Source organism: Natrix helvetica, assembly GCF_964273705.1.
Source record: "Natrix helvetica genome assembly, chromosome: 12".
Classification (NCBI taxonomy): domain Eukaryota; kingdom Metazoa; phylum Chordata; class Lepidosauria; order Squamata; family Natricidae; genus Natrix; species Natrix helvetica.
Window position 1 is genome coordinate 15,881,827 of NC_138556.1, and position 58,669 is coordinate 15,940,495.

Here is a 58,669-nt window from a genome sequence, read left to right on the forward strand (position 1 = left end):
TTTACAGTTGAATGACTTGGACTAGAAGACCTCCAAGGTCCCATCCAGCTCTATTCTGAATACCAACACTGTCTGTCATCACTTAAGGCTTCCAGCCCAAATCCCAAAACATCTGGACGGGTTCCTCTGTCTCTCCTCCTGCTTGTGGTTCGGATCCAGGCTTTCAAACAGAGGAACCCGCTTAGGAATTTCAACCACTCCTCCAAAACCTTGCCTGTTAATTTTTGAACATGTCACACAGCAGCTTCTCCATAGGGGTGTTCCCAATGGTTCTGCGGAAAAAGAGAAGCTCGATGCGTTCCGAAGTAATAAATTTCAGCGAAGGCAGCAGCAGTAGTAATTTTCCAAACCTAGGAGGCAATACAGAAAGACTTAGCTATTTCACCAATCGTGCACAACTAGAATATTTCTATCATGTTACTTTTGCTGAAAGAATATACCGTATTTTTCGGAGTATAAGACGCACCTTTTTCCCTCAAAAAAGAGGGTGAAAATCTGGGTGCGTCTTATATACTGAACACAGCATTTTTGCCTCCTGAAACCCCGCTCCCTTTACCAAAATGCCTGTGCATAGCCTTTAGGAGGCTTTCAGAGTGCTCCTGGGGGCTGGGGAGGGCAGAAATGAGCAAATAACAGGCTGTTATCCATGCCCCATTTTTTTACAAAAACGGAGCCCGTTTTTGTGAAAAACAGGCTGTTTTTTGCTTGTTTTTGCCCCTCCCCCCGGAGCACTCTAAAAACCTCCTAAAGGCTATCCATGCCCCTTTTTTGAAAAAAAAAAAGGGCCCGTTTTTTTGCAAAAAAACGGCCCGTTTTGGGGAGGTTTGCAGAGTGCAAAAACTTTTTTTTTTTAATTTGCCTCTTCAAAACCTTGGTACGTCTTATACTCCGAAAAATACAGTATATAAAAAAGAGGTTTTTGCTTTTTTAAACAAAATTCTGAAAGGAAATCATAATATTAAGATAACTTATTTTGATGTCATTATTAAGGCATTAGCAACCAGGAGACTGGGAGTTCTAGTGCTGCTTTAGGCACAAAGCTAACTTTTGGTTCAGTCACTCTTTTGCAATCTTATAGGAGGCAATGTCAAACCATTTCTGAAAAATCTTGTCAAGATAACCGCAGGGACTACTCCAGGCCATCACCAGTGGTCAAAAACTGGCTTGAAGGCACACGAAAAACAAAGTTAAAATAGATTTTGGGACAAAAATGGAGAGAGCACCGAAAATAACTTGTATCTCTAGTTACCTGACTGGCTGACTAGGATAATGTATATGAGTGTGTTGTCCCAGCATCACCTGTGACTGATCCTGCAAATTTTCTACCTGGTCTGGATCCTTCAGTCCTCTTGTTTCTTAAAAGAAAAAAGAAAACTTGAAATTCAAGCAGTGCTACTTTGATAAACAGATCTTTATCCTCGGTGCAAAGTTTCACATCCTCCAGGTCTGAGATAGTTATATAAAAAATGTTACTCATTAGTATGGGTTCTATTCTCTAAATTTCAGTATACACAAAGTCATGCACAAATGTGCTCACACATATGTGAGTACGTGTGTATTATATGCAACATCGATTGAATTTTCAAATAAGAGATTAGGCAGAGCAAGAAATGTAAGCAAGACAAAATCACGAGATAACAGAAACGAAAGAAGCAAAGCCTAATCATCGTTCTAATCGGTGTAAAGTCTAGACTGTAAAATTGTGTACTTCTCCATGAAGATTGGCATTTTGGTTCTCTTAACATTTCTTTAACTTCGCCTATAATCCAGATGTGTTTCTCCCCCATCGCCACCACTCCGCTCACCTGGTTTAAAGAGAACAATGGCCTTCATGCAGGCAAATTCAGTGGGATCTACCGCCAGTGTTTTGAAGCGTGCAATTATTTCTTGCAGCGCACAGATGTCCATTCCTCCAGACACCACCTTGGCGTGGAAGGTGGAGGTCAGCTCTGACAAAGAGAGGAGGGGGCAGGCTTCCAGAGGCAAGGACCACTGGATAGCACAAAGCAGGAACAATTCACTCCAAGCTTCTTCCAGTAAAATCACCTGCAAGCGACAGGACATGGGACTTGAGTCCTTAAAAATTTTTGGGATAGGTGTGCTGCAGTCATTCCTGTTCCCGAATAAACCTTGTAGGTATTTCAGCTAAAACATCCAGATTTTTTCCCCCTTCTATAATTCTCCTGTGGGCATTTCATTCATAAAACAATAGTCCCAACTGTGCAAGTATAAATACCATTATGTTAATTCCGTCTTAGTAAACTGCCTTTCTTGAAGACTTGCTTTCTCACTGGCTCAACTGCCACTCAACTCATCCTGGCTAAAGCTATTGATTCCTCAGGAATCTCTTACCTGATCCCGAAAAGGTAAGTTTGAGAACACAGGAAGGTTTTTTGCCCATTTCACAGCCATGAAGAGGAGTCGGGCAGAGATTTCATACACACTTTCAGGACCAGCAGCCGGATGTGGGGACCGGTGAGCTTCTGTCCCCCCATGTTCGGGCTCATTAGTGGTCACATCGATGTTTTCCTCTGCTGTGAAGACAAACGGCCCATCAGTAGCGTCTGCGGCAGTTACAGTGGTGGGTTGCAGGTGGTACGCCCCGGTACAGGCGTACCGGTGCCTGTCGGGAGCACTGGGTACCATTCTGGTACCGTGCTCCTGAGGGCTCTGAATTCATCCTAAATCTTAAGCTTCTCCCGGAGAGCTAGGACTGCACCAGCAGGGGGCGCTATTGCTTGCAGATCTTCAATTCTGCGGAGTACCTTCACCCCTTACCCCCCCCCTTGTTAAGCATCCCTTCAGGCAGACATTCTCCCTTGCCCCTCACTCAAGCGCCAGGCACCTACCATCCTCTGGCTCCAGCTTGGCACAAGTCTCCGCTGTCATCAGGCTGGCCATGAAACGGTGGTTGTTGGGGGGAGTTAGCGCTTGGCCCCGCAAAGTCCCACTTGCAGAGCAGCTGGGGGGAACCCTGTGGCTCTGCAGGGAAGGGTGGGGTGGTGTCGGAGCCCCCTGGGTGGGGGCCACATGTTCCGGCTGCTCTTCCGAATGCAAGTGCGTGGAGTCCAGGTGCACATGAGCCGTGCTGCGCGGCTGGCGTTCGTTCTGAACCGCTGGAAGCAGAGGAAGGTCAGGATAAGCACCAAAGTGGGCAGAGAAGGTTTCGTTTCCTCCCCTTGAGTGTGTTCAGCTAACAGAAGCGATTGAGATGATTGGATCCCCAGTGGTTTCATGCCCTTTCGCTCCTGGCTTCCAAAACCACAGGTGGCCCAAGGTCTATGCTGGGTCTCCAACTAATCTAGCTACTTCACCGCTATTCCATCTTAACTGTTGGGCTGAAAGAGAAAGCACTCCAGGTCCAAAGTCCCCCAGAGAATTCTCATGGTTGGGGAGGGAATAGGACCTGCGTCTTCCCCTTCCTAATTTGAACCCATCACTGGTTCTTGGAGCTCCAGAGAGACTCTGAATTCTGGACCTTCCTTAAACGTGGAAGCAAGATGGAGGAACTTTGGCCGGTTGATCTCAGCTCAAGCCACCTCACAAGGCTGGCATGGTGAGAAAAACAGGAAGAAGGGGCATTCCATACACAGCCTTGAGTTGTACAAAATAAGGTAAAGGTTCCCCTTGCACATATGTGCTAGTTGTTCCCGACTCTAGAGGGCGGTGCTCATCTCCGTTTCAAAGCCAAAGAGCCAGCGCTGTCCGAAGACATCTCCGTGGTCATGTGGCCGGCATGGCTAAATGCCGAAGGTGCACAAAACACTGTTACCTTCCCACCAAAGGTGGTTCCTATTTTTCTACTTGCATTTTTTACGTGCTTTCGAACTGCTAGGTTGGCAGAAGCTGGGACAAGGAACGGGAGCTCACTTCCTTACGCAGCGCTAAGGATTCGAACCACTGAACTGCCAACCTTTCTGATGGACAAGCTCAGCCTCTTAGCCACCGCGTCCCTCATACAAAACAAAGTGGGATATAAATATATGATTAATGAATTCACACATCTACAAGGCAGCAGGTGGAGAAGGTTTGCCTGTAAGATCTGCTTGCGAAAGACTTCCAGGTGATACGATCAACCGAGAATCGGCCCTTTCCCCCAGATTCAGGTTTACCGTCTTTGTTCATTCCCGCTTGGAGACATTTCTTCAAGCGACAAGCTTGGCACTGGTTTCGGTGCGCTTTGTCCACGGGGCACATTCCACTGCCAACCTGGCACCTGTCAAGAGGACAAGATAAGATTCTATTAGATGCACCTGCCAGGAATTCTAGATTTTGGGCGGGCGATGGTGTCCTGTGCTATGGAAAACAAATGTATGTTCCAAGAAAAGTAAAAACTGAAAGAAAATCTAGACCTAGAGCTACAGAAAGGCTAAATGCTGTGAGTTCCCTGAAAGTTGCTGTCACAGAACAACGAAATGTTTCTAGAATCACTTCATCTACATCGACTTCTTTAATATTGAAATTGGTCCTCTGGAAGCCAAGAGGCACACCAAACATTGATGTTTCAGTGCTGAGAAGAAACTTGGTGCCTTGGATTTGAGATTCGGGCAGAAAATGTCCCATCGACACCTGAAAACTAAAAAACAGCATGACTAGATGGGCAGGAGAAGGAACACGGTGGCTCAGTAGTTAAGACAGTGAGCTTGTCGATCAGAAAGGTCGGTGGTTCGAATCCCTAGCGCCGTGTTACGGACCGAGCTCCCGTGACTTGTCCCAACTTCTGCCAACCTAGCAATTCGAAAGCACGTAAAAAATGCAAGTAGAAAAATAGGAACCACCTTTAGTGGGAAGCTAACAGCGTTCCATGCGCCCTTGGCATTTAGTCATGCCAGCCACATGACCACAAAGATGTCTTCGGACAGCGCTGGCTCTTCGGCTTTGAAACGGAGATGAGCAGTGCCCCCTAGAGTCAGGAAGGGCGAGCACATTTGTGCGAGGGGAACCTTTACCTTAGAGGGGCAGAGGAGATTAAGATGTATCACACAACTGGAGGTCACAACTCACAGGCTCCTAAAAGTGGGGTCAGAGACAAGAACGCAAAACTCAGGATGTCCCTTCACCTCATCCCCAAATTCGGCACATTGCACTGAGTGAACGGCCTTTCTCCATGCAATACTAGAGGAGTACAAACAGGAGCTAAACTGATGTAGGACAAACAATGAAGCCCGTAGGACTAGTGGTCCATTTAGCACTGAATTGTATGCTCCAATTCTCCAAAGCCTAGAAAGGATTTGTTTTCAGGGTTCCCCTAAAACTAGAAACAAAATTAAATTGACCAAGGATGGACCCTCCATCCTTTATTGGCTCTTCACCTGAACAATGACCCATCTGTATCAGAAGGACTCGCATTGGGAAAGCCCCACAACAGAAGCCCTACAACTGCTATATCCGTTGCTCCCATTGAGAAGAACTGGACTTCCTTTCCTTCTCTTCTCCCCTAAAGGTCAAAACATTGCAGGCTGATGGGCGTGCTTTATATCCTAAATTGCTTTTCCCCCGCACTCTGAAGATGAGTCTGAACAGGACACAATGTAGTGCGGTGGTGGGTTTAGTGAGACCACATCTGGACCCTTGTGGTTCTTCAGAATTAAAAAATGACAATGAACAGAAACCGATCGCAGTCTTTCTCTCTGCCAGGCAGCGTCTCCCGAAGCCCCCTCGCCTTCTCACAGCTTGACCCCAGTGAAGAGCGCACAATTACAGATCGTTTATCCTTCCTCTACTCCCACAACAGTATCCATTTACCTATAAACCAGCTTCCGTCGGACGCTGCGTTTGAAGAAACCGCTGCAGCCGTTGCAAGCGTAGATGCCGTAATGCTTCCCGCTGCTGGTGTCACCGCATACTTTGCAGAGCAATACGGGGCTCCCTGCTTTGCCAGGTGCCAGACTAAGCTCTACACAGAAGAGAGAAGAGGATAGTTAACAGCCAGACAAATGCAGCACACAACAAAGGAGACGAAGCCAACAGATTTTCAACAGAAAATGTATAAGGAACTTTCAGTTGATAGTTCCTGTATACATTGCTGGAGCTTATGCTTGCCCTGCTGCTCTTATTTTTTTACCTTGATTTGTTTTATAGTTATTGACTTATTTTCCAGGTTCGGTTTGTAATAATGGACAGATGTAGATTTTAAAAAAAGCAAATTCCTATCTTCTATCCATCCAGAGAAGACGGGGGAGAACTTTTCATGGTTCAGCCATTTCCTTCCCCACATTTCGAAGTAGGTGGTCCATCCATCCCCATCTTAATTGTACCGGCCTGAAGATTCTCCCAGGTGCTCTCTTAGCAACGAATGAAGAAATGGCACCCTACAACATTGGGCATCTACAATCACAGAGCCATAGGCCGAGCTTGACCAACTCCTAATTAAATTTTCAAAGGAGTTGATGAATAATAACCTAGTTGAACAATAAGACACTATGACAAATAAATAAATGAATAATAAATAAATAAGCCATCAACGACTACTTCAACAATACACGAGCACACAATAGATACAAACTTATGGCAAATCGCTCCAAACTCGATTGCAGAAAATGCAACTTGAGCAGTTGGTGGTCAACGCCTGGAATGCACTACCTGACTATGTAGTTTCTTCCCCAAACCCCCATAACTTCAACCTTAGACTGTCTACCGTTGACCTCACCCCATTCCTAAGAGGTCCGTAAAGGGGGGCATGCATAAGCGCACCAACGTGCCTCCGTCCCTGTCCTATTGTCCCCATTTATTCGTATTCATTTCATGTACTCATAATCATGTTTATACATAAATCTGTTATCTTATACATGCTTGATGAAATAAAGAAATAGATAAATAAAAAATATTGCACGGGAATCCCCAGCGTGGTCTGCGCTCCACAGATTGCGTATCGCTATCTGAGATACAGGGAAGAAAGACGATTTGAGGCCACAAGACGTGACTTTGCCACCACGCTTAAGGATATCGCTGAACTTCCCAGAAGGGTTGACAGAACTACCTGCCAATTCCTGCACTTGGGTGAGCTGCTTTTGGCCCCAAATGAAAGAGAGAAAAAAACCCATGTTCTGCAGAGTTGTGACACCATCACTTACCCAACTGATTGGCCTCCATCCCTCTGTTCACAAACGACTTCACAGGTGAGGCAGTCATAACAGTGGCTGATGATCCGTGGGACAAGGGAATTGGCCTCACGGGTTCTTTTGTATGCAGAGTTCTGACTTCTTCGGTTTTGAATTGGAGGCCCAAATGCAGGAAACTCTCCCGTTTTTCCTCAGACGAGGCTGAGATAAATTACTAGAAGAACGGCCTGGACTCCCTCAAGTCTGCTCCAAACCTCTTAACAGATTGTCCTCCAGACCATCACGACCTTCTGTGGATGCTTCACGTGTGCTTGGTGTGTGCGATGCTCAATGTGTGAGTCCTTCCTCTTCGGGGCTCCTGTAGTGTAGCAGGAAAGATTAGACATTAACGCTGTGTAAGCAGTTGCCTGTCCGTCATCCTCTTAATCTTTAGTTTTCGAAGGTGGGACCATCAGCTCCATAATCAAAGAACGAGGAAGATTTCTGTCAGCGAGCTCAGGAGGACAGCAGAATGCGATGACCCCCTCATCTTGACAGGGACTCTGGCCGCAACCATTTCTACGCCCTCCGGCTTCCCACAACTGCCACTAACTTGTGTTCTTGGAGATCCCTTTTTGGAAGATTTATTTATTCGCTTGCCAAATAGGCAGGTTGAGGGCCGCTCAGTTTCCCGAGACGTTAGATCTTCCTCTGCCCTGATTCTACCACGTTGTCCTTGTCTCTGGTTCCTACCCAGGAACAAAAGTTTTGGGGGAAGAGAAAAAATCCAGTCCACCTACAAGCACAGCTGCTGATCCCAACTGAATATTTCATAAGGCTTTTTTTTTTTCAGCGAGAAGAACGTACTACCTTGGCGAGCAGGTTCTGTATTATTGATGAAGGGAAAGGTGAGGCAGAAGCAGTTGCGACACAGAAGTCAAGATACACGGCTCATATTTATTCATTTAGAGATTTTGTATTGCCGCCTACTCGCACATGACGAAGGAAGGCAGCTTACAAAAGACAAAAGTACAATATGAAAGAAATAAGAAGGAAAATAAGAAACACGAGTGGTGGGATTCAGCCAGTTCGCACCAATTCAGGGAGAACCGGTTGTTAACTTTATAAGCAGTTGGGAGAACCGGTTGTTGGAAGAAGTCTTCTTTTGTTTTTCCCCCCACTTTGCAGGGCTAATCCTGTAAGGAAGGCAGGAAGGAAACATTCTGGTGTTGTTTCTAGCCTCATCTTGATTGCCCTGCTTACAGAAACTGCCTCTCTGGTTAACCCTTATCACATTGTAACAGCTAAGATAAAGCGCCCATCAATCTGAGTGATGTTGAGTTGGCCATGCCCACATGGTCACATGGCCACTGAGCCACGCCTACCCAGAAGGTAATTAGGGCAGAGAATCAGTTGTTAAATAGTTTGAATCCTACCACTGCTTCCACCCCAGCCATTTAATGGGCTCCATCCCACTCTGGGTTCCCCAGGCCCACTGGCAGAACAACGTCTTCAAGGGCTTCCGAAAAGTGTTAGAGGGGGGGGGCAGTCTAATTTCCGGAGGGATGGATATTCCAGAGAGATGGAGCCACCACAGAGAAGGTCCTTCTTCTGGGTCCTGTTTCCACCCATGGCTCCTTGTTCTACCCTCAGGTGCTTTGGAGAATAGTTCGACTTCCTCTTCTTTGTGGCAGCCCCTGAGATATTGGAACACTGCTATCATGTCCTTTCCATTAAACTAGACATACCCAGTTCCTGCAACCGTTCTTCATATGTTTTATCCTCCAGTCCCCTAATCATCCTTGTTACTCTTCTCTGCACTCTTTCTAAAGTCTCCACATCTTTTCTACATCGTGGCAACCAAATGTCACCGATATGCTTATGGCAGAATTCATCCCGTTATGCCCCAATTCAAGGACATTCCATTTCATCCTTCCCTCTGCAAGCAAATCATCATTCTAGTTTATTCATCATTGGGCCATTAGGCGATACTGCTTCATTTAGGTCGTTTTCCTGTGAAGATTTACTGAATTTTAACAAAGCCCTGAGTCCTTCCAAGCTGGCCATTGCCTTCCCTTCCTGCTATTTTGTCAATAGAAGCAGTGCTATTCATAGCTCCAGCACTGAAAAGAAAGAGAAGGAGTTCAGCCGTCTTCCCCTATGCACAGTGGGGGAGACAGAACCTACAGCATATAGTTTGATTCATTCAAGCTTGGTAGCAAACTTTCTGATTTCCAGCGAGGCTGACCCGCCTTCTGTGGTTTGACTACTTTGGTTGTTGTGAACGGATCTGCCACTCTGCTTTTCGGGAATCCCAAGGCGACAATCAAGGCATCACAAAACGTTTTATTTTATTTTTTCATTTTAGAAAGGATTCCTTTTTATAGCCAATGGTTTGGCAAAGCTTTGCAAAGAATCGAGGCTGCAAAACAGTTGGGTGGGTGGTTGGAGGTCCCAATTCTCCAAGCAGCCTCCTTTTAAAGCAAGTTAGGCTTGTGCAGATTTCGATGGGTGCAGAACCAATCCCCCGGCTAATCCCTTTTACTCTGGGCAGGCGAAGGGGGTGGGTGGGTGGGTGGGGGGAGGAAGATAGGCAAGCAAGCTGCAAAGAATCTGCTAGTTAAACCCAAAAAACAATTAGCTTTAGGACTGAGAGAGCAGCTCCGAGGGAGTCAGTGCTGACCAGAGACAGATGGTGCTGATGGAGGCTTGATCAGACATTAGGACTAAGGTCCTTAATCTTCAGCCCTGATCTCTCTGTCTCTGGGAGGCCCTTTCTGACCAGGAAGACGGCCAGATGTTCCCGGCTACTGTAGCTCCCTCCCTCCCCCAAAATTAACACTGTTGTACATCCCAAAGCTTTTTATATATATATAAATCTTTAGTAACAAGAAGCCTCCTTCAGATTCTGTCTTTCTTTCTTTCTTTCCTCCTCCTGCTCCTCCTCCTCCTTTCTTCTTCTTCCACTTCTCCTTTTCTCTTTCTCCTTTTCTTCCTCTTCTTTTTCTTTCTCCTCTCCTCCTCCTCTTCTTTTTCCTCTTCTTCTTTTTCTCCTCTTCCTCTTCCCCTCCTCCTCTTCTTCATTCTCTTCTTCTTTTTCTCCTCTTCCTCTTCTTCTTTTTCTCCTCTTCCTCTTCTTCTTCCTCTTCCTCCTCCTCCTTTCTTCCTCTTCCTCTTCTCCTTTTCTCCTTTTCTTCTTCCTTTTCTTCTTTTTCTTCTTTTCTCCTCTCCTCTTCTTCTTTTTCTCCTCTTCCTCTTCTTTTTTCTCATCTTCCTCTTCTTTTTCTCCTCTTCCTCTTCTTGCTCTTGCTCTTTCTCTTCTCATCCTGCTCTTCCTCCTCCTCCTCTTCTTCATTCTCTTCTTCTATTTCTCCTCTTCCTCTTCTTTTTCTCCTCTTCCTCTTCTTCTTCCTCTTCCTCCTCCCCCTTTCTTCCTCTTCCTCTTCTCCTTTTCTCCTCCTTCTCTTCTTCCTTTTCTTCTTTTTCTTCTTCTTTCTCCTCTCCTCCTCCTCTTCCTCCTCTTCCTCTTCTTTTTGTCTTCTTCCTCTTCCTCTTCTTCCTCCTCTCCTCCTCCTCTTCCTCCTCCTCCTCTTCTCCTCCTCCTCCTCCTCCTTTTTTTCTTGTCCTCTGCTTGTCTGATGCAAATTCCAAGTTTCCATTTGAGTCAACGGAGCAAAGAAATCATGACCGCAGGCTAAACATTTCTCATGAAGACTGTTTGTCCTGCTGTGACACATCACCCTGCTTTGACACCCTGACTGCTTGTCCCCTCAGGTTGACCTGTGAAGGAGGTCATGTTTGGGCTGGGATCTCACTGGGGGAGACTCATCTTCGCTTTCCTTGGATCTAATTCCCTGTCCCGGATTTTACCTTTCAGTTCTTGCTTTACGGTACTTTTGATGGCTGTATTTGACTAAGCCCTGACATCTGATCACCTTGCTTTGGACGTTATCCAAGGTAATGAGAGGTAGGCCATCAGTTTGAACTTGGATGGAATACAATGTTAGGACTGGTCACTCTGCTCTTTCTATTCCACCTTCTGGATGAGGTTTTCTAAATGGTAATTTTGTCTTTCCTTGATGTTCTTGTCCTCCAAATTGAATAGCTGAATTTCCTCTTTCTTTTCCTTTCCTTTCCTTTCCATCTTTCCTTCCTTCCTTTCTGACTTTCTTTTTTCTTTCTTTCTTCCTTTCTTTCTTTCCTTTCTTTTTCCTTCCTTTCTTTTTTCCTTCTTCCTTTCTTTCTTCCTTCCTTCCTTCCTGTCTGTCTTTTTTCTTTCTCTCTTTCTCTCTTTCTCTTTCACTTTCTCTCATTCTCTTTCTCCTCTTTCTTTCTTCTTTCTTTCTTTCTTTCTTTCTTTCTTTCTTTCTTTCTTTTTCTTTCCCACATTTCTGAACCACCCATCTCCCTGAGAGAGGAATATATCTCACTATTGCAACTGTCTCTCATAGGACTTGGGTTCCGCAGCACATTAAAAGCCATCATTCTCTCTCTGCAATATAAAATGAGGCCTGAGGTTCATAAGACCGCATGTAGTACGAGATGTCCCTCAAACAATGAGAAGTTCTAGAGGTTATATTTGTAGATACTTGCAAATAGTGGAGATTATTTATTCATTCAGTTTTGTATTCATAACTTCATTGTTCTATATCAAGGAACAGTGTTTCAATCATCCATTCCTCGTGAAAGTTTAGTGATTCGCTAGCAATTTACAAAAGATGCAGTCGGACTGGAAGGAAGGGGTGAGATTCACTGAACGTTTTCCCTTAAAGGTAAAGGTTCCCCTCGTACATATGTGTTAATCGTTCATAACTCTAGGGGGCGATGCTCATCTCAATTTCAAAGCTGAAGAGCCAGGGCTGTCCGAAGACATCTCTGTGGTCATGTGACCGGCATGACTCAACACCGAAGGCCCACGGAACGCTGTTCCCTTCCCACCAAAGGTGGTCCCTACTTTTCTACTTGCATTTTTTACTTGCTTTTGAACTGCTAGGTTGGCAGAAGCTGGGACAAGTAATGTGAGCTCACTCCGTTATGTGGCACTAGGGATTTGAACCACTGAACTGCCAACCTTTCTGATCGACAAGCTCAGCGTCTTAGCCACTGAGCCATTGCGTCCCTATTTTTTTTTCCTTACATATTATCAAAACTCTTCAGGAGTCTGGTGGCACCATTTTTGATTGACGCATTTTATTCAAGTTTTGTCAGCCGTAGCTCCCTTTATCAGATGCATTTAAATGCGGTGAGCTGCAAACTCAGAGCGTTGGCCAAGGCAACTCAAAGCCAAGGAATTCCGATGACTTAATCTCTCGCAGCCCTGAGCTCCACCTGCTTGCAAACGGCATTAGTGTTTATTTCCAAAAGCCAAAGCTGCCAAATCTCAAAATATGCTGGGCTGTCAGGTAGAGGGTTACAACCTGTCATAACCTGTTACGTAACTGTCACTGACACAGAGAAAAGAAGCCAGAGTGGAGGAGAAGGACGGGCATCAGCTCTTAATTAAATACTGGTGTCAGCACATTGGAGATGAAGAAGGAAGGTCTTCTCTAGATTAGATAATGCTCCAGCTTAATTCCAGGAGATCTGTGGCTCTTGATTGAGATGAAAAAATGACCACCTGTAAAATGCCACTGCGGCATCCCATCCACCTTCCAACTCGAGAAGCGTTTTTTTCTGATCATTAAACTTCCTTTTTTTAAAAAAAGTGGTTCAAAAAAATAAAAGAGAGACATATTTTAGGGAAGACTCTTGACTGAATAAGGGGACGTGGTGGCTCAGTGGCTAAGACGCTAAGCTTGTCGCTCAGAAAGGTCGGCAGTTCGGCGGTTCGAATCCCTATTACTGCGTAACGGAGTGAGCTCCCATGACTTGTCCCAGCTTCTGCTAACCCAGCAGTTCGAAAGCACGTAACAAATGCAAGTAAAAAAATAGGAGCCACCTTTGGTGGGAAGGTAACAGCGTTCCTTGCACCTTCGGCATTGAGTCATGCCGGCCACATGACCACAGAGACGTCTTTGGACAGAGCTGGCTCTCCGGCTTTGAAACGGAGATGAGCACCGCCCCCTAGAGTTGGGAACGACTAGCATATAAGTCCGAGGAGAATCTTTACCTTTAAAGAGAGGAATAAGGCAGTGAAACCTAGAGATACTATCTGTGAAAACTGTTAAGCAGCAGCATATGCCTGAGTCGTCCCTTGAGAGGAAGGCTGACTCGGATGCTGCCTTTGCACCTTAGTCTTGCGTCCACTCAGTCCAGTGGGGATTTGGGGAGGGGGGAGAGAGACGGTGGATTAGCTTGGCCCACCATCTGTCATTAGGCCAATAATCACTGCCCGAAGCCAATCCAATTGTCATTGAAGTATTTAAAGAATAAGGCCATTCTTTGCCCCTCCAAAATCATTTAGTTAACCCCACTAAGCAGAGAGACTTAAAGTGAAGTCATCTGGCAAGGGGGGGGGGGGGAATGCAAGCAGAGCAATGGGAAAGTCAAAAGACTGGACTGAACATAGCATATCTCTCTGTCTCTCTCTGTGTGTGTGTCTCTCTCTCCCTCTGTGTCTCTGTCTCTCTTTCTCTCTGTGTGTGTGTCTGTCTCTCTGTTACTCTCACTGTCTCTCTCTCTATCTGTCTTTCTCTCTGTGTCTTTCTCTCTCTCTTTCTGTCTCTCTCTCTTTCTCTGTCTCTCTTTCTCTATCTCTCTCTGTCTGTCTCTCTCTCTCTGTGTCTCTGTCTCTGTCTTTCTGTGTGTCTCTCTGTGTCTGTGTGTGTGTCTCTGTCTCCCTCTCTCTCTTTCTCTTTCTCTCCTCCATGTGCCCTTTTAGTAGAATAAATAATCAATCTCCCCCAAGCTTGATTGCATCAGGGTCTGCTCAAGCTCACCGTCCAACCCTGGTTGAAGATTGCCAATGATATCTTGGGGGGGGGGGCAGGGAGAATCAAGCGTCTAATAGTAGTCACAACATCTTCACATATGCTCTCAATGACTTCCACCTGAATAACGTAGTGCTCAGTCGTAGAAATGCTTAAGTCCGTTGGATGCTTGCCTTCAGGGTGTTGACTTTAATTAGAATAGAATAGAATTCTTTATTGGCCAAGTGTGATTGGACACACAAGGAATTTGTCTTTGGTGCAGATGCTCTCAGTGTACATAAAAAGACAAGATACATTCGTCAAGAATCATAAGGTACAACCCTTAATGATAGTCATAGGGTACAAATAAGCAATCAAATCATACTAGGAAACAATATAAATCGTAAGAATACAAGCAAGAAGGTTACAGTCCTGCGATCATAAGTGGAAGGAGATGGGTGATAGGAACGATGAGAGGATTAATAGTAATACTAATGCAGACTTAGTAGTTTGACAGTGGGAGGGAATTATTTGTTTAGCAGAGTGATGGCATTCGGGGAAAAAGCTGTTCTTGTGTCTAGTTATTCTGGTGTGCAGTGCTCTATAGCGTCGTTTTGAGGGTAGGAGCTTATGATACCTTAATTATATTAACCAGTTATCCTCATTCAGTTGTCTTGCAACTCTGAAACATATTAGTTTGAACTTCTGGGGCTCTGAATGTATCTGGATTCCAGAAAGCATCAGGTTGGAGATACATGATACCTTATAGCACAAAATGCTTCTAGATACATAACGTAGATATGTTTTAGCAACTATTAGAGTTGAAAGCATGTCTCCAAAATGGAATGCAAAGAATATTTAGTCGTGTGACTCCCATCTGCGAGATGAAATGATGGAGTGAGTTCAAAAAGAAGATGGACTTTCTCATCCATCCCCTTCTTCTTGGACCACCATCAAATTATGATTCGTTCAAATTTACATTCTGTAGATATTCCATTGGCTTATTGGCATGGAAAGATTAGCCAAAAGGTCTTGGTAGGAATACCAGTAATGGTGTGTGGCTCCCTCTGCTGTTTTAATTTGGAATTGCCATAGCTATTGGATTTGCATCGTATATATGCTTTCTAATCACCAATTTCTGAGAGAAAAAATGTACCGTACATTGGGATCAACTTAGCAAGAAAATGCAGCCTGAGCTCTCCTTATTATTTTTGTTTGGTTGCTAGCTCAAAAGTATATTCAAACATGTCATGTCATGTCCAGTACAATAATTAATGCTGATGTTGAAGTATTTGTGTTTCAGATTGTGAAGGCTACAGATTGCATCCACAAAACCAACAAAAGGAGCAGCTTGAAATCAGCAATAAAATCATAGAAACAGCAGTCAGCAAGCATGGCTGAGTTGGCCTTGGACAACGTAACTTTTTTTTTTTAGCAATGGACACCCCAAAACACATTTTAAAAGGCTAAGGTCTCATTGAGTGCAGGCCAACTTCCCAACTGAACACAAACAGCTGATTGTCCGTTCTACTCAGAATCTACTTTTAATGGTGTCCTGGAAATCAGCCCAAGTTCCCTTCCTTCTATTAGTAAGAGAAGGGGGGGGGAGGGTTGTATCTGAAAGACCATTTAGGGGAATAGCAAAACCAGTTCTGCATTTCTGGAGTTGGAGTGAATGAGGGGACTTTCCATTGAAGGGATCCATAAAACAAAGCAAATGTTTGAGAAAGGAGGGCAATTTTCCATGAAAACCCCTGAGATTATCCTGCACGCCTGGCATGATGCAACCTTCCCCTTTTCCTCCAAAACGAGGACCAGCTCAGCTCTCGCCTGTCGTCCCCAAAGAGATCTGCAGAGCGCACCGGCCAATCGCTTTATGCCCGGAAGATAGAAATAGCAATAGCATTTAGACTTATATACCGCTTCACAGTGCTGTACAGTCCTCTCTAAGCAGTTTACAGAGTCTCAGCCTCTTGCCCCCAACAATCTGGATCCTCATTTTACCAATTTCAGAAGGATAGAAGGCTGAGTCAACTTTGAGCCCATCAGGATCGAACTGCTGGCAGCCAGCAGTTAGCCTGCAATACTGCATTCTAACCCCTGGGAAGGAAGGAAAGAAGGAAGGATGGATGGATGGAAGGAAGGAAGGATGGAAGTAAGGAAGGGAGGAATACTCCATTCTAACCCCTAGGAAGGAGGGAAGGAAGAAATGATGGATCGAAGGAAGAAATGATGGATGGAAGGAAGGAAGGAAGGAAGGAAGGAAGGAAGGAAGGAAGGAAGGAAGGAAGGAAGGAATACTCCATTATAACCCCTGGGAAGGAGGGAAGGAAGAAATGATGGATGGAAGGAAGGAAGGAATACTCTATTCTAACCCCTGAGAAGGAGGGAAGGAAGGAAGCAAGGAATACTCCATTCTAACCACTGAGCCACCAAGATGCCCACCCTGGCGCCGAATAAGCCACCATGCCCCACCACCACCACACTGCCCCCAGCCTTTCCACCCGGTTTACATGTCCCAAGGCTGAGCCCCGCCCTCTTTGCAAACCAAAGCTCCGAAGAGGGGCAGCGCTTCACCGGTTGGATGGGGGGGGGCGAGCCCTTCCCGCCGGCCTACCCCTTTAAGGGGCGGGGAGGCGCTTCCCAGCCCGGCTGCAGCAGCCGCTCCCCCGCGCCGCTGACATCAGCCGCATCCAGAGCCGCCGCTGCTGCTGCTGCTGCCGGGGCGCGCCGCGTCCCCAGTTGGAAGCCAGGCCAGGCCAGCCGTCCCTTCTCCGCCCGCCCGCCCGCAGCCATGTCCTCCGGCCAAGCCTACAACGAGGAGAAGGGCGGCTCGTCCAGCCTGGGGGAGCCGGAGTACGGGCACGATCCGGCCAGCGGGGGGATCTTCTCGTCGGATTACAAAAGGTGCGGCTCTCCTTGGGTGGAGGGAGGAGAGAGGCGGGAGGCAGCCCCGATCTCGGGGAGGGGGCGCAGCGTTGCAAACCCAGGCCTCCCCTTGCCTCGGAGCAGGGGTGGGATGGGAGGGGGAGGGGTGGGTCTGATTTCCTCCCCCCCCCCAAATCCGGCTAGGGGGTCCTTGCTTTGCAAAGGATGGCCCAGATTTTTTGGCTGCTTCTTAGGAAACCCCCCCTCCCAATCCCACTCCCCTCCATTTGGGGAATGACGCCAGGAGCCCTCTCCCCCCCCCCAGCCGATCTGGGCCAGGAAAGCGGTACGACAGCCAGGAAGGGGGGGGGGCTGCCTCCCTCCCGCTAAAAAACATTCCCGGGCGGGGAAGGGGCGGAGAGGGGTGGGAGGATGGGCTTTTTGTGTGGTTACGCCCTTCCTTGGTGGGACGTCCTTGGCCGGTCTGCCAAAGGCCGAGAAGAATGGTCGGACCTTGTAAGGGCTGGGATGGGAGACCACCGGGAAATCTCTAGGCTGGGAAGTCAAGAAAAACATTTTGGAAAGGAGTGGGGTGTTGGTGTTGGTAGGAGACACCTGTCCCGAAGCTTCGGAGCTGGTTCTGGGTGACCTGCCTTGTCCAGTGAAAGGATGTGGACTTATTGAAAGATTAATATATATTTGATCTGATTTTTATCCTGGGTAGATAGAGATTCTGGGCAGTCCAGAAGTTTAATAAATCTGCCTGCCTGCCTGCCTGCCTGCCTACCTATCATCTATCTATCTATCTATCTATCTATCTATCTATCTATCTATCTATCTATCTATCTATCTATCTATCTATCTATCATCTATCTATCTACCTACCTACGTACCTACCTACCTATCTATTATCTATATCTATCTGTCTGTCTACCTACCTACCTACCTACCTACCTACCTACCTACTTTTTCTTCTCCCCTCCTTTCGCCTGAAAAACATCCTTACTTTTCTTTTTCATGTTCCACCTTGGCCATTTTTTTCTCTTCTACCTGGACAGGAACTTGTAATTCCCATTCTATTCTTTCTGTTGGGGAACCACCAAGGTCTGGATTGCTTTTGTTGCATTTATATTTCCCTTTTCTCCAAATTGTTGAAGTCAATTCCTGGCGTGCTTCACACACACACACCCCTCCAATATTATCCCCAGTCATCCTGACGGATGGATGGGAAGAATAAGAAAAACCACCCTAACATTTCTGAATGAGATATTCGGCTAGTCCTGGGTTTAAGGCTAAAATTCCCATCTTGCAGTTGGTTTGTACTGTTTCTCTGCTGTCGGGGATTCTGGGTTGTGTAGTCCTACTGCATTTGCAAGGCACCAGGTTGAGGGAGGTCTGAGCTTTGCGGACGAGAAGGAGAACTGCAGTCCTATGTTGGATGTAATGATTTAAGGCCATCCCACAAGAGCTTTTGAGCGATATTTGGATTTCCTTTGGAGAAGCATAATTTTTATTCTGGTTCTGTATCAGAATAAACATTATGTGGGGGGGGGGGATCACAAATATCTAATCTTTAAGCTGACTGGACAGATTGTGTAAATCAGTGTGGTGTTGACTTCAGGAAGTGAATGAAGATGCATCAAGATTTAAAGTATGTTTTACGGCTTAGCATGTTGTAAGAATTCAGTCTGTGTTGGCTTGTTCAGCGAACCATGCCCTAGTCCCACTCACCCTATATGCCACATCTGAGTGATTTGGCATGCCATGAAGAGAGCTAAGGCTTGGCAGGGCAGGGAAAACATAGCAGAATGAACAGGAGGATGGAAGTATGGCTGTGACAGCAGGGACAGTCTCCAAGGGCAGGCCCTTTTTCCAGTACACATGAACAGGCTGTGTGGCCCTGGATACAGAAGCCAATTGATTCTCCCCTGGTACCCAATTCGGCCTAATAATTGGGATGATATTTGGATCAAGGCAAGACTGTTTTTACTGTCCTTAAAATGCTTTTGAATTTTTCTTCCAGAATGAAGGAAATGGGTGGATGGATGGGTGGGTGGGTGGATGGATAGATGGATGGATGGATATGAGAAAAAATTAATAGATCATATTATCACTGCCTGTTGAAAGCAGCTCCTTAAAAGTTCCATGCAGAAATGAGCTTTCCCCATTTTGTGCTTTCTGATGTTTTTCTTCCTTTGCTGGGGTTTTCCTGCATGAGAAGCAATGTTTTCCCCATGAGTTGGTTAGCAATAAACTATGCACGTTGGAATGCCTTGATTTGTTTTTGAGCCCAAAAGGACAAGAAACCTGTGAGCACTTTTACATGAAATTTGGGGGTTTCTAAGGATACTGAATTCTTCTGCCAGTTCAAACCTCGGTGTTTTTTTTGGGGGGGTAGCATGTGTTAAAAGTAAGAAAGTTGTTGTTATATTGTTGAGACCCACAGCATGTAATCATTGCATTGTCGATTTGCATGGGTGCCTGCTTGGCTGGGCACATTACAGCTGGGCAGATTACCAGCATAGTGCCTGGTTGTGTTGATCAGCCACTCAATAATTCTGTAATTTGTGTCAAGGTGAGTTTTGCTCAATTGGGCATTTGCTAAATGTGTTGGCTTTTCTGCTCCTGATTACCTTCATCACCAAACAAGACATGCTGGTGTGTGTGTGTGTGTGTGTGTGTGTGTTTTAGGGGAAGCACTGGCAGATTAAAATCCAGGGTCCAGGTTGAGAAACACTCCCCCCTTAGGAGCAAGATTATAAATATAGTTTCCCCACTTCTGTGTGGTACATTGGACAGCTCACGCCCTCCTTGGATGAATGGACAAATCTCCCCTTTCTCTCTGCTTCCTTCTCTTGGTTGCAAGAGGGAAGGAATTCATTATTGGGATGACTTCTGATCTCCTCTTTCAGGGAGGGGGCATCTGCAGCCCCTTTCTAGTTTTGGGTTCTTCAGCTGAAAACCATTCCTCCAATCTCATTTTCTCTCTCCCTATAACTCCCATTTCGGGGCACCAGGAAGCCTCCCAAAACTCCGGATCTGTCCATGGTGCTGAACCTTTTTTATGTATTATTATTATTTGCTGCAGGCTAAAAACCAAGTCAGCCAAGCAATTTCTTGCTGTTTTGATGCAAGAAAAAAAAACCAGAAATTCCTGCCTTTTAAAGGAAGCTTGAGGTAGCTTTAAAAGGAAGACAACAAAAGGCAGTGTAGAAAAAAAATAGAAGTTCCAGCCTGTGGGCAAAAAAATAGTATTACAGGCCTTTGGCTGTGGCTAGCTTGATTATGGTTTCTTGATGAGAGTTGGTTAATTTCAGGGGAAAAACTCACAGAAAAGCAAACCACATTATGGATTATAGAGTTGTGTAGATAAGGACTTTGCTTCATTGTTCAGCCAATACGGCCCCTTCCCTCAAGCTGCCAGATGCAGCCTGAACCCCTGAAAGATTAGATTAGCGGGGAAGAGAAGTGCCTAGAAGTGGGGAGAGATGATGGGGAATAAATTGAGGCCTACTACTTGGAGTTGCTACCAAATAACAAACATCCTCTTTACATGTCAGACCAGATGAGGAAATTGGCTTCATAGGAAGAGTAAAATTAAAACTTTATTGAGAAAGGCTTTAACCTTGTTTCTCAGCTTCAACAGCTTTAGGATACAAGACTTCCAACCATCCCTTTAGTGACCATTCAAAGTTATAACAGCACTGGGAAAAATGCCTTACAACCGGTCCTCCCATTTATGGCTGTTGTAGCATCCCCACAGCCACATGATCAAAATTCAGGCTATCAGAATTCCTTGTGTGTCCAATCACACTTGGCCAATAAAGCTGTTTTCTGTTCTGTTCTACTCTGTTCTACTCCTTATTCTATTCTATTCTACTCTACTCCCTACTCTACTCTACTCTACTCTACTCCCTATTCTATTCTACTCTACTCCCTATTCTACTCTACTCTACTCTACTCTAGAATGGGGAATGGAAGGATTTATGCTTCCTTGTTTTTCTTTGAAGACATTTCAATTCTCACCGAAGAAGCTTCTTCGGCTCTGAGCTCAGAACCGAAGAAGCTTCTTGTCTTCAAAGCAAAACCAGAAAGTCCAGTTGCCTCTTGAAAAAAAGCACCCTTGGGACAACCATGATATGGATGACTGGGAACCTCCATAGACACAGTGTGGTTGTAAGAAGTTAACAAGGGGGAGGGTGTGTGCGGAGGAAAGAGACAGATTAACAGAGTTCGAAGGGACCTTGTAGGTCATCTAGTCCAACCCTTCCCCACTCAAGCACCATTTCTGATAAATGGCAGTTCAATCTTTTCTTAAAAGTCTCAAGTGATGAAGCCCCATAACTTCCAAAGGAAACTTCTGTTCCATCGGTTGATCGTTCTCACCGTCAGAAAATGTCTCCTTATTTCTAGGTTGAATCTCTTCATGATCAGTTTCCATCCATTATTCCTTGTCTGGCCTTCGGGTGCTTTGGGAAATAGCTTGACCCCCTTCCTCTCTGTGGCAGCCCCTCAAATATTGGAAGATGCTCTCCTGTCTCCCCTGGTCCTTCTCTTCTCTAGACTAGCCATACACAGTTCCTGCAACTGTTCTTCACATGTTTTAGCCTTCGGTCCCCTAATCATCCTGGTTGCTCTTCTCTGCACTCTTTCTAGAGTCTCAACATCTTTGGTGGCCAAAGCTGGATGAAGTACTCTAGGTGTGGCCTTACTAGGGCATTCCGAAATATTTCCAGCGGCACCCGAAAGCCTCGTGCGGGAGCCACAGGCCGTCTCTTCTCTTCCCCCCTCCTGGCATGCCAGGAATTCCTCCTCCCCAAACCCAGCGCCCCTTCACAGACCCCAACTGGGGCTTGCAGACCGGGGCAGTTGCTCCCTGTGGCCGCCAGGTGGCGATGCGCCCAACGCCTTCGCGGCGGCTGCTGCTGCTGCTGGAATCGGCGGTGTCTGGTTTCAGCCGAGCAGCCGGTAGGCGGGCGGGCGGGCGGGCCGGAGCGTGGCTGGCGGCTCCCCGAAGCCCCTCCCGCGCCGGGGCCAGCCAGCCAGCCGGCGGAGCTGCTAACGTGGCTGGGCGGCTGAGCCGGCGCTTTGCGGGCGTCTGGTTGGGGAGAGTCGCTCTGGGAAGCCCAGCAGCCGCCTCCTCCTCCACCACCACCTCCTCCCCGGGGCCATGCAGAAGCTGCTGCAGCAACTGCCCGTCGGCGCAGCCCACTTAGTCAAGGCGCCGCCGGCAGGCACCGAGGAGGCCAAGAGCCCCGTGCTGGTGCCCGACGGAGCGCCGCAGAGCTGGTACCGCACGCTGGAAGGCGACGAGCTGAGGCTGCTGAAGGGGCCCGACCCGGAGGCCGCCCCCGCCGCCCATCAGCAGCAGCAGGAGCGCAGTTTGGAGGGCAGCGTGGCGCAGCCGCTCCGGTAGGGAGGGGAGGAGGGGGGAAGGCAGGGAGGGAGGGGCTTGCCTCAGGGGACCCCTCCATCCTGCCCAGCAAGGGGAAGGTCAGCCGGCTGAGGTCTGGGTTGCATTCTCAGGACCAAGTAGATCCGGGTCTGCCTAGCCACTCTCGTGTCAGGCTTTAACTTGTGAGAAGTGATACTGGTGCTCTCTGTTCAGGCGGTTGGGTGTGCAGCAGGTAGCCTCACAATGGGGAAGTTCAGTTCAGCTGTCCGTCCCCCCCCCCCCCCCCGCCCGTGTTTTGTGAAAGTGGCCCTTTGGGGGAGATTCAGGTCCAGTGGGGAAGGAAAGGGTTAAGTAGTGTCATGCCAAGGCAGGGAGGTTGGGTTCACACAACTCTCTTAGCCCGGGAAGACCTAGCAGCTGCGTTGGTTCCCCAAAGCTGAGCTGAGTTCGCCTCCTCCCTCCCCCCCCCCCCCCACTCAGTGAGATCACAGCTTTGGGCAAAAGGTAGTTTGCAGCTCAGGATTGCATTGCCGAAATTTTGACAACTGATTATAATGCAGTTAGTGGGAAAAGAACCGTTGACGTGATCAACACCAAAGGCGTGAGAAGGGTTTGGGTGAATCTGGAAGTGTGTTTCTGCAGCTTAACCCCTTCTGCACGAGGGGGGAGGCGAGAAACGCAAAATGTGCCGGCCTGGGTTTATATTTTAATGTAGGACCCGAGAGAAGCAGGATAATTTGATAAGATGGAAATCACACATTTGTAGAGGGAATCCCTAAACTGGATAATCCAAAGTATTGTTGCAATTCCTTACTGAATGTATACGAATGTATCTTGTATTTTTTTATGTACACTTAGAGCTTATGCACCAAAGACAAATTCCTTGTGTGTCCAATCACACGCAATAAAGCTGTTCTGTTCTACTCTACTCTACTCTACTCTACTCTACTCTACTCTACTCTACTCTACTCTATGCTATTCCTTGTTTTAGTCTAGTCTAGTCTACTCCTTATTGTATTCTATTCTACTCTACTCCTTATTGTATTCTATTCTATTCTACTCTACTCTTTATTCTATTCTATTCTACTCTATTCTGTGCTATTCCTTGTTCTATTCTATTCTATTCTATTTACTCTACTCTACTCCCTATTCTATTCTGAAGTTGTCCCCCCCCCCCAATCAGTTCGGAGGATGGCCTATTTTACTTCCTTCATCAGTTGGGTTCGCCCCTGCGATCACTCATGGCTTGTTTAATCATGGTCTCTTTCTGTCATAACACACCATGTGAGCTGAGCCATTGTGGCTTATGAAATAAGGGCTAGGACTTAGTCACTCCACTCAACATTGTTGTCAATGTTGCAGATATTTTGGGTGCGTTTCATGGGAGGGCAATTGTGTCCAATTATTCTAAGTTGATTAATCATATCAAGAAAAAGAACATTGGCGTATAATTGGTTGCATTTTGAGGCTGCATTTCCAGACCACGGACAGTCTCTTCTAAATTGCAGTTCCATAGTATTATTTCATACACACACCCTCGCCTTTACTGTTGAATTACCCCCTTTCTACTGCTTTACACCATCTTATAGTGGGGTCTCTGGGCAGCGGTTTCATCCCAATGTCTCTTGCGTGCATTCAGACATGCAAAGGATTCCTTGACAGGCTTGGATTTTACTTTCAGCTTGGAGCCAGATGTGATCAACATGGTTTTGAGTGTGATTTGTTGGATCAAGCTCTTGTTTGCCAATTCTGCTGAGCTGTGGATTAAGCCAGGTTCCTGCAGCTTGCTCAGTCACAGTGAAACAAGCTATTTTCTTAGTGCTACTTTTTTTTTCACTGTTTCTGCCTTCTCACTTTTCTCGTTGTTCCGGATGAGTTCACTGTGTGATAAATATTTCACAACCTTCGGTGGGATTGGATTGCTTGGGTATAAACAAGCCCCCGAGATCAAATTCCCCTCCAGGTGGCATGACCGATAAGCTACCTTCTACAGGTAGCCCTCGACTTATGACCATAATGAAGCCCGATATTTTGGTCCTGAGTCGTGGTGGCCATTAAGCACGTCACATGTGACCGCACCCAATTTTAGGACCTGTTTTGCAGCGGCTATGGAGTGAACACTCTGATTATTAAGGGAACCTATGGTTCACTCTGTGGTTTTTTCCTGGGGAAACCGGAAGTAAATCACAATTTCTGGCAAAAAACATTCTAAATTGTGGTCACGTGGATGCAAAATCCTGGAAATGACTATCAATATGGGCTGGATCATAAGTACCTTTTGGGGGGGGGTCTAGGTAAAGGTAAAGGTTCCCCTCGCACATCTGTGCTAGTCGTTCCCGACTCTAGGGGGCGGTGCTCATCTCTGCTTCAAAGCCGAAGAGCCACCGCTGTCCAAAGACGTCTCCGTGGTCATGTGGCTGGCATGACTAAACTCTGAAGGCGCACGGAACGCTGTTACCTTCCCCCCCAAAGGTGGTTCCTATTTTTCTACTTGCATTTTTTACGTGCTTTCGAACTGCTCGGTTGGCAGAAACTGGGACAAGTCACGGGAGCTCACTCCGTTACGTGGTGCTAGGGATTCGAACCACCGAACGGTTGACCTTTCTGATCGACAAGCTCAGTGTCTTAGCCACTGAGTCACCACATCCCACTGTGGGAGGGTCTAAATGGCCATTATGCAACCGGTCATAAGTCAAAGTTTACCTGTATTTCTCCATCTTCTCTCTGCCATGTTTTGGAGTCTCCTAGCAAGCACAGATTGAAGAAACAATTGTTGGGTTCACAGAAGGCAGAAAGCCACTATCTGGGTGGGTAGGGATTGAGGAAGATATATGAAGCTTGTATTGTAGCTCAGCATTCTGGCCTATTGGCCAAAGCATGGGTCTGCATGATTGAATCCTGGCCATTGTTGTGTTCATGAATGAACTCAGCAAGGATTGTGTCAGGCATGCCTCCTTCAATATCCAAGAAAGAAAAACCTCAACTCCATGTTAATAGAGATAAAGTACTTTTACTAGATATGAAGTGAAAGCAGGTAAAAGGAAAGCAAGATCTGAGCCAAAAAGGCGCAAACAAGTACATATCAAATGATTACCCAGCACTCTCCCCCCAATTCCCCAACCCATTGTCCAATCTGCAACTCCCTAAGGTGTCATGTGGGGTGCATCTTCAAACAGCCTCATCAAGTTGGTATGTGAGATGGTTGGCCTTGACCAAGTCCAAACATCAGCCACCAGCATGCGCAGAAGATGGTGAGAACAAGACTCCTCCAGTGCAATATTATTCCCTTCCCCAATACCATGCCCCCCACCTGTTCCTATGGCAGCCGATAGTAAGCAAGTGTAACAAAGCAGCCGTAAGCAAGCAATGAAAACAGAGGCTGACAGATTGGTTGATTAAACCATGATTAGTTGGATCCATGTAACCCTCAGCTAAAATCTGAGCAAGCCCCATGATGGCTTATATGCCCAGTTGATTAGATTTGACTTTTTTGTTGGGAAGAAGAGAGTTGAATTCTGTTTTGGATAGAATATTCATAGAGTTACCCTTTGTTATTTTCATTAAGCCTACATATGTTGGCATGTTGTGAGTATCTTTCTTTTTCATCAGGTGAGGAAAGATCTTTCATCTTTGGAAGTTGGACAGCAATTGACCATCGTTTTTAGCCAGTGTTCCTCAACCTTTCCAGCTTTAAGCTGTGCGGCCTTCAATTCCCAGAATTGCTCCAGCCAGCATGCTTAAATTGATGGCGGTTGAAAAATGTTGGATTCCTTTTCCCCAGGTTTTCTTTAGTTTAGAATTGGGAACTTAATCGCTCCTCCTCCTTCCCTTCCATCTGCCTTTCTTTTCTCTGGCTCCCTCCATTGAGTTGGACATAGTTCCCAGCTCAACCGAGGTGGTGAGAATTCAGTCCCCTACCAAGTTCATCAGAATCCATGTCAAATACACTGAGACTCCCATTTTTTTGAGTTCCTGAAACCGTTTCTGTGTTTCTTTCTAGACATGATGATCTCAAAGAGATGCTGGACAGCAACAAGGATTCCTTAAAACTGGAAGCGATGAAGAGGATTGTGGCGGTGAGTATCTCTTCAGTGCTGTCACATCTGTTTAAGATACTCACCCTTTGATTGTGAGATGGTGGCCAAGACCCAGCACTCTCCTTTGTTGTGGCCTGCCAGTGCCAGTGGAGCCGGCAGCACATTCGGATAGGGAGGAGATTGGGAGGAACATGGGCCAGTCCTGGAGCCTGGGGAAGGGTATGATGAGGGCTCTGTGTCAGAGGCAGAGAGGGGGCCAGGGCCGTATGCCAGTAATCAGCTGCCTTCGGAGTCGGAGATCAGTGAGGCAGAAGAACAGCTGGAGCCTGTTCCCAGTGTGCGCATGCACAGAGTTGCCAGACGAAGGGAACAGCTAAAGAACAGGGGTCGAATTGGGAGTAAGGCCACAGGTGGACGATGAATGGCCCCTCCCAGAGGAAATAAAAGAGGAGTGAAAGGGGAGTGGAGTTTGCAGGAGACAATTAGTTCGCTTAATTGGTTCGTGACTTTCTGAGACTCCTTGCCAAGTTTTGCAGATATCGGCAGCTCTCCAAGCCAGATAAGGTCTGTGACTGTAAATCCTCCCTTGAAAGACTTTGCTGGATGTGAATGAGCAGAATTCACGGTAAATCAATAAAAGGGTTTTTTGTCAGGATAAAGAGTTTGCTTCAGTCTCTTGGGAAGCTTAGGTCAGAACATCCTTCTGTTTAAGGAGACCAAGATCCAGCACCCCTTCCTCTCTGGACTTGTGTGAAGGTTATCCTTTCTCTTTTCTCCTCTCCACTTAATGACAACTTTTTGGGATTGATTCTTGTGAAAAAAATATACAATCCATCGAGGTTTTATGAACAGGATCTTGAGGCCAAACATGTTTATGAGAGTGTGACATCTCACACCTTATATCTAAAGCAGTATTTCTGAACCTTAACAACTGTAAGATGAGTGGACTTCATCTCCCAGAACCCCTGGCGGGCTGGGGAATTCTGGGAGTTGAAGTCCGCTCATCTTAAAATTGCCAAGGTTGAGAAACATAGATTTAAAGTATTGAGAGAGGTAGGATGCTATCTCAGGAAGAATCCAAAGGGACCACAACATTTGATGATGGAAGTTCTCTACACCGCATTCTCCACTAACTAATCCCGTGGCTGTTTGTCCTGCCCCCCAGATGATAGCTCGAGGCAAGAACGCATCAGACCTCTTTCCAGCCGTGGTCAAAAATGTAGCTTGCAAGAATATAGAGGTAAGTCATCTTGTGCATAAATTCCCATTGTCTACACATTGCCCTAAACTGAAAAAAAACAGAAGTTTGTTCGGAACAGGTGATATTCTGTGACTCCAGGCGTGTGGTTAGCCAACTGTGGCTTGTGGCTAGTGCAACATACACACTTAGCCAAGGAGAGGCAGCTGCGGGGGTTTCTCTGCTGAAGATGCTTCTGATTTTTTGATATGTTTCAGGAATGTAGAGAACTTCTTAGATCAGGGATCCTCAAACTATGGCCCACAAGCTGGGAAGGCTCACCAAAGTCATTAATCTGGCCCATGTGGGACCATGAGGCTGCCCCGCCCACATTGCCCCACCTTCTTGCTGGCCCTCACCTACCTTCTGGAGGCCAACAACGGGAAGTGCGGAGGCCTTGCCTCCCCAGCCAAGAGAGAGTGAGGGAGAGAGAGGAAGGGACACACACACACACACACACACAGAGAGAGAGAGAGAGACCCTCATACACACTCTAAGGCAGCCACATCCCTTCACTAACCTGCTTTCCACCTCCAGGAGCATAACAAATTAAACTTTAATTTGTGTGTATTGTTTGGACTGCTAAATTGGCTATGCCCAGCCAGTCATATGACCACTAGCCATGCCCACCCAGCTGGTCTGGCTCCCCAATTGTCTGAGGGGCTGTGATTTGGCTCCTTGTTTAAAAAGTTTGAGGACTCCTGCCCTATTCTATTCTATTCTATTCTATTCTATTCTACACTGCTCTACTCTACTCCCTATTCTATTTCATTCTATTCTATTCTATTCTATTCTACTCTACTCCCTACTCTATTCAACTCAACACTACTCTACTCCCTACTCCCTATTCTATTCTACTCTACTCCCTACTCTATTCAACTCTGCTCTGCCCTGCTCTACTCTACTCTACTCACACTTGGCCAATAAAGAATTCTATTCTACTCAACTCTACTCTACTCTATTCTATTCTATGGCGTGTTCTACTCAAGGAGAAGGGTTGATAGCTGAAAAAGAACATAAGTTCTTGCTTCCTGCCTGATCCTTCTGCTATTTTCCTGCCAGGTGAAGAAGCTGGTCTACGTCTACCTTGTCCGATATGCAGAAGAACAGCAAGATTTGGCCTTATTATCAATCTCAACTTTCCAGCGAGGACTCAAGGTTGGTCATTGAGATACTCATAGGACAATCCCTCTTGTAGTGCATGTGCCTATACAGAAGGTCTTCGAATTATGACTGTAATCACCACTACAGACATGATGGTCATAAAGGGATCCGACCAGACCCGATTTTGTGACCTTTTATTTGTGGCAAACGCAGCAGTCCATCGTTAAGCAAGCCCATTATTCACTAGGGGCCAGCAAAACCGTCATAAATAGTGGTCACATGACTCTGTAAATGACTGTAAATGCGAGCCAATTGCTCAGCACTCGAAATGTGGTCACATGACTACAGGGGAGCCCCCAATGTTGGGAAACCAGGTTGTAAGTAGCTCTTGGGATACCTGTTGTAATTTCGAGCTGTCACTTAAGCAATTGGTCCACAGGTGGCATTCTACCGGTTTAGATTGGGCCACCCGAACTGGTAGCGGAAATTGCGGGTGGCTCCACCCACCAGCGCCCAGCTCTGCGACATCCCATCTAAGCCCTTTTTTCACCAAAAGTGCACGCACGGAAGGATCTCAAATGTGCATGCGCTCACGTTTGCGAACTGGTTGGGAAGGGAAGTGGTTGTAAGTCAAGGACTAATTGTAATGGGGACGGCGTGGAATGGGATGTCCAAATGCATTAAGCACTGGAGGTGATTTCCTCCGACTTCCAATAGGTTTACCCGTGTCCTTATGAAAGCGGGGTTAGCTTGAAATCTTCCAGCTGGGAAGAACAGTTGCCTGGAAGGTCTCTTCCCAATTTCTTCTTGGAAATTCCAGGATCCCAATCAGCTGATTCGAGCCAGTGCCCTACGGGTCCTCTCCAGCATCCGTGTCCCCATCATTGTCCCCATCATGATGTTGGCCATCAAGGAGGCAGCCTCGGACATGTCTCCGTATGTGCGCAAAACTGCAGCTCACGCCATTCCTAAGCTGTACAGGTAAAAGTGATCTCTTCAGAACCACGGTTTGGTTGGGCCCATTGCAACTGGTTCCTGTTGAGAGATTTGGGCAGCAGCCAGGGGTGCAAATGCCAAGGACTTTGGAGGTTCCTTGGTCTAGAGGTGAAGGCATCAGACTAGAAACTAGGAGATGGTGAGTTCTAGTATCGCCTTAGGCCTGAAAGCCAATGGATTGATTGGGCCAATCATCAGGAGACTTTGAATTCTGGTCCCACTTGAAGCATAAAATCCAGGGGGTTGATTTAGGGCCAATCACCAGGAGATGGTGAGTTCTAGTCCTATCTTAGGTCTGAAAGCTGGCCGGGTAACTCTGGGCCAGTCCCTCTCTTTCTCAATCCAATCCACCTCACAGGGTTATTGTTGTGGAGAAAATAGGAGAAGAGAGTATTAGATATATTTGCTGCCTTGGGTTATTTATAAACATAATACATGCAAGGTTTTAAAAAAATCTAAATCTAATCAGGTAGATATATAAGTGCTAAAGCAAATGACCAAGAGCCTAACACACAGGTGTTAAATACTGTATTACAGTGTGCTTGGCTCACATCCTTTTGCCTGCCTGTTTGCACAGGGGTGTGCAAAATTTCTGGCTGAGGGCCACGTTTGTTCTTTCAAAAGTATGCAGGGAGGTGGCTTCCCACAGCATAACAGATCAAGGGCAAATATATGAGAAGGCAGGGTAAAAAGCTAAATAAATATGGGTTGAATAAATAAATTCATTTTCATTAAAGACAGTTAATATGATTTCTCGAATGTGTTTAAAGATGGTTTCCTTTTGTGGTAAGGAATTGGGGGTAACTGCCAAAGCTTTTGAGGGTGTAATGTGGTCCAGTGGTGAAATTCAATTTTTTTTACTACCAGTTCTGTGGGCGTGGCTTGGTGGGCGGGGCAGGGGAAGGATACTGCAAAATCTCCACTCCTACCCCACTCTGGGACCAGCTAGAGGTTGCATTTGCCGGTTCTCTGAACTACTCAAAATTTCTGCTACCGGTTCTCCAGAACCTGTTAGAACCTGCTGGATTTCACTCCTGATGTGATCCTAGGTTTTACTGTGGGCTTTTGTGCCTTAAACACACACACACACACACCCAGAGCACATATACAGATATATGTTTCTGTGTGAACGAAGGGATGAGGCGGGCATGTGAATTTCAAACAGTGAATCATGTTTAAATGCCTCTCTTTGCCTTCCTCTCAAAGATCCCAACGTGAAATAACTAACATTATGGTAGGACACAGTGTGCTGACTCAGCTTTTAGGGAAAGGTTTATGCACCCAATGGCTTTGTCTGTTCCTTGCAGCCTTGATTCAGACCAGAAAGACCAGTTAATTGAGGTCATTGAGAAGCTGCTGGCCGATAAGACCACGGTGAGTAAGACTGTCTCGGGAACGGGTGGAGATAAGGGAAGAACATTGAGAAAGAAAGAAAAATGGATTTGCAAAACGCTATAGGAATGGCATCTTGAGATAGCAGTTCTCAACCCTGGTGGATTTTAAGATTAAGCATGGACTTCAACACCCAGAATTCCACAGCATGCTGAGGAAGGTATTCTGGGAGTTGAAGTCCATGCACTTTTAACGTTCATAAAGTTGAGCGTGACTGTTGTAGATTAACGGATTGCCCAAGTGATACTGTTTGGATTATGAGCTGCGGTGGCACAGTTGGTTAAGAATGCAGGGCTGCAGGCTACTTCTGCTGACTGCCAGCAGTTTGGCAGTTTGAGTCCCACCGGCTCAGGGTTGACTCAGCCTTCCCTCCTTCCGAGGTGGGTAAAATGAGGGCCCAGATTGTTGGGGGGCAATAGGCTGACTCTGTAAACCGTTTAGGGAGGGCTGTAAAGGACTGTGAAGCAGTATATAAGTCTAAGTGCTATTGCAAAAAAAAAGTGCTATTGCGATAGATGATAGATATAGATAGATGATAGATAGATAGATAGATAGATAGATAGATAGATAGATAGATAGATGATAGATAGATAAATAGATGATAGATAGATAGATAGATAGATGATAGATATAGATAGATAGATAGATAGATAGATAGAGAGAGAGAGAGAGAGAGAGAGAGAGAGAGAGAGAGAGAGAGAGAGAGAGAGAGAGAGAGAGATGTTATTCAGAGGTGGGTTGCCAAGTTTCTCTGCTCTGAATCTGCCCATGCTCTTAATGTGGGAATTGTGTTCTCTGTCTTCTTGTCCAGTTGGTGGCCGGCAGCGTGGTGATGGCGTTCGAGGAAGTCTGCCCCGAGCGCATTGACCTGATTCACAAGAATTACCGCAAGTTGTGCAACCTGCTGATCGACGTGGAGGAATGGGGCCAGGTGGTCATCATTAACATGCTGACCCGCTATGCCCGCACCCAATTCCTCAGCCCCAACCTGAACGTGAGTCGAGCAGCGGGTGGCATTGGGGGTCCCCCTATCATAGGGGTGTCAAACTCGATTTCATTGAAGGCTGCATCAGGGTTGTGTTTGACCTTGGGGGTCTGGGGGTGGCCGGCATGGCTGAGGTGGGTGTGGCTGAAGTGGGCGTGGCCAGTTCGATGTCACTCGTTGAGACTCCGTTTTTGGCCGCGACAGCCCCCAGCACTCTCCCAGCAAAAACGGAGCTCAGGGGTGCGTGGCCTGCCCGGGCTCTGTTTTCTCTGGCAGAGGGTTGCAGGAGGCCATCGTGGTGGAAAACAGAGCTCAGGAGGGCCGCGGAGAGGCACCGTGGGCCCGGTCCTTCAATGTTTCCAGGGCGGCCCCATGGGACGGATCCGCGCCCCCTGGCCTTGAGTTTGACACCCCTGCCTTATCAGATCCTTTAGTTACTAGCTCCCTGAATAGGATGTGGTGCTTTATCCCAGGGGGTCACCAACCTTTCCGATCTCAGGGACCACTAAATTCATCATTTTGACTCCTGCGGATGACCAATATGAATTTTTAAAAAGGATAAATAGCATTTAGTGCAATATAAAAAATGCAAATAATTTTTCTGTGGACCACCAACATTTTCTCCATGGACCACTGGTTGGTGACCGCTGCTTTATCCAAGCACCATTCTCAGAAGCTTCTTTTTAGCAAGATGTATTGAGGTGGATTGGAGGTTAGCAAGCCCATGTTCGAGACCCAAGTGCTGCCATGGGGCGGGGTGAATACCCATCCTTTGCTCCAGCTCCTCCAGGGGACAGTGGTGAAATTCACCTTTTTTTTTACTACCGGTTCTGTGGGTGTGGCTTGGTGGGCATGGCAGGGGAAGGATACTGCAGAATCTCCATTCCCACTCCACTCTGGGACCCGCCAGAGGTGGCATTTGCCGGTTCTCCGAACTACTCAAAATTTCCACTACCGGTTCTCCAGAACCTGCCAGAACCTGCTGAATTTCACCCCTGGCTGGGGATATAAAAGGATCCCCCCCCCAAACTGGGCTTCCCACGGGCAACGGTGATGTCGCCAGCTAATCCTTTCAACCTGGAAGCACCTCAGTGCTTCTGACACGATGCAATTGAGATGGGAAAGGGTAGTGTGGTGGAATGCAGTCTGGATTCCCTGAAGGAAGGAGCCGCATAATAGAGGAGTAAGAGATGGCGAAGCCTGGTTGGGAGGGAAAAAAAAGAGTCAAGAAGCCATTCTCAGCGTATACGTACAGTGAACTCCAATAATTGCTTTGGTCTGGCATGATTTCTGTCTGTAGGCGAGGAGAACAATAAAGGACATTTCTCAGAAGTCACTTCACAGGTCTTTCTTGATTCTTGGGGCCTGACCGGAATCCCGTCAGGACAAGAATCCCAAGAAGGGAACCTATTTTCGACTTGGAATCGATATACCTCAGAGGGACATTAGAACGGAAATGTTCCGAATCTCTTTTTCAGAGGCTTAATGGTGCATTGGAGAAAAGGAGATACCAACAAACTGGTTGTTTACATTCCCTGAATCTTTCTCAGTTAAAACCGTAATAGTCTCAGGGTGACCGGGGTCAGAGCTATTAGCTGTGAGAACCTGGAGCAACCACATTTCAAGGGCAGCCCCCCCCCCCCAGGGCCTTGTTATGTTCTTAGAACAGGATGTCCCAATTCACACTGCATCTTCGACTTGAATAGAACAGAGCCGAATAGCTTGTGATTGCAAGAAGCACAGTTGTCTTTGTCTACTCGGCGAGTCAGACCGTCCCTACTGAACCAAAATGTGATTGATTTGTTCTTGGAGTACATAGTGTCAGGCCTGCAGCCCTCTTTTCTTTTGGGTTTTTGGCCTGCCACACTTGATACTATTATTCTACTACGCATTTTCTATTGTGGGAAATTGGGAGGGGGAATGGTACGGAGTCTGATGATAGGTAGCCATAACAAAATTCTTTCTAGAAAGCCAAGATCATCCTTTGTCTTTGCACCTGACCGGAACTGGGTGGGTGGAAGCTGCCAGCATGGCAGTGGAAGATTGGACCATGGGATGGACTTGTGGATGTGGAGGGGGGGGGGCAAGATTTTGAACTTTCAATTGGGTGGGGAAAATGGGAAGCTTTCATATTCGGGTTTTCCCAGATGTGCCAATGTAGCTCTCTTAATAAATTGGAACTTTGAGCAATACATTGCCTTGGATTCTGATTTAATTTTGGATGCTATTTGGAAACCTGACATATAGCATATTATGCAAAGTAAGCCATTTGATTTCACATAATGATGGGGACTAAATCAGACGGTTGCGTTGATGGCTCAGTGAGCTCAACTAAAGAAGTCATGTACCATGTTTCCCCGAAAATAAGGCAGGGTCTTATTTTCTTTTGACCTTATTTTCAGGGAGGTCTTATTATTTTTGAGGTTCAGGAGGCGGTGAGCGTGGTCACCTCATGGCTGCTGCTGCATTGCAATATTTTTGGGGAGGGCTTATTTTAGCGCATGCGCTCAAAAGCTCGATTGGGCTTATTATCCGTGAAGGTCTTATTTTCAGGGAAACAGGGTAGAGCCGTTTTAGAAGTTGCTTGCAGATTGGGGGGTGGGGGGAAGGACCCCACAATCAACCTCAAATACCTTTTGTTGTTTTCTGAGGGACAGGAATCTCTCCTAGAAGAGAGCGCCGAGAAAACCTTCTACGGATCCGAAGAAGAAGATGCCAAAGACGACGAGGCCAAGTCAATGCCCTTGGCAAAGCGCAAGCCTTACGTGATGGATCCTGATCATCGGTTACTACTGCGTAACACCAAACCCCTCTTGCAAAGCCGCAATGCTGCAGTGAGCCCTTTTCTTGGGGTTGGGGGGGGGGGGAAGCTCGCCTTGAAAATTTAGAAGCCCCCGTCAAAATGGGTGAACAAGAAAAGAAGAAAGGGAGATAGACCCTACGCAAGGGCATTTTCCATAGTCATGCCAATTTAACTTGAAGGGACATGCCGTTTTGTGGCTGCCCTCAGAAAAGGGGACAGGGCCAATAGGAAATGGTTGGAGCTAGCTGGACCCAAGTGAAAATAGCAACAGCACTTAGACTTATATACTGCTTCACAGTGCTTTACAGCCCTTTTTAAGTGTTGTGGCCCACCAGCAGAGCTGGCAGCAAATTTGGACAGTGTGGAGGTTGGGGAGGAACATGGGCCATCCTGGAGTCTGGGGAAGGCTCTGTTGAGGGCTCCGTGTCGGAGGCAGAGAGGGGGCCAGAGCCCTCATACCAATTCTCAGCTGCCTTCAGAGCCAGACATCAGTGAGGTAGACAAACAGCTGGAACCTGTTCCCAGTGTGCGCATGCACAGAATTTCCAGACAAAGGGAACAGCTAAAGAGCAGGAGTCGACTTGGGAGTAAGGCCACAGGTGGATGATGAATGGCCCCTCCCAGAGGAAATAAAAGAGGAGCGAAAGGGGAGTGGAGTTTGCAGGAGACAATTAGTTTGCTAATTGGTTAGCGCTGGCGGGCAACAACAACAATGACCACCTCTGTTTTCCAGGTGGTGATGTCAGTTGCTCAGCTCTACTTCCATCTTGCTCCCAAGGCTGAAGTTGGGGTCATTGCTAAGGCCCTGGTGCGTCTCCTGAGAAGCCACAGGTCTGCAGATACTTCCTTCCCACTTTCTACAATCCCAGAACCTCATTTTCCCTTTTTCTGATGTGTCCCTTCAGCAAAGTGACCCAATCAAGGCATTTCTGCCAGTTTCCAACAACTCCTGATTGCATCTTATTTTGTCACAATGGACGGTCCCTTAGAAAGAGAGAAAATACCAGGAGGGCTGTTTTCCCCCTTCCCGGGCCGCATGGAGAGTCCTGGAAGGGGCGGTGTGGGATGGGCAGGGCAGGCCAGGGGTAGGATTTGAAGCTTCTGCGAATCGGCCATAATGTTAGCTATGGGTTCTCCCAAACCCACGCAAACCCATAGCAGGTCACATCCATCAGTTTAATAAGCTTTTTCTCAAAGTAGTACTGTAGTACACAGGTATTCCAACTCCTGTCTGCTGGCTAGAAATGGGAATTGTAAATCCATCCCTTCTGGAGAACGATTGATTGAGGAAAGCAGATATTCACTAAACGTTCTTGTACCAACTAAGAATAATCCCATTTTTGATGATAGAGGATCTCCAGACAGTCCAACCTGATTAATGACTGTCCATCTATCTGTCTTGCAGTGAGGTGCAATATGTAGTGCTTCAGAATGTCGCCACCATGTCCATCAAGCGTAGGGTAAGTGCCTCTTTCCTTGTCTAGCTGGGAATTATTGACATGTGGGTCCATGTTTTGGGAAGGTCTCTCACATTCCACTTATTCCATTTGTCAGAGAGGGAGCAATTATAAATCCCGAAGAGAATCTTTTTTTGATTTCTAGAAACCCAGAGAATCTTACAAATGTTTTAACTGAATCTGTTTCTCTCTCTTCCCCCTCTTCCTCCCCCCACCCTCTCCAGGGAATGTTTGAGCCCTACCTCAAAAGCTTCTACATCCGATCAACTGATCCCACCCAGATTAAGATCCTCAAGGTACTTTATATTAGTTCAGGTACCCCGTACCCCCAAAATATATCGGTTTCCAAACAACACATTTTCTTTTCTTTTCAAACTACCATGCTTGCTTTTCTGCCTGCTCAAGGAAGCAGTGATATTAAAAGACATTCAAACATTACCTCTTCTGCTTTTTTCCCCTATCCTGCCAGCTGGAAGTTTTGACCAACCTGGCTAATGAAACCAACATTTCTACCATTTTGCGGGAATTTCAGGTAATATATAGAAATTTTTTAGCCCCGGATGGTTTTTTCCCCCAACTCGGGGTATAATGTAGATGATAATGAACTTTTCTAACTGAAGCAATTATTTCTTTTTGTTTTGATATATTTTGGTTTAAAATGTTGGTTTTTTCTCTTCCTGCAGACTTACATCCGGAGCATGGATAAAGACTTTGTGGCAGCCACAATTCAGGCCATTGGCCGTTGCGCCACTAACATCGGCCGAGTCCGGGACACCTGTCTAAACGGGCTCGTTCAGCTGCTCTCCAACCGAGATGGTGAGATCATGCGCTTAGAAGCAACATAATGTCTTGCAATAATGTGGACAAATCACGGAACATATTTGTGTGTGTATGTGTGTGTGTGTGTGTGTGTGTTTGTTTGTTTGATAATGCTCCAAAGATGATGGAACCAGGTCAAAAAATAGATAGAACAATGATGCAGGCAATGTTTTTTTTTTTAAAGTAATTTTTATTTAACAAGTTTTTCCCCCCAGTTTTGTAACACAACTGTCATCTTTGCAACATTTCCGCATCGGTATACATCCGTTATACCTCCATTTTCCCCTTTATATCCATACCTGTATACATACAATACAATACAATACAATACAATACAATACAATACAATACAATACAATACAATACAATAGCAGAGTTGGAAGGGACCTTGGAGGTCTTTTAGTCCAACCCCCTGCCTAGGCAGGAAACCCTATACAGTTTCCGACAAATAGCTATCCAACATCTTCTTAAAGACTTCCAGTGTTGGGGCATTCACAACTTCTGGAGGCAACTTCTGTTATTAATTTAAGGGTTAAGAAAGGGAGGCCAGTATGTGGCCCATTGCCATGTTCTTCAGAACAACTGTTGTGAAGTTGCCTGTGATGTCTTTTTCAGATCTCCTGAGACTTTTATCTCATTTTCTCTTAAGAGTTGAGCTGGTCTGGTTTATGTCTTACCTTTCTATTTTCTCTATCATCCTACTTAGAACTGGTGGTGGCCGAGTCGGTGGTTGTCATTAAGAAGCTTCTACAGATGCAGCCATCTCAACACAGTGAGATCATCAAGCATATGGCCAAGCTGACCGATAACATCCAGGTTTGAACAAGAGCTGAGGAAGAGCCTCTACTTGGGTGGCATGCGATGGACCGTGAGAGGATGAGGAAAGCCCAAACGTCACTTTCTTTTGTGTATAGGTTCCCATGGCCCGGGCCAGTATCTTATGGTTGATTGGTGAATACTGTGAACATGTGCCCAAGATTGCCCCAGACGTTCTGCGCAAGATGGCCAAGTCTTTCACCAGTGAGGAGGACATTGTGAAGCTGCAGGTCATCAATCTTGCAGCCAAACTTTATCTGACCAACTCTAAACAGGTAAGATTGTCAGAGTGTGTACAGTGTGACTATGTGAGACAAAGACTATATACATACACGGATTTTAGTCAAACCTTAAACAACAGCAATCAGCAATTACAGTAGGGAAGCACATAGGGAGAGATAGATATGCCCCAACAGGGCCTCTTCTTATTACAGGCTCTTAAAGTGTTATCAGCCCAAAAACCTTGCTTACTCATTCCCAGCATTACATCATCGCAACAACTGGTCAGTTCTTAACTCATCATCCTGACAAAGGCCATTTCTAAAAATAGCCAGGTACTGTAGATTGGTACCTAAAGGTTTTGTCATAGACTGGTCAAGGAGAGACATATCAAATGCCTCCTAACTTCCAAAGTAAAACAAAGCGTAGGTAGACATGTTTTATAGTGGAACTATTGCACATCTTAGGATGACAGTTAAATATTTCAAAAAGGGGCCTCTTAATACGCAACAACTTTTCAATCAAAGGTTCAAATTTCAGATGGTATCCCTAGTCCAGAAAGGTTTGGAGAAAAAAAAAGTCCAGAAACTATTGGATAGGCCTGCTATCATATATTTAATCTAATAAAGAGTTGATTCACTCAATCTGAAAGTCCAGCTGCGACTTAAATCCATTTTCACCCTAAATGGTGAACATCTACTGTACATGTTTTAGCAGATGGAAAGAAGGGGGGGAAAATTAGGAACAGTTTTATCTTAACAAAGCTAGAGATCCTTGCAAGGGGGAGGCATACATTTTTAAAAATAAAGACAAAATTTCAGATGGAGAGTTCAGCTATTAAAGAGCTGGAAGAAACCAATAAATTCCAGATTCCAATGATATAAAATAATTCCCTTGCAATATTCAGAGTGATGTGTATATTCATGGAAGAGACTAAATTAATATGTTTTACAGTTGGAAGATCGTCTAACTTTATTATATTTAATTGTTTTAATTTTTATTTATTTTATGACATAACATTTTATTTTATTTATTATATTGATGCATGTAATTGAAATCTCTAGCTTTTGGTGTAAGACCAGGGGTGTCCAAACTTGGGAACTTTAAGACTTGTGGACTTCAACTCCCAGAATTCCCCAGCCAGCCGGCTGGGGAATTCTGGGAGTTGAAGTCCACAAGTCTTAAAGTTCCCAAGTTTGGACACCCCTGGTGTAAGACGTTGCCAGGAATTGCCCCCAAAGTGCCCAGCTAGTAATTTGAGACTGACCCATCATTTTTGTTCTCTGCCACGTTGCTTTGGCACCTACAGAGTAAGCTGCTGACCCAGTATGTGCTGAATTTGGCCAAGTACGACCAGAACTATGACATTCGGGATCGCGCTCGTTTCATCCGCCAGCTCATCGTGCCCACAGAGAAGAGCGGTGCCCTCAGCAAGTACGCCAAGAAGCTTTTCCTGGCACAAAAGCCTGCTCCCATTTTGGAGTCCTCTTTCAAAGGTAAGGCATGGCAACGGACCAAATGGGGATGGTTGAAGGACCATAGAAGAGAAGAGAAGAGAAGAGAAGAGAAGAGAGAAGAATAAAGAATAGGGAAGAGAAGAGACAAATAGAGAAGAGAAGAGAGAAGAGAAGAATAGAGAGTAAAAGAGAATAGAGAAGAGAAGAATAGAGAAGAGAATAGAGAAGAGAAGATAATTCTTTATTGGCCAAGTGTGATTGGACACACAAGGAATTTGCCTATGGTGCATATGCTTAGTGCATAGTGTGCATAAAAGAAAAGGTACATTCGTCACGAATCATAAGGTGCAACACTTAATGATAGTCATAGGGTACAAATAAGCAATCAAATCATACTAGGAAACAAACAATATAAATTGTACAAGCAACAGAGTTACAGTCCTGCAGTCATAAATGGGAAGAGATGGGTGATAGGAACAATGAGAAGATTAATAGTAGTAGTAATGCAGACTTGATTAAATAGTTTGACAGTGTTGAGGGAATTATTTGTGTAGCAGAGCGATGGCATTCAGGAGAAAAAAAAACTGTTCTTGTGTCTAGTTGTTCTGGTGTGCAGTGCTATACAGCATTGTTTTGAGGGTAGGAGTTGGTGGCATGGCCTTCAAAATGGAGAGGACTTTTGCCGGTTGCTTCCTTCCTTCCAGATCGTGACCACTTCCAGCTGGGCTCTCTTTCACACCTCCTCAACGCCAAAGCGGTGGGCTACCAGGAGCTTCCCGATTGGCCAAGCGAAGCTCCGGATCCTTCCGTGCGCAACGTGGAGGTAGGACTGGCCTTCTCTTTATTGATGATGGGATGTGGGGACTCTTGAAGCTGGTTCTACTCCTTGATATTCTGAAATCATTGAGTGTCAACATGTCAATGCATCCAGTCCTTGACTTGTACAAGAGTCATTTCTTGTTGTGGCCATACCTTCTTCAGATCACTTGTGCTTGCATTATCCAGTGGTATGTATCATTCTGTTGTTGTTGTTTTAATGAGAGGTTGGTTCCTACACCCCATGCTTATTTTTTTAGGAAGACTCCATTGATCCTAGAGGAAGCTACATTGGGCTACTGGGTGGACCCAAAGAGGTGGAGCTTGTGTGTGCAGTTTATGCTTTTCCATTCTCCTCCTCCTCCTCCTCCTCTTCCAGCTTCTCTCCCTTGTGCTGTGCATCTCTTGACTGTGTGCTAGTTAGGACTTCAATCCTAAAGATTGAAAATACTTTTTGATGGACTGAAAAAAAGGGCTCGTGGGCTTCTTTTGAACATATGATTATGAAAAGCTATATAGGACCTCTCTTAGCGAAGGCGTTCCACATTTCCATTCTCATCGCAGATCAGAAAGGGGTATCGATAGAAATTCTCAGTCATCCAGGTTATGGGTGTCACAAAGGTGCTTTTTCAAAAGGCAACTGGACACTCCTTTGTTTCGATTTGTTTTTCCTTGAAGAGGTTTTGCTTCTCATCCAAGAAGCTTCTTCAGTTCGGTGTCAGAATACTGGGAGCTGAAGTCCACAACATCTTAAAGTCGCCAAGATTGGACATCTTTGATCTAAATTATGACACATAAATCTTTCAACAGTGGCTGCAGGTCAAAAAAAAAATCTATCCTGGACAGTTAAAACAGGAGTCTCCAAACTTGACAATTTTAAGACTCGTGGACTTCAACTCCCAGAATTCTCCAGCTTGCATGGAATTCTGGGAGTTGAAGTCCACAAGTTTTAAAATGGCCAGGTTTGGCGAGCCCTTGAGTTAAAAGGACTAGGCTAGGAGATGATGGGAGGAGATTTGGGGTTTCGGAAGGGATGCCGTGTGCAGCAAAAATGCTGTGGCTGAGGAACCTATAACCTTTTCCAGAGGTTCCTGAACTACAGCGTCCAACAGCCCTGCCAAGATGGCCATTGTGGGAATTTCTATCCAGCAGCATCAGGAGAACTTCTAGGTTTTTCCTCCTTGGGGCATAATTTAAACTGGACTCTGAACAGGCCTGCTTTTCAGGTGCAATGAAATCTCATTTTAACGGACGGGGTGGAGGGAGGAGGCCTCCAGATCTTCGCCAAGGTCCATTAAAGGCAGGATGGATTGAATCACGTTTGTTACTTGAGTTTTTGCAAGTTTTTGTTGTGGAAATTTGGCCCGTTGCATGCCGTGTCTACCGTACTCACAGGCCACTAAAATTGAAATCTCACCGAACCGTGGCTGTTCAGAGCTCCTGCCGCGCAGCTATTAGTGCATGGCCGTCAATGCCGAACTGCAGAAATACGCCATCATCTCTGCCTCATCATTCAGATTCTCACCTTAGCTGACCCTCTTGAGGGCTGCATCCCATCAACATCTTCTAGAACCTCCCCCCTCTGATAAGGGTGCATGCCTCTCCCCTCTCGTGGGCACATGGCGTACATGCACTACCAGCTGCAACCAAGGAGATGTCACTGAATGCTCCTCTCCCGTGAAACCAAGCCCGGCCTCGGTCTGGTCTTCGAGTCTCGTTTCCTTTGCTCCTTTTGTTGTAGTAGGTTTTTTTTCAGTACCGTCTTTGCAATGATGTTTCCTACGTCATGGCTCCATCCAGGTCCCGGAATGGACCAAGTGCACCAGCCGCGAGAAGAGGAAGGAGAAGGTGGAGAAACCCTTCTATTCGGATTCGGAGGGTGAATCGGGAGCGACGGAATCTGCTGACAGTGGTGAGAATGGCGGAGGAGGGCTTCAGTTGAGCACAAGCAGTCCTCCACTTGTGACGGCTGTTCACTTAGCAACTTATTGAAGTATAGCTAGTCCTTGACTTACGACCACAGGGTCAACATGTAAAGCGTTTCCATGACTACTATCAAGTTGGCATAGAGAAGGGAGGAGAATTCCATGCATACTTTTGGCCAGAGTCAGGTCTCACATTCTTGCAGCTGACATGTGAATGCTCATGTCCATAACCTTGTTGGTGAATGTGATTTATGACACAGGCAGAGGGGAGGGGACACAGGGGTAAAGTTCCATTAAGGCCATTAAGTGGAAATCAGTTTGGCTCCACAGAAGAACATGCCAAGATGTTGATCCTAATAAGTGAATGGGTTTGTTTGTTTTTTGAACTTTGCCTCGAGGCTTGTAAATTAATTAGGTCATCTCTTGGGAACTTCACACACAGTTGGGCCCAAAATTTCCGTTGCTAAACGGGACAGATGTTAAGTGAGCTTTGCCCTATGCTTTCTTGCTTCCAGAGCCCGAGACCATGAGTGGATCCGAAAGCGGCAGTGAGAGTGGATCGGGATCCGGTAGTGAAGAAGAGGAGGAGGAAGAGAGCGAAGACCAGTCGGAAGAGGAGGAGGAGGAGCAGGAAGAGAAGAAGAAAAAGACAAAGGGGGAAGCTTCCCGGAAAGGTCTGCTGGAGAGTGCGGGCAGGTAGAGTCACCCGGCAAGGTTGGCATTGTGCCCATACCGGAACATGCATGCACCGAAAACCCAAAGACCAGTTGGTCAGTGTGTGCATGCCTGTTTTTCTGGCCAGTTTTGATAGTTTTTCAGGCCATTTTCCAGGGTGTTTTTTGGCCTGAAAAACAGCCTGAAAATGGCCCGAAAACTGGCCTGTTTTTGGCATATTTTCAGGCTGTTTTCTGGTGCTCCGGCACCCACAATGACCAGCTGGCCAGCATGCAAGTGTGTGCCAAAAACCAGAAGAACGGCAATGGCACGCTTGCCCCAGTGGTGGATTCTGGATCCGGTTCCAATCAGTACGGTTGGAACGGGCCCCGCGGCGCCCACATGGATGCACCCAGTGTGCATGCATGCGTCTTAGCGCCTTCCGCGAGCCTCCAAGCGTCGCGCAGGCTCCAGGGTGTGAGTCGGGTGTGAGTTGCACAACACATACAAAGAGATGAGGCTTCCATCACATGGTTGTGATCACCCTTGACCTCCTTCCTGCAGAGTGGATCAAAGGCCCGGAAACTAAAACATAGGAAGAACGGCTGCAGGATTTGGGTTTGGCTAGGCTAAAGAAAAGAAGAATTATGGGTGAGAGCAGTATTCCTGTATTTGAGGGGCTGCCACAAAGAAGGGGGGGGGGTCAGTTTATTTTCCAAAGCACCGGAGGGCAAGACAAGCAACAATGGTTGGAAACTAATCAAGGAGAGAAACAATCTAGAATTAAGGAGAAACCTCTTAACAGTGAAGACAATTAACCAGTACAGTATTCAGTTTTGGTCGCCACGATGTAGAAAAGATGTGGAGACTCTAGAAAGAGTGCAGAGAAGAGCAAGAAAGAGGATTAGGGGACCGGAGGCTAAAACGTATGAAGAACGGTTGCAGGAACTAGGTATGTTTAGCTTAATGAAAAGAAGGACCAAGGGAGACATGATGGAAGTCTTCCAATATCTCAGGGGCTGCCACAAGGAAGAGGAAGTCAAGCTACTCTCCAAAGCACCTGAGGGTAGAACAAGAAGCAATGGGTAGAAACTAATCAAGGAGAGAAGCAACTTAGAACTAAGGAGAGATTTCCTGACAGTTAGAGCAATTAATCAGTGGAACAACTTGCCTCCAGAAGTTGTGAATGCTCCAAGTTTTTAAGAAGAGATTAGGTAACCATTTGTCTGAAATGGTATAGGGTTTCCTGCCTAGGCAGGGGATTGGACTAGAAGACCTCCAAGGTCCCTTCCAACTCTATTCTAAATGGAGTTCGGAGCCAATGACAGGGTAAGGGGGACTTGGAAAAGATGTCCACCATCTCAACAAGAAATAAGGAGACGACCCACGTTTCAGTTCTCTCGTTTCTTCCCTCTAAATGCTAGTGAGGAGGAGGAAGAAGGAGGAGGAAGAGGGGGAGGAAAGGAAAGGAGCAAGAAGAAACTATCCCCCCAGGGAGCAAAGGGAGACTCGACCTCCTCCTCGTCTGAAGAGGACAGCTTGTCTGAAAGTAGCTCAACCGAGTCAGAATCCGAGTCTGAACCGGAGAAACCTCATGCGGAGGAATCCAAGAAGAAGAAGCTGGTAAGGGGCGAGAGGGGTGGGGCATGGATGAAAAACGTGGGCACCGGGTCCATGCAAGAGCAGTTTGGTCTGGTGGGGAAGACGTTAAGCTGAAAACCAGGAGACTATGAGTTCTAGTCCTGCCTTAGGTATGAAAGCCAACTGGATGACTTTTAGCCAATCACTAGGAGACTGTGAGTTCTAGCCCTGCCTTAGGGATGAAAGTCTGATAGGGGGCCTTGAGCCAATCAGCAGGAGATTGTGAGTTCTAATCCCACTTTAGGCATGAAAGCCAGCTGGATGACTTTTAGCCAATCACCAGGAGACTGTGAGTTCTAGCCCCGCCTTAGGCATGAAAGCCAGCTGGATGACTTTTAGCCAATCACCAGGAGACTGTGAGTTCTAGCCCCGCCTTAGCCATGACAGCTGGATGGGTAACTTTGGGGCAGTCCCTCTCTCAGCCCAACCTACCTTACAGGGTTGTTGTGTGGAAGTGGAGGGAACATTTTATATTGCATTGAGTTAATTATAAAAATGATAAAGGTGGGATATAAGCAAATAAATACATTTAGAACCATATTATTTAACTCTCTGATTGAGCACGTCTCCAGTGTAATCTAATTTCATTTGCTGTTCGGAGCCTCTACAATTCCCAACCCCATCAGGCCTGCCTGGCGTCGTAGTTCCATCTCTGACTTCCGTTTCCTTTAATCTTTTCTCTTTCAGCTTTCCAGCAGGAAACCACCTCCGAAAGCACCCAAGAAAGGATCAAAGGAGATCTCTCTGCTTGATCTGGATGACTGTAAGCATTCCTCACCCAACCCTCCTTCTGAGCCTCCTCCTTCGCCTTTCCCTCTTCCTCTTCATCCTTCTCTAAGACTATTCCCCTGGGGTACCTTTTAATTACTTTTTAATCAAGCTTCCCATCGTCTGGGCACTTGGTAGATGTATGGATTTAAACTTCTCAAATCTTTAACAATGGCCGTGTGGGCTGGGAAACTTCTAAGGATTTGAAGTCCGTGCATTTGGAAAGTATCAGAGTTTGTTGCATAAATTCAAATCCAGAAAGCACACACAGGTAACTGATTCATCTGGATTCATTAACCTCTTCATATACATAAGAATAGATGGATAAATGTACAATACCAACAGGAGGTTCTTCCAAGTAAACACAAGGCAGGAGAGTTAGAGGCAAACACAAGCAGTTAGTTTCATGTCAGCAGACAAGCCCAGACAGACTGCTAGTTTACTTCTCAGAGCAGCAGACTGCTTAAGTTTCTGTTTCAATTCTCTGCACAGATTCAGATCTGTTTAAGCTCCCACTGGCCGATTTAGTTGCTGTGCCTCTTCATTGGCTGACCTTGTTCCCATGTCTCTCCCAGTCATGAATATTTTGGCAGAAAGTGTGAGCTTGTGGAAGACTACTTTAAATGAGGTTCCGGGTTGTTGTTTCACAATATGTCCAAGAGCCATAAATGTGCCTTTTTGTTGTTGTTCTTCTGTTCCTATTTTTCCCCCCTCGTTGTGTTCCTTCCCTTGCAGGAAACTTGTCTTGTTTCCATGAATGATGGGAGACTTCCTCCTCCAGGGGCCCCTAAGTTTAGTTACAGGGGTCTCCAAACTTGGCAACTTTAAGACATGTGGACTTCAACTCCCAGAATTCCTTGGCGAGGAATGCTGGGAGTTGAAGTCCATAAGTCTTAACGCTGTCAATTTTGGAGACCTTTATCTTAGTGGATAAACCACTCCGGATGCAGAAGCATTTAATTACGCAGCCATATCCCCCATGCTTCATATGGACCAATAACATAACCATATCCATGGCTGTTATCTACTCAACATGCCTTGGAAGCACATCAATACCTCAGTAGCAATTTAGCAATGACATCGCTATCTAAATTATGAGATCTGTCCATGGTGCTGAAATCTATCTAGCTTGCATTGAGTGGCTATTCTAAGTCGTTTTCGTTCTCAGCCATGTCTTTGTCTTATTTCCATTATTTTCTCCCTCAACTTTGAATCAGTCTTGAGGCATGCAATATTGATTCTTGGTTTTCTGCTTCTTCAACCCACAGTCACGCCCCCATCTTTGCAGCCGATTACCAGCAGCCCAGTTCTCTCCTCTAGCCTCGTGACCGACCTGGAAGGACTTACCTTGACTGACACTTCTCTAACTACAGCGGTGAGTGACCTCTGTGATTCTAGTTTGGAAAGGGAGACATTAAAGGCTATTAACCTCAAAGCAGCAAATGTAGCGTTCACCCGTTTACAGTCCCCTCGATATACTTGTGAGATAGAACACGCTTTTAAAACAGGGACGGGAGTTGAGCTGGATCGAGTTGAGATTGGACCTTAGAATTTGAACTGCACAAGATTTACTCCAACGTACTAATCCAGGGGTCGGCAACCTTAAAACACTCAAAGAGCCATTCGGACCCATTTCCCACAGAAAAGAAAAGTGGTTGCATTTATGAAATCAATGAACGGCTACAGAAAAAACAAGTTTTTGTTTCTGCATGCAGCAAAAAAACGTTTTGAACTCCGAAAAGAAAAAGATGGGTTGAAAACCTCAATAAATTGTGTGCCGGCGGTTGTGACACACATTTTAAGCGACAGGGAGCCGCAGCACAGGGACGAAAGACCCACATGTGGCTCCAGACCCCTGTACTAATGACTATGCATTGCTCTTCTTTTGTTGACATGGCTGCAAGACAGCAATTAAGACAACCCAAGTTAGGATAATTCTATGGCCGGATGTTAAAGGTACGATGCTTTTTCTGGCTGTGCTTGTAGGAAAATTGATTCTTGGGTGTGGGGTCTATGACTTGAAATGGGCCAAGGATGAGAGAGAGGTCTCAGCATGAAGACCTTGCTTATCCCAGGTTCAATCCATAGCAAATAAGACCGGGAAGAACATCTGTTTGAAACCCTACTGAGAAGCTGACAGCCATTCTGGTGGCTTCTTTGGCTTCTAGCTCCTGATTTGTAACAAGGTCCTAGTACAGCTCTAAAAGGAGATAGATTTCTCCCCAAACCAATCGGGTATGGAGATTGTTCTTTTTATCCATAGAAATGTAGTAATTTCTGAAGAGAGATGTTTTTAATTTTGTGTTCAGGGTTCCAAGTAATACCCCCCCCCCAATGAAAGAAGACTCCGAGACTTAAAAGTTCCTCAAAGTTCCATTTGATTAGAGATGTCATATTGGCACATCTGGGAAAACCCAAATCTGAAAGCTTCCAGGTTTTCCCCACCCAAACGAAAGTCCAAGTCCCTGCCCAGCACCCATATGTCCATCACACGATCCAATCAGGCACCGTCCCAACTGGAGATGCCTCCCAGTCACACCCCTCCGGGCGCAGGGCAAGATGTCCTTGACTCTCTGAGAAAGGAATGTTATTATGACTATCTATAACTCCCGTACTCCATCTAATCCCACCTCCCATTTTCCCACATGTGGCGTTGAATGTGGCAGGTCTGAAGGCCCAATGCGAAAGATGGCTTCCAGGCCTGGCACCCATTTGATTGCCCTGCCTTGTGGTTTTCTCCTTCTTTTGCTCTCCCATCTGTAGATGATCAGTCCTGTCTTTGGGGCAGTGAAGAAATATGAGCTACTGCATCGCATGACCGGGGAAGGCCTCTCGGTGGAATACTATTTCAGCCGGCAGCCTTTTGCTCCTGACCCCCGCATGGTAGCGGTACAGATCCAGATCTGCAATAACATGGCAACTGAAGTGAAAAACGTCCGTGTGACTGAGCCCAAACTTCTCTCCGGCATGCGTATCCAGGAGTTCAAGGAGATTGGTACGGGGCACGGGTGTATATAAGGCTTTCTGGGATGAGTGGTGAACGGTGTTGGGAAGGAGGCATCTTCAGGTGAGCCTAGGAGATACTGATCACCGATAGAAGGGAATATTTGTAGCTTAGGGTTGAGATGTGGGGCCCTTGGTGCTATCTGAGCTTCGTTGTTTTCTTGCAAACGTTTCATGACCCTTTCTAGGTAACATCTTCAGTGCGAGAATGGAGGAGGGTTTGCAGAGTGGAGGAGGAGGAGGAGGACTATGGCATCCTTAGTGCTCTCTGAGCATGGTGTCAAGATACCAACCAATGCCCTAATAAAATTAAGAATTTTCAAGCCATTTAGCAAGTAAAATCCAGTTGTCTATTAGGAGCGCCATGTCGGCACTACCTAGATGAAGCCAGCTCTGGCTTCACCCAGTTCGCACCTTGGCCTCTGACCCTGTTTCCCCCTCCCCCCAGAGTGTCACCACTCCCATTCCCCAACAAAGCAGTTTCGCTGGCCGTAGAAGTCCCTCCCTCCAGCCATTGAAGGTCTCCCTGGAGATGGCCTTGACTTCGACTGGCTAAGCTGTTGTCTTGTTTTGACTGAGGTGTGAATTCCTCGGTGTAGCTGCGAGGTGCGATTTCCCATCCCCCGGCCTATGGCAACTCGGGAGCAGGTCAGGAAAGCTCAGCGAGTCGACACATGGTTGTTTTTTTGCAGACATTTTATGACTCAACTAGGTAACATCATCAGTGCTATAGGGAGTGGGGTTGGCAGAGTGGAGGAGATGCTTGTTTCATTACACCTAACTAGGTAACACCATCAGTGCTAGCAACGTGTTTAATTTGTGGTCCAGAAATGCAACTTCCCAATGTAGTTAGGATGGCTCCTGGCCATTTGACATGTTTCGCTGCAGGCTGTTTGAGAGTTGAGGAAATCTCTTTGTTGTCCTGGTCTAGTGGAGGTGTAGACAATGGCTCCCCTAACATCCTCCTCTGCCTTTTTTCCCTCCGCTCGCAGAGTCAATGGCCCCTGGGGAAACGGTCAGCGTGGTGATGGGCATAGACTTCTGTGACTCTACCCAGGTGGCCAGTTTCCAACTGTGGTGAGTACTTGCTGTGGTTCATTTTGCTGCAGCGTTGTGCTTTTCCCCAACTTCCTACACAACGGTCCGGACGGATGGGATTGAAGAACCCAAGGATGAGTCCTGCTGCAAGAGATCAAGAATTTATCTAGTCCTACTTTCTGTTTCGGGTAGATGCCAACTGGATGGAGTTAGGAAATTTGTAAGGCAGGGGTGTTCAAACTTGGGAACTTTAAGACTTGTGGACTTCAACTCCCAGAATTCCCCAGCCAGCATGGCTGGCTGGGGAATTCTGGGAGATGAAATCCACAAGTCTTAAAGTTCCCAAGTTTGGACACCCCTGTTGTAAGGGGAAGGGAAAGGTGACTGCTTTTCAGGGCTGCCCTCCAGCAATTTATTATCATTCTGGAAGTAGCAACCAAACCATCAGACTACAAGTCCATTGAAGGTCAATGGTTGGTCCATTGAAGGAATCCACGAGGCTCCACCCCCACCATTCAATTCTGGAGCCGACCGGAAGCCTGGTTCCCACACCATAGTCTCCTCCTAGTGTGGCGTCCTTTTTGCTCTGCTGACCAGAAGTCCAGTTCCCCCACCATAGAGTCTCCTCCTAGTGTGGCGTCCTTTTCCCTCTGCTGACCGGAAGTCCGGTTCCCACACCATAGAGTCTCCTCCTAGTGTGGCGTCCTTTTTCTTCTGCTGACCAGAAGTCCTGTTCCCCCACCATAGAGTCTCCTCCTAGTGTGGCGTCCTTTTCCCTCTGCTGACCAGGAGTCTGGTTCCCCCACCATAGAGTCTCCTCCTAGTGTGGCATCCTTTTCCCTCTGCTGACCAGAAGTCCGGTTCCCACACCATAGAGTCTCCTCCTAGCGTGGCGTCCTTTTCCCTCTGCTGACCCGGAGTCCTGTTCCCCCATAGAGTCTCCTCCTAGCATGGTATCCTTTTCCCTCTGCTGACCAGAAGTCCAATTCCCACACCATAGAGTCTCCTCCTAGCGCGGCGTCCTTTTTCCTGTCCTAACCGAAAGCCCTATCAATTGTGGAGCCGACTGGCGACAGGGAGCTGCAGCAGAGGGATGAAAGAGCCTACGAGAATAGGAAGAGAAATTGCAGAGTTGATTTGGCAAATAATTCAATTTCTCTTAAGACACTGCAAATGTTTGGCTCAGTTTGGCTGCTGTGTTTTTCTGTCTCCAGCACACATACCCGCCAGTTCTACCTGTCCATCCAATCGCCCGTTGGGGAGCTTATGGCTCCAGTGTTCATGAGCGAAAACGAATTCAAGAAGGAGCAAGGTGAGTCAGTTTGGGGGGGGGAGAAACAGGGAAAGGGCCAGGTATTTCATGACACGCTCACATAAACAAATGCGCCAACCGCTGCTAAAGGAGGTCCATGTTGACTTCTTCATGGTTCCCTCCAGCCTCGTATGAACTCTCCCAGTGGGCAGCCCACACAGGACCATGGGCCAGACAGACCCCAGCCATCTGGAAATGGGGCTGACCATTTCCCACTGCTTCCAAAGTTGCACAAATGTCCCTGGGAGACAATCTCAGGGACAATATACCTCTAAAGAAGCATGTAGGTGGGGTAGAGGTCTCAAGGGGTGGTAGTCAGACATCAAGATGGTGGCCACTGCCAAACTCTGCCTGCTTTTTATGCGCCTTTCAGATGTTTTAAAACAGTATTCTGCAAACCCCCCCCCCCAATAGATCGATTGCCTTTCTTTGTTGAGGCCTGTCCGTCTGTCCTCCAGCTGCCCGTGCCACCTTCTCTTTCTCCTAAGCTTGTGGGTTTACTATGGGCATTGCCCTTCCTTGGTCAGTAGAGACGTGGGAGAGGAGCCTCCTGCCCCAGAAGGGGGACATCCTTCCAGACCCCTTGTGTTCTCCTCCTGCCCTGCTTGGCTGTAGGGACGGCATCCCTGGACTCTGCTGGTGCTAATTGTTGTGCTCTGTTCTTTTCCGCTGCCTTGTGCGTTCTCCCATTATTATTTTTTTCATAGAGCATCTGTTAAGGACGGTCGTGGGTAAGTGCCAGCCCCACATGCTACGCCTCTTCTCTTCCTTCGGTCACAGTGCCAGCTGCACTTCCCCAAATGATTTCTTTTCCCTTCTCTTTTCCTCTTCTTTCTTCTTTCTTTCTTTCTTTCTTTCTTTTTCTTTCTTTTCTTTATTCTTTCCTTCCTTCCATCTTACTTCTTTCTTTTTTTCTTTCTCTCTTTTTCTTTCTCTCTTTTTCTTTCTCTCTCTTTTTCTTTCTCTTTCTTTCTCTTTTTCTTTCTCTTTCTCTCTTTTTCTTTCTTTATCCTTCTGTCTCTTTCTTTGTTTCTCTTTCTCTCTTTCTTTTTCCTTCTTTATCCTTCTGTCTCTTTCTTTCTCTCTCTCTCTCTTTCTTTCTTTTTCTTTGTTCTTTCTTTCTTCTTGCTGTCCAAATGGCTCTGCCGTTCTCCTGCCTCCCTTCCTGTCTGGCTGGCCCTAAGCACAGACACTGCTTTCCAAACAGGCTGACCCCACCCTTTCCCTCTTCCTAATGCTAGGATGGCTTCTGTCTTGGACACCCTTCTTGCCTCTTCCTGTAGACCTGAGCCCTACTCTCTGTTTCTCCTGGACCTCCTAATTCAAGATCAATACAAGGAGTCCTCGACTTATCACCGTCATGGAGCCTGCCCATCACAATCATGACACTCACATTTTACAATTTCACAATCTATTTTTGTTGTTGTTGCAGCAGTCGTAAAGGCGCTGTGCGGTTGTTAAACGGACACTGAGTCTCAGAGGTGCTTTTTTCAAAAGGCAACGGGACTTTCTTTCTTTTTCCTTGAAGACGTTTCGCTTATCATCCAAGAAGCTTCTTCAAGTCAGAACTGAAGAAGCTTCTTCTTTTTTTAATGGAACAATTGTCTTCCTTTTGTAACACAATTTCAATCTTTACAACGCTCCGGTATCGGTATATCTAATATGTACATACAAGTTACTTGCATTCTTTTTCCTTTTCTTTTATGTGTGTATCTATTCTATACAGTATACCATTATTATAATACCATCAGAGGTGGGTTGCGGCTGATTCAGCCCGGATTGGCCGAACCAGTAGTAGCGGTGCCAGGAGGCTCCACCCACCCGCCCAGACACTTCTGTGCATGCGCAGGAGCATGCCCAAACCGTTAGTGAAAAAATTGGCAACCCACCTCTGAATAACATCTCCATCTCTCTCTGTCTCTCTCGCTCGCTCGCTATCATCTATCTATATCTATCTATCTATCTATCTATCTATCTATCTATCTATCTATCTATCTATCTATCATCTATCTATCTATCTATCTATCTATCTATCTGTCTCTGTCTATCTATCTATCTATCTATCATCTATCTATCTATCTATCTATCTATCTATCTATCTATCTATCTACCTACCTACCTACCTATCATCTATCTATCTATCTATCTATCTATCTATCTATCTATCTACCTATCTATCTATCATCTATCTATCTAACATAGTATTCTGTTTCTCCTCTTTCTTTTATTTCCATTGTTAGCCTATGCATCTCCACACATTCTAACACCTTTTTTTTTTTAATCACCATTCCATCAGAGGGGATGTTATCGTTTTTCCAAGAACTGAAGAAGCTTCTTGGATGAGAAGCGAAACGTCTTCTAGGAAAAACAAAGTCCGTCTGCCTTTTGAAAAAGCACCTTTGGGACAACCACGATCTAGATGCGACTGTTAGCAAACCAATGGTTCATCATGGGTGCAGTTTTGCCAAACCCAAGAAATAACTTCAGGGTTTTGGGCAAAACTGTCGTAAAACCCACTCCCATGACTATGGGATGCAGAAAACAACTGTAAGTGTGGTCATTTTCCCAAGTGCCCAAAATTTGATCGTGTGACTGCACACCGAGGATACCATGCCATAATATGCTTGCTTGTTTGGGGGGGGGGGGGATTTAATGTGTTGTCTGAATCCAGCCAGTTCTGGTTTAATCAAGTAACACGGCCTAGTGCAGGGGCATTCAACCTTGGCAATTTTAAGACCTGGGGACTTCAATGCCTAGAATCCCCCATGCTGGGAGCTGGAAGTCCACACATCTTAAATGGGTTTGGAAACCCCTGGCCTAGTGGACTGTGTGAATCCAGTCTAAGGCGTCCAGCATTGTTATCCCTTAGCTTCTCTCTGCCTACCTCTGCATGTCTTTCCTACCCTGCTTCTCACCACAAGCAACGCCAGGCAGATGTCTTGGTCAGAGGGATTGAGGTTGGGGGTTTTGAGCCCCTTGCTCTTGCTTCCATCCTGGTCATTCTTCCTCCCTCCTGTGCCTTGGACAGACTCCTTGGCATTTCCTTGGGCTGCTGTTGAGCACCAGACCTTCTGCATGCCCCCACGAAGCGCCTGTTGGCACGAGAACTCTTCAGACCCAATTCACAGATGAGTCCTCTAGTTCTTGCAAAGCTGCCTCCAGTAATTAACTTATTAAATTGCCCGTTCCCATGGCTAATTAAAAAATATACTAATCCTGGAATGGTGCTCGATATTAAAAAGGTTGCTGACTTTTGAGGGTCTTCGCTTAAGGGTTGAAAATGCATTGCACCAGTGAGTGCAACATACCCCACAAGAGTTTGCATGTTCACCCATGATTTTTGACTTGCTCCCACCTAACTTTGGAGAGCTTTAATCGGTGTCTTTCGTTTAGCTAAACTGCAGGGAAGCACCGTTTTGGATTCTGTACATAACATAGCAAGGAGTAAGGTAGAATTGTTGGCGTGCTTGACTTACATCTGTCTTTCCTTCTGAAACGTAAGAGAGGTTGTTGACTTCTTCCAATCATGACCCCCTTGTGAGAAAGGTTGGGTTGAAGGACAGTGATTGACCCAAAGTGACTTTTCCATAGCTAAAGGTGGATTTCAACCCAGATCTCCCAGTCCTAGTTTGACCTAGACACAATCTAATGGCAACTTTACAACCTATGGACTTCAACTCCCAGAATTCCTGAACCAGCCATGCCAAATCAGGAATCCTGGGAGTTGAAGTCCGCAGATTGTAAAAATGGACTAGCTACTCATCCCTGCCCAAGATGGCATCCGTTTTGAAACACATTAGCCCACGAAGGGGGGAGGGTCATTTCACAGGGCCTAGTACAGGTAAGTCCACAGCTCACAGCCATTCATTTAGTCGCCGTTCGAGTTACGATGACGCTGAAAGAAATGCCTGAATTGTTTTTTGTCTTTTCCTAACCTCCAGGGAAGCTAACCGGGATGAGTGAAATCACAGAGAAGCTGACTCTCCCGGACACCTGCCAGAGTGACCACGTGATTGTGCAAAAGGTGACAGCAGCTGCCAATGTTAGCCGGGTGCCCTGCGGTTCGGACAAAGAGTACAGGTGAAGAAATGGTTGCTGGTTTTTTTCCCCTAGTCCTGGCCGTCTTTATGAGATCCTCTCTTGAAAGGAGAGATTCCTTGGATCCATTGCAGATCCTCTCTTTGGAAGGACATCTGGACACTATTTTGCTAAAGATGTTGAGCCGAACAGAGCCAGTTTGGTCCAGTCGTTAAGGCACCAAAGCAAGGGACTGTGAGTTCTAGTCCCACCTCAAGCACGACAGAAGAGTGGGTGACTTTTAGCCAATCACCAGGAAACAGTGAATTCTAGTGCCACTTTGGGCATAGAAGCCAGCTGGGTGACTGGGCCAACTAGGACGAGGAAACGGGGCCTTAAGGAGCCTGGGCAGGCTGGCGAGGACTGAGTGCTACTGAGTTATGACCCAGCCTAATGACCCAGGTGGTCATTAGGCAGATCATATTAGTGGTCTGCGGGATTTAAAATTGTGATCCCTGAGGTCCGAAAGGTTGGTGACCCCTGACTTAGAGTATTCTGACCTCACTTGGAAACTCCCGATTTCCTTCCTCCAACCATCTTCTGCTTTTTTCATCTTGCTGGTTTCTACCTTGGAGATTATGGGGCATTCACATTCAGTACAATACAATACAATAGTAGAGTTGGAAGGGGCCTTGGAGTTCTTCTAGTCCAACCCCCTGCCTAGGCAGGAAACCCTATACCGTTTCAGACAAATGGCTAGCCAACATCTTCTTAAAGACTTCCAGTGTTGGGCATTCACAACTTCTGGAGGCAACTTCTGTTCCACTGATTAATTGTTCTAACTGTCAGGAAATTTCTCCTTAGTTCTAAGTTGCTTCTCTCCTTGATTAGTTTCCACCTATTGCTTCTTGTCCTGCCTTCAGGTGCTTTGGAGAATAGCTTGACTCCCTCTTCTTTGTGAGATATTGGAAGACTGCTATCATGTCTCCCCTAGTCCTTCTTTTTATTAAACTAGACATCCCCAGTTCCTGCAACCGTTCTTCGTATGTTTTAGTCTCCAGTCCCCTCATCATCTTTGTTGCTGCATCCAGAAAGCCACTGGTTAGGAACATTATTCCCTTATTTGCAGCTACTCTTCCATGTTTTCATTGCCATTTTTTCTTTGGTGTTTTCTCCTGGCCAGGTTTGCTGCTAAAACAGTGAGCGGAGAATGTCTCATCTTGATCACGCTGGAGAAGAAGCCGGACAACTCGGCACAGCTTACCATCAACAGTGAGAAGATGCTAATTGGTACCATGCTGGTGAAAGACATCATCCACTCCTTGACCCAGGAGTGATGGAGATGGGAGTTCAATACCCATCATCTTAGCCAATGCGTCTGTTGGTTGCGGTTGTAGTCCACGTGGAAAGCAATGCTTGGAAGGAGAGTGAAGCTGTGTGTATGTGTGTCTCTGTATTTAGAACACAGATTCCTGTGACTCCACAGCCTTTATTGTGTATTGCTCTCCCTTCCCTCTCCATTCTTCTGTTCTACAGCTCTATTTATTATGAGCAGAGACTCTTCAATAAAACAGCTTCTTGGATTTGGCTTCTGTTTACTGGCTCTTTTGGGTAGTAGCAAAAAAAAAATTACTTAGAAGGACAGGATTTAAGCCAACTTCTTTTTACTCGGTGATTCATCCTTCTAACTGCTGTAGGGGTGGGGAGGAAGTTATACGCTGTTTATTTAACCTGAGAAGAGTACATATCGGTAGCGGATGGTTGAAAAGACAGCAGGGACAGATCTATAACAACTCCAAGTGCTAAAACTACAGGGATTTAATTTGTAGACTTTGTTTGAGAAGGTTTTTTTTTCCCCTCCCTAGGAATTCTGAAGGAAAAGAAATGAACAAATTGGGGGGAAGAAGGGCAGATAGACAAATCTTCAGACCAGATTCCGCCGTTTAAGGCTGTTGTTTCCTTGAGCTGCCAAGTCCTTGACTCCTACAGTACCTGATAAGCTGGTTATAAATCAGCACTCCTGTTGAACTGACAGGCGACCTGTTTCCAAGGCTTCAATAATTATCCATTCCAGTACAGAGAAATCTCCCCCCCCCCCCCCCAGTGCAAGTCCAAAAACCCAAGAAGATTAAACCTCTTGTCCCGGTGACCGACCCAGATTGGATCTTGCCTTCAAATATATTGGATCCTGGGACACATTTATTTGCCTTCATCTGTGAGGCTTAATTCTTTTTTTTAAATTCATTTTTTATTTACAAACATGTAAAATACACACAAAACCTAGACGTACACCACATTTATACAATACAATACGAACAGGAGCTTCCTGTTCTTTCTAATAGCAATTGCCAATCGATAACGCTCACCTTATATTGTTTCCCCTTCTATTATATTTCATTTGCATTTCACCATTCTCAACTCTCTTTACTCATCTGTCTGCTACATTGGCTGATTACCTCTAGTAAGTTTAAACCACTTGGATACATATATATGTGTTAATTCTCCTTAACTACTATTTTTGGGCTTTGTTGTCTTCATTGATCCTTGTTTCTTTCCTCCATCCACCTATACCATTTATCCCATATCTGGTAGTATTCTGTTTCTTCTTTTCCCTGGATCTATTTTGTTAATTTGTCCATTTCAGCACAGTCCATAACCTTTCTTATTATTTCATCTTCCCTTGGAATTAATTTGTTTTTCCATTTCTGGCCAAAGGCAATCCTCGCCACCGTAATTATATGTAATATTAAATACTGGATTTCTTTTTTGTATTCCGCAGTCATTATTCCTAATAAAAAAGGTTGCCATTCTATTTTGACACCTGTTATTGCCTCTAGCCATTTTATTTTATTTAACGAATGAGCTGTAACCATTGGGCACTCCAGGCTCACCAAGGCAACTTGGTTTCCAGCCTCAAAAAGCCTGCAGATCACAAATGCCAAAACCTGCTAAAGCCAGGCAGCCTAAAGCTTTTGGGTTCATCTCAAGGAAAGTAAAAATGGAGAAAATTAATTGAAATTCTGCAACTCCTCCTGCTTCAGGTGCTGGGTTACCAGAGTTGTTCTAATAATGCCACATTTCCAAGATCAGACTTGCAGGGGCGAAGACGCTGAGCTTATCAATCAGAAAAGCCGGCAGTTCGGTGGTTCGAATCCCTAGCGCTGCATAACGGAGCGAGCTCCCATGACTTGTCCCAGCTTCTGCCAACCTGGCAGTTCGAAAGCATGTAAAACTGCAAGTAGAAAAATAGGAACCACCTTTGGTGGGGAGGTAACAGCGCTCCGTGCACCGTCGGTGTTGAATCATGCCAGCCACATGACCACAGAGACGTCTTCGGACAGCACTGGCTCTTCCGTTTTGGAACGGAGATGATTCAGGAACGACTAGCACATGTGTGAGGGAAACCTTCAGAGGTGGGTTGCTCCCGATTCGGCCCAGTTTGGCCGAACCGGTAGTGGTGGTAGTGGTAGGCTCTGTCCACCTGCCTGGATGTCGCGCAGAAGCGTCACGCAAACACCCACAAGTGAACTGGTAGTAAAACCGGTACAAATCCACCACTATAGTAGTTGTTAGTTCAGCATCTGCCTATGAATGCAATTTTCCTTCAATTAGTATTTGGCTGAGGTTAAATGCCTTGCAGTTATCTAGCAAGTAAATGTCAGATAACAGGTTGGGGGGGGCTATGATAAGATACCCCTCCTAATTGCCCATGGCCTGTAATATTTGCTTGGTGCATTGCACTAAACGACCGTGGGATTTATTTGGGTATTTAAACTACCTGTAGGTGGGCAGCAGTACATTCATAAAGGTGAAGGTTCCCCTCGCACATATGTGCTAGTCGTTCCTGACTCTAGGGGGCAGTGCTCATCTCTGTTTCAAACCCAAGAGCCAGCGCTGTCCGAAGATGTCTCCGTGGTTCATGTGGCCGGCATGACTCAACGCACGGAGCGCTGTTACCTCCCCACCAAAGGTGGTTCCTATTTTTCTACTTGCATTTTCCCTGCTTTCGAACTGCTAGGTTG

At 46.2% G+C, this 58,669-nt stretch overlaps 2 protein-coding genes across 3 annotated transcripts; one reads left to right on the top strand and one right to left on the bottom strand.

Moving 5' to 3' along the window:
* Positions 1–217: 217 nt before the first annotated feature.
* On the bottom strand, positions 218–5,888 carry NR2E3 (nuclear receptor subfamily 2 group E member 3; the record flags this gene model as incomplete). Its single annotated transcript, XM_081964799.1, has 7 exons — positions 5,746–5,888; positions 4,113–4,216; positions 2,850–3,116; positions 2,353–2,534; positions 1,806–2,046; positions 1,250–1,355; positions 218–350 (listed from the first exon to the last, which is right to left on the bottom strand). Exons 2-7 carry the CDS (start codon positions 4,195–4,197, stop codon positions 218–220), a joined length of 1,014 nt encoding a protein of 337 aa, XP_081820925.1. The 5' UTR covers positions 4,198–4,216; positions 5,746–5,888.
* Positions 5,889–16,588: 10,700 nt separating this feature from the next.
* AP3B2 (adaptor related protein complex 3 subunit beta 2) lies at positions 16,589–56,230 on the top strand. 2 transcript variants are annotated; one of them, XM_081964798.1, is made up of 27 exons: positions 16,589–16,795; positions 26,152–26,227; positions 27,354–27,428; positions 28,488–28,583; positions 29,350–29,510; positions 30,833–30,899; positions 31,729–31,911; positions 34,560–34,736; positions 35,439–35,536; positions 36,111–36,165; positions 36,387–36,458; positions 36,632–36,694; positions 36,846–36,978; positions 37,688–37,797; positions 37,896–38,072; positions 39,326–39,512; positions 40,178–40,296; positions 42,090–42,201; positions 42,730–42,910; positions 44,293–44,491; positions 45,197–45,272; positions 46,546–46,652; positions 48,041–48,272; positions 49,273–49,357; positions 50,533–50,630; positions 54,572–54,710; positions 55,831–56,230. In XM_081964798.1, the coding sequence occupies exons 1-27, from the start codon at positions 16,683–16,685 to the stop codon at positions 55,982–55,984; spliced, it is 3,345 nt and encodes a 1,114-aa protein (XP_081820924.1). In that variant the 5' UTR covers positions 16,589–16,682; the 3' UTR covers positions 55,985–56,230. The 2 variants fall into 2 exon arrangements, with proteins under 2 accessions (XP_081820924.1, XP_081820923.1); XM_081964797.1 differs by lacking the exon at positions 16,589–16,795 and adding an exon at positions 21,743–22,168.
* Positions 56,231–58,669: the final 2,439 nt, after the last annotated feature.

What these genes read in the sequence shown, in the direction of transcription:
- AP3B2 (XM_081964797.1), top strand. Translation starts at nt 21,927, where the DNA reads ATGCAGAAGCTGCTGCAGCAACTGCCCGTCGGCGCAGCCCACTTAGTC. An exon ending in CTTTCCAGCGAGGACTCAAG is followed by an intron (nt 28,584 to 29,349) that starts GTTGGTCATTGA and finishes TGGAAATTCCAG; the next exon opens with GATCCCAATCAGCTGATTCG. An exon ending in GCTGCTCTCCAACCGAGATG is followed by an intron (nt 36,979 to 37,687) that starts GTGAGATCATGC and finishes CATCCTACTTAG; the next exon opens with AACTGGTGGTGGCCGAGTCG.